The 72089-nt window shown below is 36.6% G+C and overlaps 3 protein-coding genes, 1 non-coding gene and 1 pseudogene across 4 annotated transcripts in view; all 5 read right to left on the bottom strand.

Annotated features, from left to right (window-relative positions):
* Nucleotides 1–15871: 15871 nt before the first annotated feature.
* LOC148578556 (small nucleolar RNA R71) lies at nt 15872–15979 on the bottom strand. Its single transcript, XR_015902914.1, has one exon. It is a non-coding gene; the product is annotated as a small nucleolar RNA R71 (small nucleolar RNA).
* A 9838-nt stretch (nt 15980–25817) lies between these two features.
* On the bottom strand, nt 25818–27437 carry LOC148578555 (uncharacterized; annotated as a pseudogene).
* Nucleotides 27438–28968: 1531 nt separating this feature from the next.
* Nucleotides 28969–33602, bottom strand: LOC107635848 (nucleic acid binding/RNA binding protein). Its single transcript, XM_016339407.3, has 8 exons — nt 33416–33602; nt 32431–32499; nt 31591–31710; nt 31278–31360; nt 31085–31160; nt 30719–30904; nt 30290–30418; nt 28969–29646 (listed from the first exon to the last, which is right to left on the bottom strand). Exons 1-8 carry the CDS (start codon nt 33488–33490, stop codon nt 29485–29487), a joined length of 900 nt encoding a protein of 299 aa, XP_016194893.1. The 5' UTR covers nt 33491–33602; the 3' UTR covers nt 28969–29484.
* Nucleotides 33603–48983: 15381 nt separating this feature from the next.
* LOC107635836 (protein NRT1/ PTR FAMILY 4.3) lies at nt 48984–52156 on the bottom strand. The gene is made up of 4 exons (XM_016339400.3): nt 51834–52156; nt 51452–51669; nt 50863–51300; nt 48984–50176 (listed from the first exon to the last, which is right to left on the bottom strand). Exons 1-4 carry the CDS (start codon nt 51961–51963, stop codon nt 49229–49231), a joined length of 1734 nt encoding a protein of 577 aa, XP_016194886.1. The 5' UTR covers nt 51964–52156; the 3' UTR covers nt 48984–49228.
* Nucleotides 52157–71782: 19626 nt separating this feature from the next.
* LOC148578554 (uncharacterized) overlaps nt 71783–72089 on the bottom strand; it is a 1689-nt gene continuing 1382 nt past the window's right edge. Inside the window, exon 1 of the mRNA XM_088501325.1 lies at nt 71783–72089. This exon is cut by the window's right edge and continues 1382 nt beyond it. Within this exon, the coding sequence (XP_088357451.1) occupies nt 71783–72089 (307 nt within the window).

Below are 72089 nucleotides of genomic sequence, written 5' to 3'. Positions count from 1 at the left end.
AAAGCAAGCGTCGTAGGAAGGAGCTATGGACTCAAAGCCAGAAACAGAAAGCGAGAGAGTAAAGGGAGAAGTTACGAAGAAAGAGTGAAGAAGAGAAACCATTTCCTGAGTGTAAAGTTCAAAAATAAAGAAGTTAAGGAAAACGGGGCAATTAATGCCAAATTAATTGGGGCATTAAACCCTCGCATGTTCCCCATAACAAGGCGCTAATACAAAAGCGCGCACTTTTAGAGGAAAACGTTCTACATTCAAAAAGGTTCTACAAAAGAGGAAGTCGACAAAATGCTCGAGTTCGGCTTCACCCGAGAAGGATCGAAGTCCTAAAACCAAGACTCAACCTCCAAAAGAAAGACTGAGCTCGAGCAGGGGCACTGTTCATACCCTGGGTTGAGCTATCCGACCCGGGATGATCGGTGACAAAGCAACCGACCTCTTCAAGTCAGGCTATCCGACCTCTTCTCAAAGAGGTCGGCCAAATCGACAGAAAAGCCCAATAAAGGGCCCAAATAGAGGAACACAACCCAAATCCAAAGGCCGTCCAAGCCTATAGAGATAAGGGCGGTTCCCTTAAAGATAAGCTGACCTCAAAGATAAAGATAAGATAAGATAACTAACTTATCTTATCTAGAAAGGTCACTCTACAACCACTATAAACACACTGCAGCACCCAGGTATAACTCATACTCTGATTCTACTAAAAACCTGCTTAATACCCGTGCTAACTTAAGCATCGGAGTCTCTTGCAGGTACCCCCCACCCTCCAGTGGCCAAGGATCAGCAGTGCAGCAAGTCCAACAAGTCGGACACAACAGCTCTGGCCGCCACCAGCCAGCCGGACACGCCATCTCCGACCAGTACAGAAGATCTCATCCGATATTGACCTCCAGTTTCAGGTAACCCCCGGAACAATTACCCTTATTCCTCATACCCAACCCTAACCCTAAATTACTAAACAACTTCCACTCTTCCTCATCAACCACAGCCCCCCTTCTTTTCAAAACTCACACCATACACAAATACACCCATACAGAAAAAAAGAGAGAATGGCAGAAAGGGCTGCTGCCTCCATGCCTCGACACCGAAGTTCTGTCGCTGCCAAGTCGCCATCGACGTCAACCCAAGAGAAAGAGGGAGTCTGCGAGTTGAAGGAAGTTAGAGGAGTGTCGCTGCCGTTAGTGTTTCGTCGTGCCGCTATCACGGTCGCTGAGAAGGACGCGGTCAGTCTCATCATCGTCAGATCCGTTGCCGCCATGCTTTTCCCATCGCCGATCCGTCTTTGCCGATGGAGACCTCGTCGCCGAACTGCTGTGCCGCCGCTGCCACCGTTGAGTTTTCGGGAAGAGAGAGAGAGAGAGAGAGAGAGAGAGAGAGAGAGAGAGAGAGAGAGAGAGAGAGATGACTATACACGAACAGAGGGGGGAGGAAGAACTCGCCGGGGGAGAGGGAGACTCGTCGCCGCGCCTCTAGTCGCCAGGAACGGCGCTACCGTCGCCAGAAAACACGTCGGAGCTTCCAAACTCACCGGCAACACTACTTTGCCACTGTTCTGGTCTAGCTTCTTCCTTTAGTCTGTTCTATTTTCACCTTATCTCTGCCACCATTTCATTTCTCTACCTTGTTCTTGTTTTGATTTATTTTTGTCTTTGTTCTGTTTTGGATTTTCCAGAATTTTATCTTCCTTTGTCTCTGTATTCGATTTGAAATTACTGCCTGGTGTTGTGGTCATTATCGCTGTTGTGAGAATTGAAGTTGTTGCCATTGCCTTGGTCTAAATTCTGTGCTCTTCCGTTCCATTCTACTTTAACTTTTCTCACCTTTTAATTTCGCACTCCGGGTTCGGCCTCTTCGGTCCCTTAGGACCATATTGTGAGTAGGCTTTATATTTATAGTTGTTTGATTGTGCATTTATAATTATTTTGACATATATCTATTATGATCTTTGAATTATAGCTATATTTGCTTTGAATAATTTCAAATGGATTAGAATAATTGATTTTTTAGAATTAAATAATTCGTTTTTATGAAGTTTATACTTTCGGAACTATACATGAGACTATATATATTTTTGAGGAAATTTTGTATTATTCTAAAATGTTTGATTTTACTTGAAAATATGTTTTTGAAGCATTGAAATAATTGTTGGTACTCACTTACTTTAAAAATTGTGAAATATATTTGAAATCTCTTAAAAAGTATGATTGAAAAAGATTTCTGATGAGATAGTATTATTTGATTTGATTTGATTCGATACCTTATATATTCGAAAGAGAAAATAATTGTTGTATTTGAAATTATATGTTTTGAATTGGTTTCGAAGGCTCGTATTAGAAAACCGTAGTTAACGGCGGTTATGACGTTAATTTAGATGCATCTAACTCAGACTCCAACTAATAGGGGTGTTGCTAGCCTAACTTGTAGGCCACACGTTAGATCTGTTATTTTGTTAGGACACACAAGAGGAAAGAGCTACCCATAGAGGTGAAGCCGCCCAAGTGTGGACTTTTGATTTGATTTCTGTGTGAGAACTCCCTTGTTGATTCACTTATTCATATAAATTATTATTTTTCTAACTAAAATTATTGTTATAATAATGTTTATATGGTCTCATGTAACTTATAGATGTACTGTCTAGTCACTGGGTTACAAAACTCACTCCGTTTTTCTAAAATTATTTTTCAGGAATAAATACTTGCTTATGTGAGCCTTTCTATTCGAGAGTAATGATCTGCAATGGATATCTATTATTTGTTAAGTTCTTAGATGTCATCCGCTCCATATGTCACAGGTAGGATTCATTTATATTTATTTATTTTATTTTTATTTAAAACATGAAATTATTTATTCTAGAAAGTGTAAATTTATTCAAAACATTTGTAACCTTCTTGTTTACCTTATATTCGAATCTGTTAGGCTTGTTAGGGGATAATTTCCCTTAGCACCAGTCATGGCTCATTTTGGGCTGTGACATTTAAATATATCCAAAACTTTAACTCTATTCTCATGTCATTTTCTCAACCACTCGCTTTTCTTAATTTACTGTCTTTTATGTTATTTCTTAAAACTCTCATTTCAATATGTCTAACTAGAATAGCTAATCAATAATTGCTTGCTTAGTCCATTAATTTTCGTGGGATCGACATTCATTCACCTGAGTTTATTACTTGATACGACTCGATATACTTGTCGGTAAGTTGTGGTTTGAAAATCCACACCAGTGTATGATTTAACAATAACATGAATTCACGACAGGCTTATCATCATTAACAAAACTTGCAGTAAATTCCATAACTTTTTAACAAACAACTGAGGCCCATGAGTTAGAAATAAGAATCAAGGAAAAGGAATAAAAAATCAAACAATATGATCATATTAGCATAAAGAGGAATGCTAGGGGGCCAGCAATTTTTGTAATTTGTAGCCATCAAATAGCCATCAAGATGGTTTTAATGGTGTGAGATTGGTGTAGGATTTCATCTAATGGCTCACTTTTCTTTGCTGGTTATATGCTGGCCAGAATTTAATAAAATTGCTGGTCCCCTAGACTTTTTCTAGCATAAATATTTCTTAAAAGAAGCGATATAAATAATCATCTAACCCAATAATCTAAACAGATTCAGAGTCACAGAACCTATCATCTAATATGTAAATCTAATCATCAATCTATCTAATTAGCATCAACTTAACATAAACAACTTATCTAAATCTAAATTAAAACTAATAAACTAAGCATAAAAATTAATAAATAATAACTGGAAAAAAACTCACCTACAGAAGTAAGCGACGAAGCAGCTTCGGAGCTTCAGCCTGGAGTGGAGGGGAAGCACGAGTACAGCCTGCAGCGGAGCGGAAACAAACGATGCAATTGGAGGATGTAGAGTGGGCGGAGCACACAGCACTGAGGAGCAAAGACGGAGGAAGGAGAGCAAAGACTGGCGGTGCGGAGGAAGGAGAGGCAAGTCAGCGATGAGCTCCAGCTAGCACATAAGAGAATGGAGAAACCATGGAGAACCAACAAATACGGCGTGTTTGACTCTCTAAGGAGAGTGAAGTAAAAATGGCATGGTTGTGAAAATCACACCGGATATGGAACCGTTTAGTTACTATTCATTAGTTTATTGGTCTAATGGTTTTATTATGGTTCAACCAGAATAATTATTTTATAATAAAATAATAAATAAAATATAACTAAACACACTAAAACATAATTATAATCTAATATAAACCTTAAAATATCATCTAAATTTAGAATATTATATCAACCAAAATATTATGATCGTACAAACTCAATTCAATGAATTAACATAATAATTTCATTCTATGTTTATATTTCTATTCATGTTTATATTAGAATAATATTTTTATATTTATTCTATATCTTTTTTTGTTCTCATTCTACTTTTTGTAGAGTTTTTTTTTTTTTGTGCTGCAGCCAGATGGCTAAGCTCAGAGACTAATTCCAAGAATTTCAGATAACTCTAATTTATTGGAATTAAAAAAAAAGATTTACCCCTCTTTTTAATTGATTGGTTGGGTTGGTTTCCTTACGACACGTCAGTTTGACAAAAGGTCTAATTATGTGTAATAATAGTATTGTAGTAGTAGTGGGTATAATTTAGTGGTAAATGTGTGATTTGTTCTACCGACCCTTTAGAAGTTAAGAGATCCCATTCTCTTTTGATTTATATCTCGATCGAAAATTTTATTTCTTAAAAGGGATTTTGAATCATTTATTCCTCTCAATGAAAAATTCAAGGAATAATCTAAATTATCATAATTTGTATCTAAGATTAATCAATTCTCAATTGACAAATTGAATTCTAACATTATGAAACATAAGTTTTTAAAACTGGATTTTTATGCTTTTTTTTGTAGCTGAGGAAGAGCTGCGGTCGACGGGAAGCTGGCGACGAAGGCTTGGTTTGGTAAATCTTTTCGAAGAGGTGTTTGCGCTTTTTAAAAGCTCAAGCTTCTTATTTTGTATTTGGTAAATAAAAAAACATATGCTTGTGTTTGCAGCTTTTAAAAGATCGAGCTACTTTTAAAAGCACCTACGAAAGAGCTTTTCAAAGTTGACTTGTGCTTTTCAAAATTTAAAAATCTAATATAACCTCCTATGTTAACTAATTTTCAAATTTAATACTTACATTTATGTTTATTTTAGTATTTTTAAATTTTTTAAAAGCTATTTTACTAAACGCAATTGTTGTTGCTTATGTTTATTGAAAACTATTTTTAATTTGATTTATCAAATATAAATGCTACAACTTTTAAGAAGCAATATTTTTAAAATTAGCTTTTATAAGCTACTTTTGAAAGGGAAAACTTTATCAAACTAAGCCTAACACTGCTGACAAACACGACGGACGGACGACAGGCCACGAGCTGCAAAGCAGGACTTGGAGACGCTGGCGTGGGCAAACGAGGGGAGCGCCTTCATCTCGAGCATAACGAACCAGGTGGATTGGCGAATGACCACGACGAATGAGGCAACGACGGTGAGACGAACAGCAGCGCGATAGAGGCTAGGTTTTCAAGGAAGAGTTGAGATGGAAGAGCTTTGAGTCTACAAGAGTGAAAAGGGAGGGAGAGAGAGAGAGAGAGAGAGAGAGAGAGAGAGAGAGAGAGAGAAAGACTGGTAGTGGTTTCTGCATTTCTGAATTCAGAAACCTCTTTTTTTTTTAATGTACCTGTGTTCTTGTATGGATACCTGGGGGGAGAACTCCGTCTCTGGGAGTCGACGCTGAGTTATTATCTTCGGTGCCGACCTATAAACCTTATGACAATCCAAGCTTTACTCCAAGAGGGTGTCCAATCGCGTAGAGCTTTGAGCAAGAAACCCGGGGGGGGGGGGAGTGTACCTGCAAAGGCACTCCGAAGCTTAAGTTAGTATTGAGAATTAAAAAATTGTATCCTTTTAGGATGGGAGATCATACCTTTTATGGGAGGCTATGTGCCAGTCGGTTACGCTTTCTATTTATTGCTTGTATTAAAGAGCAATAATAAGGGTGAGATGTCAGGTTGGACGTTTCATAATTAAAAACAGTCCGTTGAGTTGAATTGTAACGTAAGTGGCCGATTAATGACGTTAATTGCCGATTAATGATTGTAATGCCGAACTATAACGCCAGCTTTCTGAATAATAACGTGAATAATGTCGAGTTATGAATGAGTAAGCCGATTTATGATGTTAGATTTATAACGGCCGGATCACAGCCTCCAAGCTTGGCCTGGGAATATGTTTAATGAAGCAGGTTGAGCTTTAAATAATGTATAAGTCGGTTGCTGGATAGTTCGGCGGGTGGTTATGCCTTGTAGCCCCCAGTTCAAGGTGCTTTATTGAACAGTTATTGGGAGTGTAGATGGTCATGATTATGAGAGAGAAATGATTTAATGTACGTTGCAGAGTGTGCGTGTTTCCAATGCAGTTTTATAGTTTTTGATGTAACTGATTTGACTGAAGGTAGTGGAATCAAAATATGTGGGTAAAGTGTGTTTAATTAAAACACTTTGGGAGTCTTGAGGGGTTTCACTTGGGCTTTCTTTTATTTTTTGTTTATCAGAGGCATTTGGGAGCAAAGAATGAGTAAGAGAGGTATGTGCTAACTCCTCTGTTCTTCCTCCTGTATTTGTTTATTTTTTTCTTCATCTTCTTCTATCTGTTGTTGGTTTTTGATGGGGTTTGAAAAGAAGAAAAAAGAGAAGATTGATTGGTCCTATGACTGGGTTAACGAGGACGTGAAGAATCGTGTTTCTCTGTTTTTGGATGAAGATGATGTGAAGCATATTGATAGTAGTAAGATTGTTAGGGTGGGTGCAGGGGTTCGGTTGGAGTTGCTTCCCTGCTCTTCAGGTGATAGGGTTTTTCACAGAGGGGAGGGTTTTGAGTTTTTTTATATGTATAGAGTGTTTTGGAAGAGTTGATGGTGAGACTTCCATTTATTGATTTCGAGTGTCAGGTGTTAAGGCAGCTAAATTGTGCACCTTCCCAACTACATCCTAATGGATGGGCGTTTCTTCGAGCTTTTGAGTTTCTTATAGATTTTTTGGAAGAGGAACCAACGCTGCAGTTGTTCTTTTCATTATTTCAGGCTAAAAGGGGTTTGGAAGGGGGGTTGGGTGAATTTGAATAGTTCTCCTCGTTTTGGTGTGTTCAAACTGTACAAATCCTCTTTCAAAAATTTCAAGGAAATGTATCTAAAGGTTAAGAATTCTGAGGGGAAGTTTCCTTTTTATATGGACGAGCATTTTGGGGAGAAGTTTCCGGTCTGGTGGTGTTCGGAGCCGCAGAGTATTTTGGGCCTAGAGATTATAAATGCACGGAATGAGTGTATCATAGAATATCTAACCGAGGCTGTTGATCGGAAAGAGCTTATTTCGCTGTTTGATTTGCTTCAGTGGGAGGATAATAGGGAAGCCGTTATAGACTATTTAGGTGAGGGTTTGGATATTTTTGTTTTTAGTAAGGTCAATTTGTTTTGTAACTGTTTGTTTTTCAGGTGGGAAATATCCGGGAGTGTCTGCGGCGACTTTGAGGTCAAGGGTAAAAAGTAAAAATTTGGACAAAGAAGGTTCCTCGTCTAAGGTTGACAAGGCGGCGGGGGTGGGCGAAGTTAACCAGCCTAAGCTAGGTAGGAGAAAGGTTGTGGTGAAGAAGAGGAAGCATGATTTGGTGGACTTATCTGATGAGTCCGAGGATTTTCGAGACGAGGTTCCAGCAGGTGAGCCGAACTTATTTTATGAGAATCAGAAGAAGTTGCATAACGTGGCCGAGCAGAGTGATGGGTCATCTTTGTGGGGGAAAGATTTCCATATATGGCTGTAACAGATGAGGTTTGTCAAGGACCAGCCGATGTTACTTTGGCTGGTGAGGTTGGTGATGTTGTCATCGACCAATATATGCAGGTATGTGTATGATTGACTATTTTATTTTTGGTGAAATGCCATTAATTTGATTGAGAAAAAATAGAAAGGCTGAGTAGGCCAAGTTTGGAATGCCGATTCATAGGCATGATAATAACTGTATTGTGTTTTAGTGATCAGCAATGCTTGTGAATAAGATCGGCTATCGGAATAGTAGGGTTTGGATTATAATCGGCTATGATAGTATCATAGTGTTTTGTTTCTGACTAAGATCAGATATTTGATGGATTAATTGGTAAATTCTGAATGACTGGGTTCCGAGTTAGATCGGTCATTTGTTTGATTGAATGATCGGATTTAGATCGGATGTTTGTATGATAGAATGATTGGATTCCGATTTAGATCGGGTATGTTTAATGATCGGACTCTAAGTTAGATCGGATATGTTGAATGATCGGATTCCGAGTTAGGTCGGATATTTGTCTGATTGAATTTCCGTTTTAAGGTCGGCAATCGGATTCATTGATTGTATCCGAGTGATTGGGTTCCGTTTTAAGGTCCGCAGTCGGATTGACTGATTATGTCCGAGTGATCGGATTCCGTTTTAAGGTTGGCAGTCGGAATGACTGATTGTACCCGAGTGATCGGATTTTAGTAGATGATCGGTGTTGATAGTATCCTAATGGTCGGAATGATAGTATAGGTCGGCATTATATTTTTATAGATGAAGTGGAACTATGAAATGAAGAAAATAATGATTTGGTAAAATAAGAAATTTATTTATTGAAGAACCCTTGATTTCAAAAGGCCCAGGTAGGCTAGCCTTGTTAAAACCTCTCCAAGCAAAACCCTTGTGGAAAAAATCTTGGTAGTAAAAAAAAGAGTACTAGCATGTCCCTGGTATTAACTGCAATATAACTTTAAGGAAGATACATTCCAAGTGTTAGAGAGATCTTTACCCTCTAGGTTTTGTAGTCGGTAGGCTCCATTGCCGATTACTTCTGTGACTCGGTAAGGGCCCTCCCAATTAGCTGCTAGTTTGCCATGTGATGATGGTTTCCTAGCTTGTTCTGTTTTCCTGAGCACAAGGTCATTTACACGGAAGGACCTTGGATGAGTTCTTTAGTTATATCTTCGGGCAATGTGCTATTGCATGGATAAATGTTTGACTGCTGTGGACGATCTGAGTTCTTCAATGAGGTCAAGCTCGGATTGCCGAGCTATGTCTTGTGTAGTTTGGTCGGCCAATGCAGTTCGTAGTGAGGATTGGGAGATCTCCACTGGAATCATTGCATCTGAACCGTAGACTAAACGGAAGGGTGTCTCTTTTGTGGTTGAGTGAATTGTTGTGTTGTATCCCCATATGATCTCTGGAATAAGCTTGGCCCAGAGGCCTTTTGCATCATCCAATTTTTTTCTTAGAGCATGTAAAATTACTTTATTTGTGGCTTCAGCTAACCCATTCGTTTGTGGGTGCTCTACTGATGAGAAGTGTTGTTTGATTTTCAAGTTCTGCAAGAAAGATGTGAATTTTTTATCGGCAAACTGGCGACCATTATCTGTGATAATGTGCTGGGGAATGCCGAATCGACAAATAATATATTTCCAAACAAAGGAAAGCATTTGTTGTGATGTAATCTTGGCTAGAGGTTATGCCTCTATCCATTTGGAAAAATAATCAATTGCTACCACAAGGAATTTTAACTGACCTGCTGCTGTGGGGAAAGGGCCAAGTATATATATGCCCCATTGGTGGAACGGCCAACTTACCTCGGAACAGTGTAGGAGTTCGGCCGGGAGGTGTGTGATCGGACTGTGTTTCTGGCAGTTGTTACAGCTTTTAACCTTTGCTTGGCAATCCTGTCGTATCGTCGGCCAATATAGTCCAGCTCTAAGGATTTTTGAAGACAGACTTCGGGCTCTGAGGTGTGTACCACAGATCCCTTCATGTGCCTCAGTAAGTGCGAGGTCGGCTTCTGTTCTGCAAAGACATTTAAGTAATGGACGAGAGAATCCTCGTCTATATAGGGAATTATTATAAATTGTAAAAAAGGAGGCTTGTCGGTGGAAGTGTCGAGTATTTTCGACGTCGCCTGGCAAGATCCCTGTCTGGAGATACTGTATGTATGGAGATCTCCAATCTGCTTCCTGTGTTACACTTAAGATTTGTGGTAGTTCAATGCTTGGCTTGGGCAGTGTTGACTGATAAAGTGATGACCCATTAGGTTGAGTGCTGGCGAGCTTAGACAGAATGTCAGCTTGGCCATTACTCTCCCTTGGTATGTGCTGTATATCATATTTAGAAAAATTTGAAAGTAAATTTTGTACGATATCCAGGTATTTAGAAAGCAGATGCTCCTTTACTTGGTATAAGTTGTTTATCAGCTGGACGATGAGTAAGGAGTCGCAATATACCTTAAGTTCGGTGATTTTTAGGTCTGCAGCGAGTCTAAAGCCAGCAATTAGCGCTTCATACTCACTTTGATTGTTGCTTGCTTTAAAGAAAAAATTGAGGGAATGTTCGATGACGTTGTCGTGGCTATCATCAAGAATGATACCTGCTCCACACCCTTGTGGGTTTGAGGACCCATCAACGTATAAAGACCATTCGATGGAGTCTTCAGCTGTACATGGTACCGAGAATTCGGCGATAAAGTCGGCCAAAAACTGGGATTTGATGGATGCTCGGCCTTCGTACTTGATGTCAAATTTTGATAGCTCCACCGACCATTTGACTAGTCGGCCAGCCAGCTCAGGTTTTTGAAGGACTTGTCACAAAGGATGATCTGTCCGGACATGGATTTCATGGCTCTGAAAATAGGGTTGGAGTCTTCTAGCTGAGAAGACAAGGGCTAGGGCAAGTTTCTCGATGCTCGGATATCGAAGCTCGGCATTCTGTAATGTTTTGCTGGTAAAATAGATCGGGAACTGTTTCTTTTCCCTTTCTGCAACAAGAGCGGAGCTTATAGCCCAGTTAGTGACTGATAAATATAAGAATAATGGTTCCCCTTGTAAGGGGGTTTGTAAAATTGGTGGTTTTAAAATAGTTTCTTTGATGCTTGTGAATGATTGTTCACAGTCATCAGTCCATTGGAAAGCCTTTTTCTTTTTTAAAGTTTGAAAAAAATATAAAGATTTAGAAGCTAGGCAATGTAAGAATCTAGAGAGTGCAGCAAGTCTCCCAGTTAACCGTTGGACTTCTTTGATAGTGTGTGGACTTGTCATGTCTAAAATAGCTCGGCATTTTTCTGGGTTGGCCTCAATACTTCGGCTAGTGAGCAAGAAGCCGAGAAATTTTCCGCTCTGAACACTAAATGCGCACTTTTCGGGATTTAACCGCATGTTGTATTTTCTTAGCTGTCCGAAGATTTCTGTGAGGTCATCGAGGTGATTTTTGCCGATCTTTGTCTTGGCGACCATATCATCGACATAGACCTCAGTGTTCCTGCCGATTTGTTTGGCAAAGACTTTGTCCATTAGACGTTGATATGTCGCACCTACATTCTTAAGGCCAAATGGCATGACTTTATAACAATAGTTTCCATATTCAGTAATAAAGGCTGTCTTATTTTGATCGGATGGATGCATTTGGATCTGGTTATAACCAGAATATGCATCCATAAAGCTGAGTTTTTCAAAACCAGAGGCATTATCAACTAAACAATCAATAGAGGACAAAGGGTAGGAATATTTGGGGCACGCTTTGTTGAGATCGGTGAAATCAACACACATGCACCATTTACCGTTATGTTTTTTAACCATGACGACATTCGCCAGCCATGTTGTGAATCTGATTTCTCGAATGAAGCCCGCGTTGATGAGCTTCTTGGTTTCTTCTAGGGAGGCTTGTTTTCGGTCATGACCGAGATCCCTCTTTTTCTGTGTTACTGGTCGAACAGACGGGTTGATGAGCGGATAATTTATACGTTTTTTGGCATTGTTTTTACATAGTTTTTAGTATGATTTAGTTAGTTTTTAGTATATTTTTATTAGTTTTTAAATAAAAATCACATTTATGGACTTTACTATGAGTTTGTGTGTTTTTCTGTGATTTCAGGTAATTTCTGGCTGAAATTGAGGGACTTGAGCAAAAATCAGATTCAGATGTTGAAGAAGGACTGCAGATGCTGTTGGATTCTGACCTCCCTGCACTCAAAGTGGATTTTCTGGAGCTACAGATATCCAAATGGTGCGCTCTCAATTGCGTTGGAAAGTAGACATCCAAGGCTTTCCAGAAATATATAATAGTCCATACTTTTCCCGAGTTTAGATGACGCAAACTGGCGTTCAACGCCAGCTTTCTGCCCTATTCTGGAGTTAAACGCCAGAAACAGGTTACAAACTGGCGTTTAACTCCAAGGAAGACCTCTACACGTGAAAGCTTCAATGCTCAGTCCAAGCACACATCAAGTGGGCCCGGAAGTGGATTTCTGCATCATTTACTCATTTCTGTAAACCCTAGTAACTAGTTTAGTATAAATAGGACTTTTTACTATTGTATTGACATCTTTGGATTATCTTTTGATCCTTTGATCATGTTTAGGGGGCTGGCCATTCGGCTATGCCTGGACCTTCATCACTTATGTATTTTCAACGGTAGAGTTTCTACACACCAGAGATTAAGGTGTGGAGCCCTGCTGTTCCTCATGAATTAATGCAAAGTACTATTGTTTTTCTTTTCAATTCAAGCCTATTTCTTCTCTAAGATATTCATTCGCACACAAGAACATGATGAATGTGATGATTATGTGACGCTCATCATCATTCTCACTTATGAACGCGTGCCTGACAAACACTTCCGTTCTACATGTAAACAAGCTTGAATGTGTATCTCTTAGCCTCCTGATCTACGATCAGAGTCTTCGTGGTATAGACTAGAATTATTGGCAGCCATTCTTGAGATCCAGAAAGTATAAACCTTGTCTGTGGTATTCCGAGTAGGATCTGGGAAGGGATGGCTATGACGAGCTTCAAACTCACGAGTGCTGGGCGTAGTGACAGACGCAAAAGGATTACTGAATCCTATTCCAGTATGATCGAGAACCGACAGATAATTAGCCGTGCGGTGACAGCGCATTTTGGACCATTTTCACTGAGAGGACGGGATGTAGCCATTGACAACGGTGATGCCCAACATAAAGCTTGCCATGGAAATGAGTAGGAATGATTGGATGAAGACAGCAGGAAAGCAGAGATTCAGAAGGAACAAAAGCATCTCTATACGCTTATCTGAAATTCTCACCAATGAATTACATAAGTATCTCTATCTTTATTTTACGTTTTATTTATCTTTTAATTATTAAATCTCCATAACCAATTGAATCCGCCTGACTGAGATTTACAAGGTGACCATAGCTTGCTTCAAGCTGACAATCTCCGTGGGATCGACCCTTACTCACGTAAGGTTTATTACTTGGACGACCCAGTGCACTTGCTGGTTAGTTGTGCGAAGTTGTGACAAAGAGCTAAGATTATGAACGTGCATATTAAGTTTTTAGTGCCGTTACCAAGGAATGAACGAACATGATTTTGCCACACCAAGTTTTTGGCGCCGTTGTCGGGGATTGTTTGAGTTTGGACAACTGACGGTTCATCTTGTTGCTCAGATTAGGTACTTTTATTTTAATTTTAAGCTTTTTGTTTTTATTCTTTTTATTTTTTATTTTCAAAAGTATTTTCGAAAAAAAATAATATAAATTATTCTATGGCTTCAAAATTTTTAAGAATGAATTCTAGAGTTTCATGATGATCTGTTGAAGTCTCGCTGGCTGTGAAGCCATGTCTAATCTTTTGGACCGAGATTTCAACTTATCATCACAAGAGTCCGTGGACTCTCATCAATTCAGCTGTTATATGCCTGATTTGTATCTGCTGAAGCTTGGCTGGCCATTGGCCATGTCTAGTGTTTTGGACCGGAGCTTTCACTGAAAGCTTGGCTGGCTAGTGAGCCATGTCTAATTCCTGGACCGAAGCTTTAGACTAACATTGCATAATTCCTGGAATTCTCATTAAAAATTTTGAAATCCTTTTTCCAATTAATTTTCGAAAAAAAATCCAAAAAATTAATCAAATCATAAAAACCAAAAAATATATTGTGTTTCTTGTTTGAGTCTAGTGTCAATTTTTAAGTTTGGTGTCAATCGCATATTTTTTATTTTTCTTTAAATTTTCGAAGAACACATGCATTGAGTTTCTTTCTTGTTCTTCATGATCTTCAAGTTGTTCTTGATGATCTTCTTTGTTTGATCTTTGCATTTTTATATTTTGTGTCTTTTCTTGTTTTTCACATGCATTCTTGAATTATTAGTGTCTAAAGAATAAAAATTTTTTAGGTTTGGTGTCTTGCATGTTTTTCTTTTCTTAAAAATTTTCAAAAATAAGTTCTTAGTGTTCATCTGGACATTCAAAGTGTTCTTGGTGTTTATCTTGACATTCAAAGTGTTCTTACATGCATCATGTGTTTTGATTCATAATTTTCATGTTTTGAGTCTTTTGGTTGTTTTTCTCTTTCATCATTAAAAATTCAAAAATAAAAAAATATCTTTCCCTTTTTTTCTCATAAAACTCGAAAATTTGAGTTGACTTTTTCAAAAAATTTTAAATTTAATTGTTTCTTATGAGTCAAATCAAATTTTCAATTTAAAAATTCTATCTTTTTCAAATCTTTTTCAAAAATCAAATCTTTTTCATTTTTTTCTTTCATATTTTCGAAAATTTTAAACTTTGATTTTCAAAATCTTTTTCTTATTTGCATTTCATATTTTCAAAATTAATGCTAACAATCAATGTGATTGATTCAAAAATTTTTAAGTTTGTCACTTGCCTATTAAGAAAGGTTCAATTTTTAAATTTTAAAATAATATCTTTTTGTTTCTTGTTAGTCAAGTAATCAACTTTAATTTTCAAAAATCAAATCTTTTTAATTTCTCTTTTTTAATCTTTTTCAAAATAAGTTTCAATCACATCTTTTTCAAAATCAATTTCAAAATATTTTCTAACTTCTTATCTTTTCAAAAATTGATTTTCAAATCTTTTTCAATTAACTACTTGACTTTTTGTTTGATTTAAAAGTTTACTATTCCAATCATATCTTTTTCAAAACTACCTAACTAATTCTCTCTCTAATTTTCGAAAATCACCTTCCTCTTTTTCAAAATTCCTTTTTAATTAACTAATTGTTTTAAATTTTAATTTAATTTAATTTCATTTTTTTCTAACCTTAATTTTAAATTAAAAACAAAAATATTTTTATTTTATTTTATTTAATTTTCGAATTCTTCCCTCTCTCATCTCCTTCTAATTATTTATTCATCTACTAACACTTTCCTCCCACTCAAGAATTCGAACCCACTCTTCCCCTCTGTGTTTGGATTCTTATCTTTTCCTTCTTATATTCTTTTCTTCTTATACTTACATAAGGAATCTCTATACTGTGACATAGAGGATTCCATATTTTCTTTTGTGTTCTCTTCTTTTTCATATGAGCAGGAACAAGGATAAGAACATTCTTGTCAAAGCTGATTCTGAACCTGAAAGGACTCTGAAGATGAAGCTAAGGGAAGCTAAAGCACAACTCTCTGGAGAAAATCTGACAGAAATTTTCGAAAAAGGAGGAGACATGGCCGAACCCAACAACAATGCAAGGAAGATGCTTGGTGACTTTATTGCACCAAATTCTAATTTACATGGAAGAAGCATCTCAATCCCTGCCATTGGAGCAAACAATTTTGAGCTAAAGCCTCAATTAGTTTCTCTGATGCAACAGAACTACAAGTTTCATGGACTTCCATCAGAAGATCCTTTTCAGTTCTTAACTGAATTCTTGCAGATCTGTGATACTGTTAAGACCAATGGGGTTGATCCCGAGGTCTACAGGCTTATGCTTTTCCCATTTACTGTAAGAGACAGAGCTAGAATATGGTTGGACTCTCAACATAAAGATAGCCTGAACTCTTGGGATAAGCTGGTCACGGCTTTCTTAGCCAAGTTCTTTCCTCCTCAAAAGCTTAGCAAGCTTAGAGTGGATGTTCAAACCTTCAAACAGAAAGAAGGTGAATCCCTCTATGAAGCTTGGGAGAGATACAAGCAACTGACCAAAAAGTGTCCTTCTGACATGCTTTCAGAATGGACCATCCTGGATATATTCTATGATGGTCTGTCTGAACTATCAAAGATGTCATTGGACCATTCTGCAGGTGGATCCATTCACCTAAAGAAAACGCCTGCAGAAGCTCAGAAACTCATTGATATGGTTGTAAATAACCAGTTCATGTACACTTCTGAAAGGAATCCTGTGAGTAATGGGACGCCTCAGAGGAAGGGAGTTCTTGAAATTGATGCTCTGAATGCCATATTGGCTCAGAACAAAATATTGACCCAGCAAGTCAATATGATTTCTCAGAGTCTGAATGGATTGCAAGCTGCATCCAACAGTACTAAACAGGCATCTTCTGAAGAAGAAGCTTATGATCCTGAGAACCCTGCAATAGCAGAGGTGAATTACATGGGTGAACCCTATAGAAACACCTATAATACCTCATGGAGAAATCATCCAAATTTCTCATGGAAGAATCACCAAAAGCCTCAACAAGGCTTTAATAATGGTGGAAGAAACAGGTTTAGCAATAGCAAGCCTTTTCCATCATCCACTCAGCAATAGACAGAGAATTCTGAGCAGAATCCATCTAGCTTAGCAAATATAGTCTTTGATCTATCTAAGGCCACTCTAAGTTTCATGAATGAAACAAATTCCTCCATTAGAAATTTGGAGGCACAAGTGGGCCAGCTGAGTAAAAGAGTCACTGAAACTCCTCCTAGTACTCTCCCAAGCAATACAGAAGAGAACCCAAAAAGAGAGTGCAAGGCCATTACCTTACTTGGTGTGGCCGAACCCAGAGAGGAGGAGGAGGACGTGAATCCTAGTGAGGAAGACCTCCTGGAACACTCAGTGACCAATAAGGAGTTTCCCTTTGAGGAACCAAAGGAATCTGAGGCTCATCTAGAGACCATAAAGATTCCATTGAACCTCCTTTTACCCTTCATGAGCTCTGATGAGTATTCATCCTCTGAAGAGGATGAAGACATAACTGAAGAGCAAGTTGCTAAATACCTTGGTGCAATCATGAAGCTGAATACCAAATTATTTGGTAATGAGACTTGGGAAGATGAACCTCCCTTGCTCACCAATGAACTGAATGCATTGGATAGGCATCCGTTACCTCAAAAGAATAAGGATCCTGGTAAATTCCTAATTCCCTATAACATAGGCACCATGACCTTTGAGAAGGCTCTGTGTGACCTGGGGTGAGGAATAAACTTAATGCCACTCTCTGTAATGGAGAAACTTGGGATCTTTGAGGTGCAAGCTGCCAGAATCTCATTAGAGATGGCAGACAAATCCATGAAAATGGCTTATGGACAAGTAGAGGACGTATTAGTAAAGGTTGAAGGCTTTTACATCCCTACTGATTTCATAATCCTAGACACTGGGAAGGATGAGGACAGGGACGGACCTAAGCATACAAATGAGGGGGCACTTGCCCCCATGATGTTTTTAATTTTTGTTTTAAAAGATATAGTTATATATAATATGCCCCCACTTCAAATTTTAAATGACCCCACTACAAATAAAATAAATTCAATTAGCTAAAGTTTTAAATTTATTTTTTTATTTTTTTATTTTTTTTATCATTTTGACTATTATTTAACCTAATCAAATTTAATTATTGTACCGTCAATTCTTTATTCTCTTAAACCCTCTTCTTATTTTTATATTTTCAACATTCTTTTTCTATTCCTTGTCTAATGGTCATCTTCTCTTCATCAAAAAGTAAATTTTAAATTCTCCAATTTTTTTTATATAGCTCTCCATGACTCTATGTATCTTTCAATTTTATTATTTTTTTTTGATATTTTCAATTACAATTTTTAATTCAAACAATTATAGTTTAGGTATCAATCTAATATTTTATTTTTTTCGTGACTTTATATATTTTATTTTATTCTCGATTTATTCATCTTTATTACTTAGTTTTTATCTTTTGTTCTATTATATGTACCTATGTTGCATATAAAATTTTAAAATGAACTGATTAATTTACTAATTTAGAATATATTTTTTATTTTTAAAAATAATGATAAAAAATATTTTAATTATAATATATAATTAAACAGATACATAAAATATTTTATCTAACATTATATCAAAATTAAATTAAAAAATATATAACAAATTTAATTATTTAAAAAAATAAAAAAATTATAAAAATTATGTTTTTATTATTTTATATAAACATACTTTTCATATAAAGATTTAATTTTTCTAATATTTATATATAATTCTAATTTCAAATTATAAATACTAATGTATTATTATGCGCTAATATGCTAGTTAATTCAGTCTTTTATTATTAAATGTGTATAAAAAGATTAGTTAGGATAATAAGTTATCTATATTTTAATTAAAATATTTTAATTTTAAATTTTAGAAATAAAAAAAAAATTTATAAATTATATATAATAAATAGTATTTTAAGAATAAAAATATTCCCTAACTCTTTTTAATTTTTATATCTCCATATAATTAATAATATTTAACAAATTTTATTTAAGGGTTTAGGGTAATTTTATGGGTCCGTCACTGGATGAGGATGAATCCATCATCCTTGGAAGACCCTTCCTAGCCACAGCAAAAGCAATGATTGATGTGGACAGAGGAGAGTTGGTCCTTCAACTGAATAAGGACAACCTTGTGTTTAACACACAAGGATCTCCTACTGTAACCATGGAGAGTAAGCATGAAAAGCTTCTCTCACTGCAGAGTCAACCAAAGCCCCCACAGTCAAACTCTAAGTTTAGTGTTGGGAGGTCCCAACAATGCTCTGATTATCTGCGAGGCTCCATGAGAGCTCACTATCAAGCTATTGACATTAAAGAAGCGCTTGTTGGGAGGCAACCCAATGTTATTTAACTATATCTATTTATTTTCTATTGTTATTTTATGTTTTTTTAGGTTGATGATCATGTGGAGTCACAAAAACTACTGAAAAATTAAAAACAGAATAAAAAAACAGCAGAAGAAATAGCACACCCTGGAGGAAGAGCACTCTGGCGTTTAAACGCCAGAAACAAGCATCTGTCTGGCGTTTAACGCCAGAAACAAGCATCAATCTGGCGTTAAACGCCAGAAACAGGCTACATTTGGGCGTTTAACGCCAGAAACAGGCAGCAATCTGGCGTTAAACGCCAGTATTGCATACAAAGGGCTTTTTACACGCCTAATTGGAGCAGGAATGTTAAGTCCTTGACCCCACTGGATCTATGGACCCCACAGGATCCCCACCTACCCTAATTCTCTCTCCTCACACCTCTTCATAACCCTCTTCCCCAAATACCCTTCACCAATCACCTCAATCACTCTTCCCCATCACCTCTTCACCACTCACATCCCTCCTCTCTTCCCCAAAAAAACCCCACCTACCTCCAAAATTCAAACTCTTTTCCCTCCCAAACCCAACCCTAATGGTCGAACCCTAAACCTTCCCCCACTGCTATATAAACCCCTCATTCCTTCTTCTTTTTCACCCAACACAACCCTTTCTTCTTCCCCTTGGCCGAATACACACCTCTCTCCCTCTCCTCCATTTTTCTTCCTCTTCTCCTTCTTTCTTTCTTCTTTTGCTCGGGGACGAGCAAACATTTTAAATTTGGTGTGGTAAAAGCATTACTTTTTGTTTTTCCATAACCATTAATGGCACCTAAGGCCAGAGAAACCTCAAGAAAGAGGAAAGGGAAGGCAATTGCTTCCACCTCTGAGTCATGGGAGATGAAGAGATTCATCTCAAAGGTCCATCAAGACCACTTCTATGAAGTTGTGGCCAAGAAGAAAGTGATCCCTGAGGTTCCTTTCAAGCTCAAAAAGAGCGAATATCCGGAGATCCGACAAGAGATTAGAAGAAGAGGATGGGAAGTTCTCTCTAATCCTATTCAACAAATCGGGATCTTAATGGTTCAAGAGTTCTATGAAAATGCATGGATCACTAGGAACCATAATCAAAGTGTGAACCCGAATCCAAAGAATTGGCTTTCCATGGTTCGGGGGAAATATTTAGATTTCAGTCCGGAAAATATAAGGTTGGGGTTCAACTTGCCAATGATGCAAGAAAATGCACGCCCCTACACTAGAAGGGTCAACTTTGATCAAAGGTTGGACCAAGTCTTCATGGACATATGTATGGAAGGAGCTCAATGGAAAGTTGACTCAAGAGGCAAGCCGGTTCAATTGAGAAGACTGGACCTTAAGCCTGTAGCTAGAGGATGGTTGGAGTTCATTCAACGCTCAATCATTCCTACTAGCAACCGGTCTGAAGTTATTATAGACCGGGCCATCATGATCCATAGTATCATGATTGGGGAGGAAGTGGAAGTTCATGAGATTATACCTCAAGAACTCTATAAGGTGGCTGACAAGTCTTCCACTTTGGCAAGGTTAGCCTTTCCTCACCTCATATGCCACCTTTGCAATTCGGCGGAGTTGACATAGAGGGAGACATCCTCATTGATGAGGATAAGCCCATCACTAAGAAAAGGATAGAGCAAACAAGAGATCATGGACCTCAACAAGAGCATGAGGAAATTCCTCACCATGAAATCCCTGAGATGCCTCAAGGGATACACTTCCCTCCACAAAACTATTGGGAGCAAATTAACACTTTCCTAGGAGAATTAAGCTCCAACATGGGACAACTAAGGATGGAGCACCAAGAGCACTCCATCATCCTCCATGAGATTAGAGAAGATCAAAGAGCTATGAGAGAGGAGCAACAAAGACAAGGAAGAGACATAGAGGAGCTCAAGAGCACCATTGGTTCTTCAAGAAGAGGAAGACGCCACCCTCACTAAGGTGGACCCGTTCCTTAATCTCCTTGTTCTTATTCTTCTGTTTTTCGTTTACTATGCTTTATGTTTTATTTATGTTTGTGTCTTTACTATATGATCATTAGTGTTTAAGTGTCTATGTCTTAAAGCTATGAATGTCCTATGAATCCATCACCTCTCTTAATTGAAAAATGTTCTAAAAACAAAAGAACAAGAAGTACATGGTTTCGAATTCATCCTTGAAACTAGTTTAATTATTTTGATGTGGTGACAATACTTTTTGTTTTCTGAATGAATGCTTGAATAGTGCATATGTCTTTTGATATTGTGGTTTATGAATGTTAAATATGTTGGCTCTTGAAAGAATGATGAAAAAGGAAAAATGTTATTGATAATCTGAAAAATCATAAAATTGATTCTTGAAGCAAGAAAAAGTAGTGAATACAAAAGCTTGCAGAAAAAAAAAAGAGAAAAGAAAAATGGCGAAAAAAAGAAAGAAAAAGAAGAAGCAAGTAGAAAAAGCCAAAACCTCTTTAAATCAAAAGGCAAGAGCAAAAAGCCAATAGCCCTTAAAACCAAAAGGCAAGGGTAATAAAAAGGATCCAAGGCTTTGAGTATCAGTGGATAGGAGGGCCTAAAGGAATAAAATCCTGGCCTAAGCGGCTAAACCAAGCTGTCCCTAACCATGTGCTTGTGGCGTGAATGTGTCAAGTGAAAACTTGAGACTGAGCGGTTAAAGTCAAGGTCCAAAGCAAAAAAAGAGTGTGCTTAAGAACCCTGGACACCTCTAATTGGGGACTTTAGCAAAGCTGAGTCACAATCTGAAAAGGTTCACCTAGTTATGTGTCTGTGGCATGTATGTATCCGGTGGTAATACTGGAAAACAGAGTGCTTAGAGCCACGGGCAAGACTCATAAAGTAGTTGTGTTCAAGAATCAACATACTGAACTAGGAGTATCAATAACACTATCTAAATTCTAAGTTCCTCTAGATGCCAATTACTCTGAACTTCAATGGATAAAGTGAAATGCCAAAACTATTCAAGAGGCAAAAAGCTACTAGTCCCACTCATCTGATTGGAGCTAAGTTTCATTGATATTTTGGAATTTATAGTATATTCTCTTCTTTTTATCCTATTTGATTTTCAGTTGCTTGGGGACAAGCAACAATTTAATTTTGGTGTTGTGATGAGTGGATAATTTATACGCTTTTTGGCATTGTTTTTACATAGTTTTTAGTATGATTTAGTTAGTTTTTAGTATATTTTTATTAGTTTTTAAATAAAAATCACATTTATAGACTTTACTATGAGTTTTTGTGTTTTTCTGTGATTTCAGGTAATTTCTGGCTGAAATTGAGGGACTTGAGCAAAAATCAGATTCAGAGGTTGAAGAAGGACTGCAGATGCTGTTGGATTCTGACCTCCCTGCACTCAAAGTAGATTTTCTGGAGCTACAGAAGTCCAAATGGCGAGCTCTCAATTGCGTTGGAAAGTAGATCCAGGGCTTTCCAGAAATATATAATAGCCCATACTTTTCCCGAGTTTAGACGACGCAAACTGGCGTTCAACGCCAGCTTTCTGCCCTATTCTGGAGTTAAACGCCAGAAACAGGTTGCAAAGCAGAGTTAAACGCCAGAAACAGGTTACAAACTGGCGTTTAACTCCAAGGAAGACCTCTACACGTGAAAGCTTCAATGCTCAGTCCAAGCACACACCAAGTGGGCCCGGAAGTGGATTTCTGCATCATTTACTCATTTCTGTAAACCCTAGTAACTAGTTTAGTATAAATAGGACTTTTTACTATTGTATTGACATATTTGGATTATCTTTTGATCCTTTGATCACGTTTAGGGGGCTGGCCATTCGGCCATGCCTGGACCTTCATCACTTATGTATTTTCAACGGTAGAGTTTCTACACACCATAGATTAAGGTGTGGAGCCCTGCTGTTCCTCATGAATTAATGCAAAGTACTATTGTTTTTCTATTCAATTCAAGCCTATTTCTTCTCTAAGATATTCATTCGCACACAAGAACATGATGAATGTGATGATTATGTGATGTTCATCATCATTCTCACTTATGAACGCGTGCCTGACAAACACTTCCGTTCTACATGTAAACAAGCTTGAATGTGTATCTCTTAGCCTCCTGATCTACGATCAGAGTCTTCGTGGTATAGGCTAGAATTATTGGCGGCCATTCTTGAGATCCGGAAAGTATAAACCTTGTCTGTGGTATTCCGAGTAGGATCTGGGAAGGGATGGCTGTGACGAGCTTCAAACTCACGAGTGCTGGGCGTAGTGACAGACGTAAAAGGATTACTGAATCCTATTCCAGTATGATCGAGAACCAACAGATGATTAGCCGTGCGGTGACAGCGCATTTTGGACCATTTTCACTGAGAGGACAGGATGTAGCCATTGACAACAGTGATGTCCAACATAAAGCTTGCCATGGAAAGGAGTAGGAATGATTGGATGAAGACAGCAGGAAAGCAGAGATTCAGAAGGAACAAAAGCATCTCTATACGCTTATCTGAAATTCTCACCAATGAATTACATAAGTATCTCTATCTTTATTTTACGTTTTATTTATCTTTTAATTATTAAATCTCCATAACCAATTGAATCCGCCTGACTGAGATTTACAAGGTGACCATAGCTTGCTTCAAGCTGACAATCTCTGTGGGATCGACCCTTACTCACGTAAGGTTTATTACTTGGACGACCCAGTGCACTTGCTGGTTAGTTGTGCGAAGTTGTGACAAAGAGCTAAGATTATGAACGTGCGTATTAAGTTTTTAGCGCCGTTACCAAGGAATGAACGAACACGATTTTGCCACACCAAGTTTTTGGCGCCGTTGCAGGGGATTGTTCGAGTTTGGACAACTGACGGTTCATCTTGTTGCTCAGATTAGGTACTTTTATTTTAATTTTAAGCTTTTTGTTTTTATTCTTTTTATTTTTTATTTTCAAAAATATTTTCGAAAAAAAAATAATATAAATTATTCTGTGGCTTCAAAATTTTTAAGAATGAATTCTAGAGTTTCATGATGATCTGTTGAAGTCTCGCTGGCTGTGAAGCCATGTCTAATCTTTTTAACCGAGATTTCAACTTATCATCACAAGAGTCCGTGGACTCTCATCAATTCAGCTGTTATATGCCTGATTTGTATCTGCTGAAGCTTGGCTGGCCATTGGCCATGTCTAGTGTTTTGGACCGGAGCTTTCACTGAAAGCTTGGCTGGCTAGTGAGCCATGTCTAATTCCTGGACCGAAGCTTTAGACTAACATTGCATAATTCCTGGAATTCTCATTAAAAATTTTGAAATCCTTTTTCCAATTAATTTTCGAAAAAAAATCCAAAAAATTAATCAAATCATAAAAACCAAAAAATATATTGTGTTTCTTGTTTGAGTCTAGTGTCAATTTTTAAGTTTGGTGTCAATCGCATATTTTTAATTTTTCTTTAAATTTTCGAAGAACACATGCATTGAGTTTCTTTCTTGTTCTTCATGATCTTCAAGTTGTTCTTGATGATCTTCTTTGTTTGATCTTTGCATTTTTATATTTTGTGTCTTTTCTTGTTTTTCACATGCATTCTTGAATTATTAGTGTCTAAAGAATAAAAATTTTTTAAGTTTGGTGTCTTGCATGTTTTTCTTTTCTTAAAAATTTTCAAAAATAAGTTCTTAGTGTTCAACTTGACATTCAAAGTATTCTTGGTGTTCATCTTGACATTCAAAGTGTTCTTGCATGCATCATGTGTTTTGATTCATAATTTTCATGTTTTGAGTCTTTTGGTTGTTTTTCTCTTTCATCATTAAAAATTCAAAAATAAAAAAATATCTTTCCCTTTTTTCTCATAAAACTCGAAAATTTGAGTTGACTTTTTCAAAAAATTTTAAATTTAATTGTTTCTTATGAGTCAAATCAAATTTTCAATTTAAAAATTCTATCTTTTTCAAATCTTTTTCAAAAATCAAATCTTTTTCATTTTTTTTCTTTCATATTTTCAAAAATTTTAAACTTTGATTTTCAAAATCTTTTTCTTATTTCCATTTCATATTTTCGAAATTAATGCTAACAATCAATGTGATTGATTCAAAAATTTTTAAGTTTGTTACTTGCCTATTAAGAAAGGTTCAATCTTTAAATTTTAAAATAATATCTTTTTGTTTCTTGTTAGTCAAGTAATCAACTTTAATTTTCAAAAATCAAATCTTTTTAATTTCTCTTTTTTAATCTTTTTCAAAATAAGTTTTAATCACATCTTTTTCAAAATCAATTTCAAAATCTTTTCTAACTTCTTATCTTTTCAAAAATTGATTTTCAAATCTTTTTCAATTAACTACTTGACTTTTTGTTTGATTTTAAAAGTTTACTATTCCAATCATATTTTTTCAAAACTACCTAACTAATTCTCTCTCTAATTTTCGAAAATCACCTTCCTCTTTTTCAAAATTCCTTTTTAATTAACTAATTGTTTTAAATTTTAATTTAATTTAATTTAATTTTTTTAATTTTCGAATTCTAACCTTAATTTTAAATTAAAAACAAAAATATTTTTATTTTATTTTATTTAATTTTCGATATGATGGAGGGATCAATGCCTGGCATATCAGCCGGGGTCCAGGCGAACAGGTCGGCATTTTGCTATAAGAATGCTCGGAATGAGGATTTTTCTTCTGAGGATAATGTTGATCCGACGTATGTGAATTTGTCCATGCTTTCTGTGAGATAGATTTTATGCAGGTCTTCTGTTGGGGTTGGCCGTTCCAGTGTTCCTGCTCTGGGATCAAGGTCGGCCAGCATTTGTTGGTCGTTCATGTTGCCGATGTTGTGAACATGGGTTTTTGTGTTTCAGTTAGTTCTTTTAAGACTATTGTTGTAGCATTCCCTCGCTTTTCGGGCATCACTGTGAATGGTTGCAATTGTGTTATCTTGCAAAGGGAACTTAACACAAAGATGAATTGTAGATACTATAGCGCCGAATTTATTTAAGAAAGGTCGGCCAAGTATTAAATTGTAAGGACTGAAGCAATCAACAACTAAGTATTGAATGTCTAAAGTTTTTGACTAGGGAAACTCACCGAGTGTGGTTTGTAACCACACAGAGCCGATGACCGGGACTTGCTTACCTGAGAAACCTACCAGGTCTCCAGTAGAAGGTTGGAGGATGTTGCTGCTTAATTTCATCTTCTGGAACGTGGAGTGAAATAGGACATCGGCACTACTCCCAGGGTCCAGCAACACCTTTTTTACTAGGAGATCTCCGAGTTGCAGGTAGATTACGACCGGGTCATCGAGATTTGCTGTACTGTTGTTATGATCGGCTGTCTGGAATGTTATCTGTGGGGAGTTTGGTAGTGTCTGCTGTTGAATTTGATCGGTATTGATGGAAAGCATAGCTAGGTAAGATCTCTTTCTTGCCGAGCTTGTGGCTCCTCCACCTGCAAAATCTCCGAAAATAAAGTTAATTACACGTGTTGGTTTTTCGTGATAGGTGTTGTTTTGGTCTCCAGAGGGGGGTGTTCGCCGCTGTATGTGGCCGTCGATGTATTTATCCAGGTGACCTTGCTGAGCTAGTCGCTCCAGTAGGTCTTTGGCGATGACACAGTCGTCGGTAGTGTGTCCGTGCTTCTGGTGGAAAGAGCAGTATTTTGATCGGTCCGCGCCTTTTGAATCTGGGTAACTGCCGGCTTTTCTTGGTGGCTTGATTAATTTTGAATTCAAGATTTCCTTGATGATATCGTCGCGTTTAGTGTTGAATTGAGTGTAGGACTCATATCGCGAAGTCGGTTTGAAATTCTTCTTTTTGTCTCGAGTTCTATCGTCGTCTCTGTAATGAGGCTTTTCTGTTTGCTGAGCTTGCCGGAGTTCCTCGATGTCGATATGACCTTTCGCCTTTTCGCGGAACGCGGCCATAGTCTTAGGTTTGGCCACAGCAATGGTTTCCTGGAACTTTCCTGGTCGCAATCCGCTTTTTATGGCGTGTAGCCCCACCTCGGGGTGGAGGTCGGGTATACTTAGGGCTATCTTTGTGAAGCGCGTCATGTAGTCCTTGAGGCTTTCGTGCTGACCTTGCTTGATTGTGTTCAGATAATCGGAATCATGTAAGTAGATGGCCAATCCAGCAAAGTGCTCCTCAAAGGGATTTGATATGTCTCGAAATCGAGAAATAGAATCTGCAGGCAAAGAACAAAACCAATCAAGTGCAGGACCGTCTAAGTAAGATGGAAAACAACGACATAAAACTTTATCAGATGCACCGTTTACTATTATTATGGAGGTGAACTTCTTGATGTATTTATTCGGATCACCTAACCCATCATAGGGAGTTAGGGTGGTCGGCAGAATAAACCTCCGGGGTAGCACGAAGTTCATCACTTCGGCCGTGAATGGTCCAGGGGAGCTTTCCTGATCGTCATTCTCGTTGTCTTGCCGAGCTTCCTCATTATACTCGGGTTGCTCCTCCTCCTGCCGAGCAGTGTCTGAGACGTGTGTTGGCCCTGACTACTGCTCTGCATCTTCTGTTCGTTCTTGCCGATCATTGTTATTTTCAATTCGGGTGTTATTCAAGTTGGCGATTTGCTGTGCCATTCTTTGGTTCTCCTCGGTCATGCGCTGGTTGGCTTGTTGTAACTTGGTCACCATCTGAAGGAGTTCAGATGGTGTGGGTGGAAGTCGTTCAGCCATGACTCAGGCGAGAACCTCGAGGCCGATAATGTATGGAAGGGATTATATTCTCGGCCCCACGGTGGGCGCCAATTGTTCTTGTATGGATACCTGATGGGAGAGCTCCGTCTCTGGGAGTCGACGCCGAGTTATTATCTTCGGTGCCGACCTATAAACCTTATGACAATCCGAGCTTTACTCCAAGAGGGTGTCCAATCGCGTAGAGCTTTGAGCAAGAAACGGGCGGGGAGTGTACCTGCAAAGGCACTCCGAAGCTTAAGTTAGTATTGAGAATTAAAAAAATGTATCCTTTTAGGATGGGAGATCATACCTTTTATGGGAGGCTATGTGCCAGTCGGTTACGCTTTCTGTTTATTGCTTGTATTAAAGAGCAATAATAAGGGTGAGATGTCAGGTTGGACGTTTCATAATTAAAAATAGTCCGTTGAGCTGAGTTGTAACGTAAGTGGCCGATTAATGACGTTAATGGCCGATTAATGATTGTAATGCCGAACTATAGCGCCAGTTTTCTGAATAATAACGTGAATAATGCCGAGTTATGAATGAGTAAGCCGATTTATGATGTTAGATTTATAACGGCCGGATCAACCTGCAAATCGGTGCCATTAAAATAAACTGGCCGGATCCCAATCCGGTTCAATTAACTGATTTAACGATTTTAAAACAATTTTTTCACCGACAATTTTTTCCCTATGACCGAACCAATACTGTCATTGATTTTTAGCCCGTCCAATTCAAGTTTCAGAATCATGGTCCAAATGGCTTGAAGTTAGAGTAAAATGAGATTTGAATTTGGTTTGATTAATCGATTAAAAACTAATTTTCAAAATTTGGTTTCATATACGAAAATTTAAATAAATATCAACATGATTTTTAAAATTGTTCTAAAAAACTAAATATCCAAAATCTGGTTATGAATTTTTATCCAGTTAACTACATTTTGAATTTTAATTTTAAATGTACAACCCTACCGAATATAGTAGCTTGATATGGCGTTGGTGGATCGCCAAAGCGTAATCCTTGAATATCCCTATAACCTATATGACAAACTCCTATCAACCTTGCGGCGACTCGGTTCAAGGTAAGTTTCAAGAATTTTCGGCCAAATGCAGATTTGGTCGTTCGCAGGGTATTAATGTTCGCCCGTCACCATATGATTGTGCCGATCACCTTAAGTGCTAAACCAAATAGGTGAATTTGTGAGGCGCATGTAAATACGAAGGTAGAGAAGGCATTCCAACGGTATGCTGTGGTTGGTGTCTGTTGACTCTTAGTTCTCAAATTAGTATCTCCCGAAACTATTAGGAGCAAAAGATTGAAAGCTTACCAATGAAAAATAGTAAGCATTAGAGATATGACAAACCATCGAAGGACTCATAGCTCGGGATCTTGTTTCTAATACATATTATTATTATCAATTTGCTTGATGTTGTAATGATCATTTAAATTTTACGCATTCTGAATTTTAAGTTGCTCCGAGATAGTTACCATGACTACGAAATTAAGTTAAAGTTGAATTCTAATAACTTACATTGTTCAAGTATATACTCGATTAACTTATATTGGAAATGCAAATATGAATATTCAAGTTGCCGAAATCATCTCAACCTAGCCTAGACAGAGCGACCAGGCAAGTTTCCAATGGCCAAACAGAACAATTTTGTGCCACGAGTCAGGTCACTCCACACATTAAGATCCAACTAGTTAAGTATAACATTGTACTTGAGACAACTTAGGTTAACCAGATAACCGAGTCAACTAAACCAAAAGGCAATTCACCTCCATTTCCCCAAATAGACCAATCGAGCAAGTGGTTCACACATCAATACACATCTATCTAAGATCAGCTAACCAACGTCAAGCTAGACAATGAAATTAGCATCAAGATAGATTAACGTTGATGATAAGGAAATGATCTTAGAACAGTTTCAAAGCAGAGTGGATTTACTTGATAAAATGAGTCTAATTGGGGTTGTGGCATCAATGACTTCCTTTGGGAATGGTTTGAACATTCTACATACAGTTGCAAGGCCAATGGCTGCATAACCTATTCATCGCTCTCAACTGTCCCATCCTTGAGATGAAAATGTTTCTCTCTCTTCTGGAACTCGGTCAAACCTTTCCCGCTACCAGTCACACCAACCTTTCCGTGAGGATCATCAGGAGACTTGAAAATACTCTCCCGTTTTCTTCCAGAGAAGAAACCAATCTGTAAGCAACGCCAAGAAAACAATTCATGCAAGCATTAAGAACAACAAAAGTATATTCAATATAAAGATGATTTGACCATACAATTAAAATGAGAACATGTCAGTGGAGAATTTAACTTGCAATGGACCTCCTAACCTCAGCCAATTCAAGCTGCTCTCTCTCTAGTCTCTCCCCTCCCCCGCGCTCTTTTTTTTTTTTTTCCTTCTTTATATACAAGAGCTAACCTAGTAATATGAACAAAAGCTAACATCCTCAAAAGCATTGATGATTTTTTTTCTTTTTTTGGTAGCAAACATTTAGGTTATTGGGTTTGCAATTGAAGGGACAACTTTCTAGTTTCTAGCGAACATTTATGATATTGCTATTAGGTTTTTAGTTTGCTAGAGTAAAACAATGCATAGGACAAGAGTTTGCCATATCAAGCAGGCTAATCTTATCCAATAAACCATATTAGTAATGTCAGCTCCGCGGTTCATTTTTTATCAACAATAAAAATATTGATTATATTCCTTACATGAAAGCTATCAATATAGGCACAAGGATACAACACAATCTAAAGCCATGAAATAATAATAATAATAATAATAATAATAATAATAATAATAATAACTAAGATACAAATTAACAAAATTGAGTAGTACCTTCTTTGCCTTTCCTTTGGTTGACTGAAACTGCTGCCAAGCATTTTGGCGCTTATTTTGTGTGACTTCAAGTTGCTCCATCCGCATCTTTGACTTAAAGGCATGTATTTTCTTGCGTTTGGAAGCTTTCTGTTATATTTAAGTCAGCATTCAGCAAAGGCATAATCAAAAGCACTCTAGCTAATTGAGCAGACAAACTTGGATAAAATAACAACTTCAGAGACACTCAAGTGTCTTTGTCATCCAGAAAATAATTATCAGAAGTGGCAGAGAGAGCAAGAGACAAACTCAAGACTATCTAGATAGCAAAAGCGGTTTAGTCAAACACTCCCATTAATACTGGCAACAAGCATTCTATGTATAGAAACTAATAAATTTTATAGATAAGGGGGAAACATTAGGAAATGATAATCTTATTTAATAACTCACCACATCCTCAGGGTCATCCGGTTCTATACGAAGCTTTGCCGGTAAACTTCGTGACTGGACATCGATAGTTGCCGCCTGTGCAATTTTCCGTTTGATAGCCTGCTTTGTAGCTTCAGCAACTCGCTCAGCTTCTAACAAAGCATCGACAGTACCCTCTTGAATTGGCCTTATATTCGCAGGATCCACCTGCACATAAGCAACTGCCATCAACACAAGATACCTAGCTTGAGAATGAATAAGCTGAAAACAATATTTTAGAATGTAATTATAAAGGGCAAATAGAAAAGGAATCTCTATAAACAAGAATACAGTTAGTGAAATCTAATATTGGGATCATTTATGTAACAAAGTACTTTAGAAACACACCTCTTCTTTGTTTCCCCAGTTGTCATAGGAAACAAAATAACCATTTGGTGTATATGCCTCTATTGTTGCTTCATACCTGGCCAATTATTTTACAAAATATTAAACATAAATAAAAACAATAGATAAATGAAATGGAAAGTAAAATGCATATAAATAAATGGACAAACAGAAAGAAATTAATTGCTGAATATACCATTCCCCGTCTTCACTCCAAACAGCCTGAACTTTACTGCCAATAGGATATTTATCTTGATGATCATAACTGATCTCCCGCTCCTAAGAGTGAAATAACAAAAGCAGTTAATTATGATCATGAGAAAAATATTGCATTTAAATAATTTCAATCATTTGAAATGAGCACTTGCTCATATAATCTCAAACCAACAAGGGGCTGTTAAGTACAGCTGTGAAAGCAAAGTAGCTTAAGCTTTAAAGACAATATACAATATGCTACACCATTCAGATTCACAGTTTCACTGACAGTCAGGATAACAAATAAGACATACCACTTCATTATCCTTAGGTTTTGACAAAGTAGAAGGTGCACTAGCATTTGGACCAGCATCTGAACCACATATTTCATTTTGCTTAGCAGTTGCAAGGAGTTCTTCCGTCAAAGCAATCACCTGTGTCACACAATTTTAGGCCACCGTCCAATTCAGTAAACCAAATACTTTTCAGAAATTTGGTGCATCATAAGCCAAATTAATGTCAAAATTCTAACTTAGAATCTCAGTGTGAACATCTCATATCAGGTGAGGGGGGAAATCATGCTGGACATCACGACACAGAGCACACCTGCAAAGAACCAAGATAGAAGTGATGTGTATTTTGATGAGGTTCACATTTGCTTTTGGTAGATAGATCTAATTTCCTTTTGTTTTTTGTTTTTAAATTTCCCATGCTCCTCAAGATCTGCAATTTTAACTAAACTATAACAGTACTTCACTTTGAAACAGAACACTATCTCACCTTTTTAAACTAACAAAGGAGGACAAATCTGAACAAAGGCCACTAGAGTTTCATTGGTTGAAAACTTAAAACAAAATGAGATGCAAAGAAAGCTTAGCTGTCCATACATCAGTCGCTCATGCCTTTATGGAAGCTAGGTAAGAAGGTAGAGATCTGCTTTCTTAAGAAACAATCATTTATTAATTCAGATTTTTTCCCCCTAAAGGAGGATGAGCAATAAGAAAATCAGGTCGACACAATATCTTCAGATGAATCAATGATTCAATGAATAACAAGGGGAAAAAAACGGAAGAGAGAGGGGGGGGGGGGAGAGGAGGGAATGCACAGCTCACAGATATGAAAAGACAGAAGTAAAACATATGATAAAGCCATACCTCATTAAGCTCCCTTTCCATGTCCACATACTCAGAATTTCCAGGCTCATCTTTTAAAAGTTGTCTAACCTGATCCACATATGAAGGAGAAAAGCAATAAACAAGTTAATTTTCATATCAGGGAATGCTGAGATTTAATGAGGGAACAAACTATGTTCATGACATTGATACTGTAAGGGGCAATAATGGCAGTCATAAACTATCCTTTGAAAAGCAATGAAAGTAATAATGTCTTTTTTCTTGACAGGAATACAAGTGATAATTTTAGATAGATACAAAAACCACATAGGGCATATTCAACAACAAGAATAAATATTTTCTCAATAGGCAGGGTCAACTGCATAGATAAAATGATGTCATCATATCCTATTGTAGACGAGCCATTTTCTAGAACCCAAGATTTTAACTATAATTTTCCTTGGTCTACCTCTACTTCAAGGTTCCAACTATTGAGAATTTGAGATACCCTCCATTGAATATACTATTCTTTATTGAGTCTGAGACTTTTACAAGTCCCATTTGCATATAACCAAACATATAGATAAATTTATGTAGCCTCATATTTGAAGTTGCGTATCCAAGTGGAAACAAGCAGCAATGAAAGGACCTTACCATTCATTATTTTTTTTTTTAAGAAAACAAATAATAATAATGGAATTTTGGAAGTTGAGTCAGAAACTGTACTTGGTGCTGTTACAGCAGCTGAGCTGAAAAGAGCAGAAGAATTGGGTTTACCGGCACATGCAGAAGAATTGGGCATATTATTGCATACGAAATCCAAAAGAAACCCCTCTTATTGGATAGTGAAAAATTAATTCACACGCGAATATGCAAAATTGATTGTTACAGTAACGACAAAAGGCTAGGTCATCGTAGTGTTTAGGTATTAATCGGAATTGAAGCGAGAAAGTAAAAATGATGGAAAGAACAAATTGGTAAGAGAAAAACCCTAAGTTGGTTTGGGGTTGGAGGGTGGAGCAGTTACCTGGTGGAGTTGATCCTTGTAGGTGGAAAGATTGGAGGCTAACTCCTCTATGCTTACTTCCTCACCGCCTTGCATCGCGCTCTCTTTCTCTGCCACTACCACTTTCTTGAGTTTCTTCCGACTCCAACAATCACCGCAACCAGGAACGGAACAATTAATCAATTCACAAATACAAATCTAACGACTAAACCCTCTATTTTTATTTTTCTTTTGTTCTGGTCTTGAAATCCAAACCCACTTATATTGGGCTTTTATCAACCCAACTCAAATCATAACTAGCCCTCTCCCACTATCTATATGGGCAGATACAGGGTGACCGCTCATGACAAAAAAAAAAAAAAAAAGAGCTAAGGGATAATAGTTAGTTCATTTGAGAATTCAAATTTCGCCTTGTGTTACCAACAAATTTATCTTTAATATGTTGGACTAAGAAATTAGAAAACCAAAAAAAAAAAAGGAAACAAAAAAAATAATTTATTCGCTCTTTACTAAATAAAGAATGTTGTACTTATTCTTAATTAAATAAATCTTAATTTCTTATTGATTATATTTTGTATCAATAGATTATTTTAGAAGTTAGAATTTGCAAATTAGAGTTTAGGGGATTTTATTTTTTATTTATTTTTTACCTTTAATAGTAATTAAGTTAAGTTTCAAGAAGCTCTTTATTTTTTTTTTCGAAGCACATAGTATTTTTCCAATCTCTAAAAATTTTACATAAATTTTTATTCTCTAAAAATATCTGAAAATTAATCTCGTTACATAGATTAGTCCCTTTGTTGTGTTGAAAATTTTGTTAAAACCAAAGTGCCTTATCTAAATTTTGCTGAAATTAATTTGTACTAAAAAAAAATGTTGAATGTTGTCAAATTTATCGTTGGAGATTAGCGGCGGGTGTACCGGCAGATTTACCGGTAGATTTAGCAATAAATTCGTCAAATAAAAAATTACCGTCGAATTTGGTTTTCTAACAATAAATTCGTTGGTAATAATTGGAAGAAAAAAAATTGGTGCAATAATTACCGTCAGATTTAGGGGAAAAACAATCCGACAGTAAGGTAATTAAATGAAACGCGTCGTTTTGATCACAGGCCGTGCGTTATCAGTGGATTTATTTGATGCTAAATCGGCCGGTAAAATTGACTCTAAATTTGAATTTGAATCCTACCCTTCCATTTCTGCAACATCATCAACTTCATTTCTCTCCTCTTTTTCTTTCTCTTTTTCTCTCGCCGTCAGCTCCCATTACCACCATTTGCTGTCGTTTCGCCGCCATTAACCACTTCCCACGACTCCAACCATCGTCGCCGTCGAGAAACGTCCATCTGGAGCTTGTTTTTGCCAGGAGGATATTATTTCTCCCCTGCAAATTGCTGCCCCTGTTGTTCATCGCCACCGCTGCTTGCCTCCGTCAGGTGCAATGCTGGTATGATCTTCTCCATGCTCTTCTGCTGCTGGTTCCAGTTTAGGTTCGTAGTAGATCTATTAAGAGTGAAGTGCTTTGAATACTAGGGTTTTTGTTCTTACTTTTGCGTTTTGTGCTGTTAAAGTTGATTAATTCGCGAAATTCTCATTCTTACTATGTGGACTTAAGTGTGCACTGCTTCAGGATGTTGACTTTAGTTTTAGTTGATTTTAGTTTAGGTAGATTTAGTGGAGTAACCTTTCACCTATGACAATTTTAAAATGCTTGAAAGTAAAATGTTCATGCTATATAGAAATATAGGGAAATGGACTTGAATATTTCATGCACTGCTGATAACCGTTTGTTATCTGTGAATTTGATCAATCTAATATTTAAATTACGTAACCTTTTGAATAGGAGTATGCATGATCCGACCCGATTCGAAGACTCGGGCTAACCCCAAATATTTTAGGGGCTAATTTGGTGTGATTTTATCGGGTTTAGCGCCGGATAAAGGTCTCAAAAATAAATCCGATCATTATTTCGGGTCAGGTCCGGGTCAAGGCGAATTCGGCTTCACCCGACCCATGTGCACCCTAAGGGACTAAAAAAGATATATATGTTTTAAATTAATTTTAATATTATGTTATATTAATTATAAGCTTATTATTTTATTTTTAATCACATTTGTTGAAGTAGAAAATAGATCAAATAAGTATCAAATTAGAATTTATGGATAAATTTAAGTTCAAATATAGATATCAACTTTTCAGTAACAAGTTTTTTCTTTATAAATAAATGTCTTATAAATAAATTTCTTTATAAATTATTGTTAAAGCTTTAAAAACCCAGTTTAGACTCAGTATAGTTGTGGCTCAAAAATGTTTAAGTTTCATGAGTTTAGAACGGAATTATGATCTAAAAAATAGACTCGTATATTTAAGATTGAATATGAATCGAAACAAACTCAATTTCACCCATCTCATCAACACCTCTACTTTTGAAGCATAGGTACTCAATAATTACTATTAGTTTGATGTATTGTACGTTATAAATTAAAAATATGTTTGATTTCTAATGTTGCAGAGGAGGTTGGTGCGTTTGATGATGAAACTGATAATATTGTCGAAGGTGATGATGCATCGAACAAGGTAGTTAATTTTATGTTACTCTGCTTGTTTTGCTTATTCTAGAAAGATGACTGCCTTCTAATAGGTTTCCCCTTGTTTTAATGCTATTATCATAGTTGACCGTGTTTGCACTCTTTTAATGCTTGCTTATGATATTTTAAATTTTTGCTCTTGCAATGGCTTCATGAAAGGAATTGGGTCCATTGTTCTTATCATACGTGCAATTCAAATGAGTGGCTTTTAAATTAATAAAAGTAAATAATTGTTAATGATATTCATTTGCTAAGAGCTGATAACAAATCTTGGGATTTTGAAAAAATATTAGAATATCTTTTGTATGGCATTAGTTTCTCAAATGGTCAAGCAAAGATGTTCTGGTATTGAAGGCATACAAAGGACTGGGCAGTTTTTACTTTAGCTAGCAATAATAATATTCTGTTTTTGTTTTAAATGAAAGTTTAATACCATTAAAATTTGAGACTTTGACACTATTAAAATTTGTCATCAGATTTTAAAAGTGATCCTACGAACTATGAACTTAATTAGCTTTATTTAATTTTTCTCCCAATAGCATTATGATAATTTAGACGATAAATTTTGCATTATATTATTGAATTGATAACTTATATATTTGCACATAGATAAATAGCCATCGCACTAACTCATAATTCATATAAAGACAAGCGTTGCGATTACCGGCGGTGTCGGTGGCACACAGTTACATCTTTGGCAGTAGGTACTAAATTGTATGATTAATACTCTTGGAGTTAAGTTAAGTAAAAAATATTTGAGGATTGTTTGTTAAATATTTGTATTCGATTTTTTGTTGTGGTTTTACTTTTTCTATTCTATTAATAGAATACATGTTAGTTGTCTGAAATTGTATTTATTATTGTAAATATATTTAATCTATATTCCATATACATATATGTATAGTTCTTATAATTGTATATAGAATTGTAGATAGTTATAATTTTTGCTGATTGTATTTGAACTTTGAAGTATGTTAGACTTATACAAATAATATAAGTGAGTATATGTATAGAATAAAATTATATTGAAAAATTTTCAAAAAGTAAATTAAGGATTCGGTTCATTTTAAATGTGATTTTTTTATTTAATTAAATTCTCTTATTCTTTTAGACTTTTGATATTTGAACTTGTTTGTGAACTTTATTTTAACTAAAATTATAGATAAATTATTATAAAAAATTATAAAAGTTTAAATCTTATTAGTTTAAAAAATATTAAATTTAAATATATAAAAATATATATTAAATTTTTAAACAATTTTTTTTAAAAAATAAATTAGTTTACCGTTGGATTTACAAGGAAAAAAATCCGACGGTAACAATGTCCAAAATTTCGTTAATTAAAAGTTTATATACGCCGGTAATTAGCGGTGGACGGAAAAATTTGCCGGTAAATAATTACCGATGAGATTTATACTATTGAATTTATTCTGCTACTAAATATGACGGTAAACAAGTTACTAGCGAATCTTTTTAATAAATTTCCTGGTAAATCCAACGATATACGACGACTTTTTTATAGTGTTGGAGGTATATTTTTTATAATTGTTATTATCATGATTACCAACAGCAAATAAAATAAAATAAAAAATATATACCTGTTCATACCCTGACCCAATAATAAAGGCCCAGAACCAAGCGAAAGGCTTAATCCAAATGGTTGGGCCTCACCCAGTACCAATCTTCGTCTTAGAAAGTCGGTACTCGTCACGACTTGCTCTAAAGAAGTCGGGAACGAGGGTTAGCTGGCAGATAAGCACTCATTTGAATGAATAACTGCCCCTAGAATCTCTCTAACCACTTCCCCAAGCCATATCTTAACTTCCCTAAGATAAAGGGACGGTTAACACCCTAAAAAAGTGGCACTACTCCAACGGTGGTTATTGGTTCGCCACTATAAATACACTGACACTTCTCAGGTATCTCTAAGTCCCAATACTCTCTAGACCTGCTCACACCCTTGCTGACTTAAGCATTGGAGTGTCTTTGCAGGTACCACCCCCCATTCTTTCTCACGCACAAGTCGGACGGAGGGCACCGAGTTGCAGATCCGCTTGGAATCCTCCTCATCCATACGTTTGGGCCAACCAACGCCGTCCAGCCCACTAATCTCCGGTTACCCACCGTAACATTGGCGCCATTGCCGGGGACCCAAGAGATCAACCAGTGATGGCGGATAGATCCCCTGAAGAGGGTCATGTGGAGTCAGATTCTGAACAAGAGAATCTGGACACCGGAAACAAGGATGCAGACTTGACCCTTCACCAGGAAGCCAATGACCAACACAGGGAAGATACCTCCGGAATAAAAAATCCGAAGGTGAATTCTTCAGAAGGGCGCGAATCAGAGAAAGAGGGACCCTCCGATGCAACTGAGCTCATGGGATTAGTCTACAGTCGCCTCGAACAGTTAGAGCAGGAACGGGAGCGACAAAAGGAAACTGAAAAGAACCTAAAAGAGGAGATGGAGCGACGAAAAGAGTTAGAAAGAAAACTCTTAAAGTTAGAATCCTCCCTCAAAGGTCGGAACTCCCGAGACGAACGAGAAGAACCACCACTAGGAGGGGAGGATCCTTTCAGCGAGGAGATAATGAGGGCAAAGGTTCCAAGGAACTTCAAAAGCCCCGATATGGACCTCTATGACGGAACCACGGATCCAAAGCATCACTTAAGCAATTTCAAAAGTCGGATGTACCTAGCTGATGCTTCCGACGCTACGCGATGCAAAGCTTTCCCGACCACCCTATCGAAAGCAGCGATGAAGTGGTTCGACAGCCTACCTCCAAGCTCGATCACCAGTTTCAAAGACCTCTCAAGGAAGTTCTTGATGAGGTTCTCCATCCAGAAAGATAAAGTGAAACATGCACCAAGCCTCCTGGGAATAAAACAGGAGGTCGGAGAATCCTTACGAGCCTATATGGAAAGGTTCAATAAAGCATGTTTAGAGATTCAAGACCTGCCCACCGAGGCAGTCATAATGGGATTAGTCAATGGACTCAGAGAAGGTCCCTTCTCACAGTCCATATCAAAAAGACACCCCATCTCCTTAAGTGATGTACAAGAAAGAGCTGAAAAGTACATCAACATGGAGGAAAATGCCAAGTTGAGAGACCTGAGTTGGCGACCCGGGCACCTTCCCTCAGCAAAAGAGAGGGAGAGGGAAACCAAGAAAAAGGAAGAACTCGGTCTCGACAGACCAAGAAAATATCACTCTTATACTCCTCTGAAAGTTTCTATAGTGGATGTATACAGAGAGATTTGTAACACTGAAAGGTTACCACCCCCCAGACCCATTAAAAATAAAAAGGGGGGAGCCGCAGCGACTACTGTGAGTACCATAAAATATATGGCCACTCCACAAATGACTGCTACGACCTTAAAAATGTGATAGAAAAGCTGGCTAGAGAAGGTCGGCTTGACAGATATCTCATAGAAAGGTCGGACAGTCACGGCAAGAGAAAGCGAGACGATATGGATAGAAGAGACCCACCACTGCAGACTCCGGAGAGACATGTCCATATGATCTCAGGGGGATTCGCAGGAGGGGGACTCACCAAATCTTCTCGCAAAAGGCATCTCAAGAGAGTATACCAGGTCGGAGGAGAGTCATCCGACCTCCCTACTATTTCATTCACAAAAGAAGATGGGCAAGGAATAATCCCTGGACACGATGATCCAGTGGTAATAACTATGATCCTAGCAAATGCCCATCTCCACAGAACCCTAGTAGACCAAGGAAGCTCAGCGGACATCCTTTTTAAACCCGCTTTTGATAAACTAGGGTTGGATGAGAAAGAGTTGAGAGCTTACCCCGACACCTTATACGGATTAGGCGACACGCCAATAAAGCCACTGGGATTTTTGTCCCTCCACACCACTTTTGGAAAAGGGGAAAAATAAAAAACTCTGAGCATAGACTTCATAGTCATCGATGTAGAGTCAGCATATAATGCTTTAATCGGCAGAGCTACCCTTAATCGACTCGGAGCGGTGGTATCCACACCCCACCTTTGTATGAAATTTCCGACCTCAGCGGGGATAGCAACGGTAAGGGGGGACCAGAAATTGGCAAGAAAATGCTACAATGAAAGCTTAAACCTAAGAGGAAAAGGCCGAGAAGTTCACACAATAGAGCTCGGAGGAGCAAGGGCTAAAGAAGAGCTACGACCACAGCCAGGAGGAAAAACCGAGGAGGTACAGGTTGGCGAAGAGGAAGGGAAAGATACTCACATAGGAGCCAACCTAGGGGAAACCCTAAAACAAGGGTTGACTAAGCTCCTAAGAGATAACTCCGATCTCTTCGCCTGGAAGGCCTCCAACATGCCAGGGATAGACCCCGAGCTCATGTCCCACAAGCTTTCGGTCTACTCGGGGTCCCAACCTGTACAACAAAGGAGACGCAAGCTCGGCCCGGAACGAGCCCTGGTAGTAGAAGAGCAAGTACAGGCACTCCTAGAAGACGGCTTCATCAGAGAAGTCAAGTACCCAACATGGCTAGCCAATGTAGTGCTAGTCAAAAAACAAAATGGCAAATGGAGAATGTGCGTCGACTATACCGACTTAAATAAGGCCTGTCCCAAGGACCCTTATCCACTGCCAAGTATTGACACCCTAGTAGACTCCAGCTCGGGGTATCAATACTTGTCGTTCATGGACGCCTACTCGGGGTATAATCAAATCCCGATGTATGAGCCAGACCAGGAGAAGACGTCATTCATCACGCCCAGAGCTAATTTCTGCTACGTGGTCATGCCATTTGGATTGAAAAATGCAGGGGCCACATACCAGAGGCTGATGAATAAGGTGTTCGCCTCTCACCTTGGAAGCCTAATGGAAGTATACGTCGACGACATGTTGATGAAAACCGAAAAAGAAGTTGACCTCTTGTCAGATCTCTCATGAGTCTTTGACACTATAAGGTTACACGAGATGAGACTAAATTCCACAAAGTGTGCCTTCGCGGTAGAGGCAGGAAAATTTCTAGGGTTTATGCTGACACAAAGAGGGATCGAAGCAAATCCCGATAAGTGTAGAGCTATCCTGGAGATGAAAAGCCCGACTTGTTTAAGAGAAGTCCAACAACTGAATGGCTGACTTGCAGCCCTCTCCAGATTTTTGGCAGGATCAGCACTAAAATCCCTTCCGCCGTTCTCCTTATTGAGAAAGGGATGTCAGTTCGAATGGACTCCTGAATGCGAGGAAGCGTTCCAGGAGTTCAAAAGATTCTTGAGCCAACCTCCTATTCTGACCCGACCTATAGCTGGAGAAGACCTCGTCCTATACTTATCTGTAGCAGACAAGGCCGTCTCATCGGCCCTGATAAGAGAAGACGAGGCCGGTCAGTACCCAGTATATTTCATCAGTAAAGTTCTACAAGGCCCTGAGCTAAGGTACCACAAACTAGAGAAGTTTTCCTACTCCTTAGTAGTAGCCTCACGAAGACTACGGCCTTACTTTCAAACTCACACAATAAGAGTCCGCACGAACCAACCCATGAAGCAAATCCTCCAAAAGACGGATGTTGCAGGGAGAATGGTTCAATGGGCAATTGAGCTCTCCGAGTTCGACTTGAAGTATGAAACTCGGACGGCGATTAAAGCCCAGTGCCTCACCGACTTCATTGCAGAATACACAGAAGACCAAGAGGAAAAACCAACTACATGGGAACTCTATGTAGATGGATCCTCAAACAAAACAGGAAGTGGTGCAGGCATAATACTGGTGGATGAAAGAGGAACCCAGATAGAGGTTTCCCTCAAATTTGAATTCCCAGCTTCAAATAATCAGGCAGAGTATGAAGCCTTGATTGCTGGATTGAAGCTGGCAGAAGAAGTCGGTGCTACAAAGGTGATGATATACAGCGACTCGCAAGTGGTGACCTCCCAGATAAGTGGAGAGTATCAGGCAAAAGACCCAAACATGAAGAGGTACTTGGAAAAAACTCTAGAACACCTTGGGCGCTTTGCAGAAACCGAGGTCAAACACATAACTCGGGATCTCAATTGCAGAGCAGATGCCCTATCCAAGTTAGCAAGTACCAAGCCAGGAGGGAATAACAGAAGCCTGATCCAGGAAACTCTCCAGGAACCCTCCGTGGTAAAAGAAAAAGACAAACAAGAGGTCCTTGAGGTAGTTGGATTAAGCCTCGGATGGATGAACCCCTTGGTTGAATACATAAAATTCGACATCCTCCCGAAGGAGGAAAAAGAGGCTAAGAAAATCCGGAGAGAAGCACAACACTACACCCTGGTGAAAAATATTCTCTACAGGAGGGGGATATCAACACCATTATTAAAGTGTGTACCAACCTCAATGACCACCGAGGTGTTAGAGGAAGTCCATAGTGGGATCTGCGGCAATCATCTCGGAGCAAGGTCATTAACCAGAAAAGTGATCCGAGCTGGATTCTACTAGCCGACCTTGCAGAAAGATGCAACCGAATTTGTGAAAAAGTGCCAACCATGTCAGATGCATGCAAATTTCCACGTGGCTCCCCCGGAGGAACTCATCAGTATCACTTCTCCATGGCCCTTTGCAAAATGGGGAATGGATTTGTTAGGTCCTTTTCCCCAGGCGCCAGGACAAGTCAGATACCTGATCGTGGGAATAGATTACTTCACAAAATGGATAGAAGCAGAACCATTGGCCAGCATCACCGCACAGAGAAGTCCGAGGTTCCTCTACAAAAATATCATCACAAGATATGGGATACCTTATTCCATTACTACAGATAATGGAACCCAGTTCACCGACTCTACCTTTAGAAGCCTAGTAGCCAGTATGAAAATCAAGCACCAGTTCACCTCGGTGGAACACCCGCAAGCCAATGAGCAAGCCGAGGCAGCCAACAAAGTCATACTGGCAGGGCTAAAGAAAAGGCTACAAGATGCAAAAGGAGCCTGGGCTGAAGAGCTCCCACAAGTACTATGGGCCTACAGGACGACCCCCCAATCCGCCACTGGAGAAACACCCTTCCGACTAGTTTATGGGGTAGAAGCCATGATCCCAATAGAAGTCAACGAGCAAAGCCTAAGAGTGATTCTCCATGACGAGATCAAAAATATACAGGGGCACAAAGAGGAGCTCGACTTGCTCCCCGAAGTCCGAGAAGAAGCCCAGATAAGAGAAGCAGCGTTGAAGCAAAGGATGGCTACAAGATACAACAAAAAAGTCATTCGAAGAGCATTCACCCTAAGTGACTTGGTCTTGATCAGAAACGACATTGGAGTCAACAAATTAGGGGAAGGAAAGCTCGCTGCAAATTGGAAGGGACCATACAAAATCAATGAAGTCTTAGGAAAAGGCTATTATAAAGTGACCGACCTGGACGGCACCGAGTTACCAAGGTCGTGGCATGCCTGTAATATGAAAAGGTACTATAGCTAAAAGCGAACTCTACTCCCTGATGTACTCTTTTCCCAACTTCATGATTTTTTCCCAAAACCAAAGGGTTTTTTCTGGAGAAGGGTTTTTAACGAGGCATCATAGTAGGGGCTAAAGGAAATAGACTGTCAAAAATCCTTAGCAGCAATAAAGTACCTCCCCAATTAATAAAGATCTTTTTTACAAATATCTCTTAAATTCCTTTGTTGTTTTCTCTTTCTACGAAACGCGCCGACTTAAGCTCGACAAAACGTGAAAATCCCATGAACCGACCTAGATGGTCGTCAGGATAAAACGACGAGGTACAAGTCGGTGTAAAGAGGTTATAAAAGGTGATCGTAAGAAACTCGGAAACATTCCGACTCATAAGTCGAAATGAAAAGACCGAGTAGAAATAGAAAACGAATCGCAAAAATAACCTAAGTCATGAAAACTCAATAAAACAAAATTGAGTATTAGGAATAACGAAAGAGATAGGGAAAAAAAACCAAGAAAAATTAAAAGGCTGTCCTAAAGATCCTTGAAACTAAAAGGTTCAGAAAGACAGACAAGCCAAAGAAAAGGTTTTCTAGAAAAGATCAAGGAGAATTCGAAAAAATCGCAATCAGAAAACCATGCACGCATAAGGTAACTTAAACCCTTATCCAAAAAGGGTATTTATTTTTTGTTAACCTAAACCCTTATTAAAAAAGGGGTATTTTTAAATGTTTTGTTTACGGCCTTATAAGGCCAAAAACAAATTGTTCAGAACATCACCACCAACACAAATAAAGAAGTTTAAAAAAGGGGAGACCCACAGGCCGGGCCCCCAAAATAGCCAACAAATTACTTTTTAGGAAGAAGAGTAGACGGATCACCACCACCAGAGTCAGGAAGAACGCCGCCAGGACCAGGAAGAGAGGCATCCATAGGAGATGAAGAGGAAGTCGGAGGAACAGTAGAAGAACTCGGAGCGTCGTTAGGGCGAGGAGGGGACTCTATGATCCTCTGCCCCCGAGTCTTCAATTCTGACTCGGAAATAATTACGGGGACAGGGGGATCCACAATGGCACCATCAATGACAACTTTATCAGGATCTAAAGGAGAAAGGTCCAAGTCAGGAGCAATGACTCCGACCTGCTCCTTAAAGATCCTCCAAGCCTCCTCAGCTTCATCAGCAATAGAGTCCTCCAACTCGGTATAGGCCTTCTGAGAATTCAACAGATCATTTTTCAGAGACACAAGATCGTCAAATAAACTTTGGTAGCTGTCCTGTGCTGTCTTCCTCAAGCCCACCTCCATGTTGCATTGGGCTTGCAACTTCCTCTCCTTCTCCCGGAGGCTATATCTCTCCTCCTTCAACTTGGCGACTTCCTCCTTCAACTCCCTCTCCTGCTCTTGATACATAAGAAGCCTTCTTTCCAGCTCCTCGACCCTCGAGGTCATCCCTAAAGAGCTGAGAGGAGTCTTCTCAAAAATATCTAAGAGTTTGCTGCAAACCCCCGCCGCCTTGAGACTCTCCTCAACCAGAGTGGTAAGGTAGTGCCGAACAGAAGCATCATCCATGCTTATACGAGCATGGGGGTAGATGTTCTTTCGGACGAATGCAAGAGCATCCGCCTTAACCTCACCAGAAGAGCCAGATTCTAAGGTCTTACGCTTCCTTTTCTCTGGCTCAGGAGAAGGTCGGGCAGAGGGGGGCGGCTGAGAGGAAGCAGAAGAAGAAATCACAATGGCTGGGAAGGAGTCCCAACGTTTCGAGGAGGAGAAGGAGGAGAGATAACCGCCCTGGCGCCACCAGTCCTGGCGCGAGACCTTGCTTTAGCCTCCTGGACTCTCTGGTAAGACTCCTGAGCGTTTGCCTTCGCCATTTCTGAAAAAATAATAGATAATAGATTAAAACAAGTCGGGAAGGTCAATCAGACAAGTCGGTAATCTAACAAACGAATAAAAGCTACCTAGCTGTGCCTGGACAAAGGTCGGGGACCCCTGGAGAAACTTTTTAGTGTCCAAGTACGGGGCCCTCCCCCACACTTCTCGGAGGAACCCCACAACGGCTGCTTCTACCTCATCCAGGTCATCCAGACCATATTTCTCGCAGGGGAGGCCTCCAGCCAGTACAAAGGAAAGCGGGGAGTAGAATTATTATCCAGAAAAAAGGGGTGGTGACCCTCTACAGCTTGAACTTTGAAAAAATAATTTTTAAAGTCATGGAAGGATTCGTCAAAAAGGGTAAAAACTCTCCGACCCTGTATGGCTCGGAAAGACACCCACTGTTGCTTATTGTTCAGCCCACTGAAGGGTTTGGTCATATGAAAGAGATAGAAAAAAATCTTCAAAGAGGTCGGGAACTCCAAAGCTTGGCTAATAAATTGATAAATTTTCAAAAAATCCCAAGAGTTGGGGTGAAGCTGGGTAGGGACAACTCGACAGTGATGCAAAACAGACATCTCAAAGTTTGAAAAAGGAAGAAAAACACCCAAACGGGTGATCATGCACTCATACATAAAGAAAAAATGAGGGGCCACCTCATTGGCCCTCCCAAAACAAACCCGGTCTTCAGGACCCGGGACTACCAACTCATACTTCGGCTCGTCCTCCTCAGAAGTACAAATTCTGTGGTGAGTACGAAGGTGGGTGATAAAATCAGTATCGACCGAGGGCTCCTCCCCTAGGACCGTGACATCAACTCACTGAGAAAGAACATCTACGGAAGCCATTTCTTTTTCTTAAAAAGGTAACAAAAACCTACAAGGGAGAAAAGAAAAGAAAAATAAAAAACACGGTCTCTAAAGGGAGGGAATACGGAACTAAAGTCTACAAACTAACCTATCTACAAAATAAAGGCATGCAAATAGAAAAGCATGTTCCAAAAAGAACTAACCTTTATCTGGAAATGAGGGTTGGAGGAAACGAAAGCCTTCGGAGATACAAGAATGCAGCACGAACGAATGAAGGGGAAATTTGAAAAATCGCAGAAACGAAACAATGAAAGAGAGGGAAAGTATTTATAAGTATGTTAGGGGCACAATGGTAAAAACGGGGCAGTCATTAAAGACGCACCGTTACCAAGGCCATTAATCCCTACGCACATCCCTAACGGACACGACGCTTGATTAGACGTAACTGTCAGAACCAAAAGGTCACAAAAAGTCACGTCGGCTTCAGACCATCACGTCGGTCCTCCAACAAGTCAGCTACAACCCCGAGTAGAATACTCGAACCCAAAATCTTAGAGAAATTGGGCTCGAGTAGGGGCACTGTTCATACCCTGGCCCAATAATAAAGGCCCAGAACCAAGCGAAAGGCCTAATCCAAAGGGTTGGGCCTCACCCAGTACCAATCTTCGTCTTAGGAAGTCGGTACTCGTCACGACTTGCTCTAAAGAAGTCGGGAACGAGGGTTAGCTGGCAGATAAGCACTCATTTGAATGAATAACTGCCCCTAGAATCTCTCTAACCACTTCCCCAAGCCATATCTTAACTTCCCTAAGATAAAGGGACGGTTAACACCCTAAAAAAGTGGCACTACTCCAACGGTGGTTATTGGTTCACCACTATAAATACACTGACACTTCTCAGGTATCTCTAAGTCCCAATACTCTCTAGACCTGCTCACACCCTTACTGACTTAAGCATTGGAGTGTCTTTGCAGGTACCACCCCCCATTCTTTCTCACGCACAAGTCGGACGGAGGGCACCGAGTTGCAGATCCGCTTGGAATCCTCCTCATCCATACGTTTGGGCCAACCAACGCCGTCCAGCCCACTAATTTCCGGTTACCCACCGTAACAATACCCAAATAGGTACTTAAGAAATTTTATTTCGGACGTTTTTGTCTCCAAACAAATTTTATTACATAAAGGTCCTTGAACTTTACAAAAGTAAGATATATAGGTCCTTTTGTCACACTTTTAATGACTTATTTGTCCAAATAAAAACTACTAGTCTGACTAAGGTAGGAACTTATGTGTTCTGTTTTTGTAAAGTTTAGGAATTTCGATGTGTAAAAAGATTTTTTTGGAGACAAAGATGTAAAATTTTTTAGAGATCTATTTAGATAGAAAAAGTCTAAGGGGTCAACACTTTTATTAAAATTTAGTTAATATTTAATCAATAGAAAAAAAGTATGTAATTCCACACCATTAGATATAATCTCACATTATTAAAAATACTAATAATAACGACTAGATGACTACAGTCTATAAATTAAAAAATATGCTAGTTTCCTAATACTATTGATTTCGTATATACTCTAAAATAAATGATAAAGAAAGAAAAGAGAGGATCACAGGAAGAGGAGAAGTGAGTGGAGCAAATAATGATAAGTTTGAAGAAGAAATGGTGTGAGTGGTATGACAAGCAACTTTTGTTGTGAGGAAGTGGGGGCCGTGGTCTCTGTGTGTTAATCTTTTGGGCAACATTATGATATACCTATCGTCCTAGGACATAGGAGGATGCCAAATTCATATACTCTTGAAAGAGGAGAGGGGGGGCTCTCTTCAGCGGTAAAAACATGTTGGAGACATGTCTCTTTACAAAAACGTACATCACTGTTCCAAACAACAACAGGCTAGTAAGTAGGAACAAACTCCCATGGATTCTCATGTGTAATCCTTCCTATCAAAATTTAATTTCTTCTGAGTTCTAAACTTGTATTCTTCAAAACATTAATATAATGGATTAGTTTGCAATTTCTTTGGTGATGCAACAAATTAACTACGCATGCATAGTGATATTACTTAGAAATTATATGTTAGGTTTCATATGCACTAGCCTCCTCTTCCTCACTTAAATGATTATGTCATTATCATTTACCCGCTTGTCTTTTAATTGGTATAGGATACATTTTAAAAGAAATTAGAAAAACTTTTCTTTGTTTAACTGGTTGATCCTATTAGTAAAATTTTGAGACTAACTTTAAACACTATAGGATTCAAAGTAAAAATTTTCTAAAAAAAAATGTTCTATTCGCATTTAATTATAAACCAATTTTTGTTTAAAAATTTGGTGTAAATAATCTTAACAACTATTCTATGTTATAAAATACATAAAAGTTTATATATATTTTACATATAAATATACGGTGACTAATTTATTAGTTAATTATTTGTATATACATAACCTTTTTAAATTCATTTGTTGACTTAAGATATGATGAATGATGATATTGCAAATTTTTTTTATACTATAAATGATGTAATAAATTTTAATTCATAATGAATGCTTACGAAAAAATACATAAAAACGTTACATAATATAGAGTACATTTTTTAAAAGAGGAAGTATAGGGAGAAAATGGAGGATCTGGACAATGTGTGCAATGAAAATTTAGAAATGTTTGATTCAGTAGGATATCAGATGTTTATTATCTCTAGTACTTGATTATTCTGGATAGTATGAGTGTATTGTGTTTGAGAAATTAATAATATTTTACTTGGATGTTCATTTTTTAACTCATATTGAGCTAAATAAATAGCTCATTGTAAACATTATACAAATAATCCATTAACTCTTTAGCGGGATTCTTTTCAAAAAACAAATTATCGATCTTTTAATTTTAGATCCAAGTCAAATATCACATGGCCAATACTTTGTCCAGGAGTGTGTAAGTCTTACAAGCCTAGCATTCCGAAAAATATATAATTAAATTAACTTTTACATTCGAACAAGAAGATCAAGTACATGAAAAATTTTCAAATACAGAGAACTAAGATGTACGTACACCTCTCCAATGGACTTCAAATTAGAGAGTAATTAGATGAGAATAATATTACATATATGGAACTACTTATGAAGTAACTAAGGTTCCAGCCTCCTTAATTAGATATATGATTATTTTTTTTCCTACAGTTCTGTATAGCTAATATATGGCATATATATATACTAAGGAATATTATTGTGATTTGCAGAATATTTATTAGAGGAGGTGTTGTCCTTGGCATCATGATGAGATGAGGATGAAGGGGATGGAGAAGAGTACCATCTTGACCAAAACAGATAGTTGAGGAAGTTGAGCAAACTGAGTGAAGCCAGCAACCAGTAGAAGAGGTCCAGCCTGTCTTGGTTGAGGTTGTTATGGTGTAACCACCCGCCGCCGGAGGACCCTGTAGTGATCTTGTTGATCAAAGAGACCAAGACAGAGCTCAAGTAGAAGCCGAAGGAGTAGGAGCAATACGTTATGGCGGTCAAGAATGCCTGCATCCCCTTCAGTGGCTGCTTGTAGAAGAACTCAATGAGCCCAACGGCGGTGAACATCTCCGAGAGGCCGAAGATCAAGAACTGCGGAGTGATCCAGAAGATGGACAGGGTTTTGCTGTGGATGACGGCAGCGTCTCTTCTCTTTTTCTCCATGAGAGCAGCAGAAACCATGGAGAAGGTAGCGAGGAAGAGACCGAGGCCTATCCGGCGGAGAGGGGAGATTCCGGACTCGTGGCCGGTGATTCGTCGGGCGAAGGGGACGAAAAAGGTGTCGTAGAGAGGGACGGCGAGGATGAGGATGATGTAAGGGATGGACTGAAGCGAGGCGGGTGGGATGCGGAAGTTTCTGGTGAGATGAGTGTCCATGGCGCTTCCTTGCTGGACTGAGAATGTCTGAAGCTGTGCTAAGATTGTGTTGAAAACAATGGTGCATGCAAATATGGGAATAACTGATAGCAGCGTCTTCACTTGCGCTACTTGCTCAACACTGCACAATCTCCATGCGCTTTCCTCCTCCCACGATTCCACTCTAATGCATGCCTTGTCCAAGAACCTGAACTTATGGCTTCCATCAAGCATTTGTGGATTAGATGGAGATAACTGCTTTCTCTTAAAAAATGCTGCTACAAAAACCTGATACAAAACATATATAATAATGGAAATTAGATTATTTTGGCGTCAAGCTTTTGATTTGCGTTTTTATTTTTTATTTTTATTTAAATATTTTTTATTTTTTAGATTTTATGAAAAAAAAAATAATAATAAAATTTTATTTTTTGTTTTTATTTTTTTACTTTTTTATTTCACAAAATTTAAAAAATAGAAAATATTAAAAATAAAAATAAAAAATAAATATACAAACTAAACACACTCTTAGTCTAATTTTGAGACTATTAACTTAATTTCTTTGGTCAAATTTTTTTAGTCTAATAATTTAATCATATATTTTATTTCATACTTTTAAAGATTGATCATTAATAATTAACTGTCAGCCAAAAACAATAACTTTTGATAACCTTCCAACATTTTTCCTAAAAGATGTTATCTTAACATTTTAGTATAAAAAATTAGTTAATATTAATTTAAAAAAATATTAAAAAATTATCATAATTTTTTTTAATTTAAAAATTTAACGACATACTTTAATATATATTTTCAGACATTGATAATAAAAAATAATAAATTTTAATAATTTTATAACATTTATGTTAATTTAAATATAGGACAAAAAATAAAGAGAAAGTATTCATGTGGCTTAATATTTCTCTTCTTGTAAAAGTATCAAGATTTGAGGTGGAGAAAGGAGAAATAAAATATACTTGAGCGATAGGAGTGAGGATGCTGCCTTGAGGGGGTTTGTTCCTGTAATAGAGAGTGCCAGAAAGGAAGCTTATCAAGGCCATAGCCATGACAGCAGCGGAGACGCCGAAGCCGACGTCCATTCCGGAGTGAGTTTGGAGCCAAACAAGAAGGGTCAAGGCAACAAGTTGTCCGACGGAGAAGGCAAAATAAGCAGCGTTGAAATAGGAAGAGAGCTTCTTCAACTGCTTTGGGTTGTCCTGATCGAATTGGTCTGCTCCATGAGCAATCATGTTTGGCTTCACACACCCGCTCCCTAACGCCACAAGGTATATTGCCACAAAGAATATCATCGCCTGAAACCCCTTTGCTTCTATGCACTCTTCCCCGCTCATTATATTGCATGCCGGTGGCTTCAACTGCGGAACATGAGCTTGCACTGACAGTAATATGAAACCCTGCATGCCCAATACTCAATTTTAATTTGTAACCTTAACCTTTCTAGGCAGAAAAGAGAAAACTAACAAAATTATATTTCTCATGCCAGCTGTATGTATGTATTGTTGGTTTTATAAAGACAAAAAATAGAGAGATAATTGAGTAGCTTACAGAAAGTTCGACAAAGGCAAAGATGAGGATGGTCCAGAAGCAGCCGAGATAAGAGTCTGAAAGGTAGCCACCGAAGAGGGCGAGGATAAAGATAGTCCCAACGAAGTTTGTTACCACGTTGGCAGACTTGGACAGTGAGAAGTGCATCTCATTCATTACATATGTTATCAGGTTGTTTCCCACTGCTGCTATTGCCATGATTTCAAATGCTTGCATCCCTTAATATATATAAAACCAGCACAAAGAATGAACTAATATAATTAATTAGGCAAATTAATTATGATTATTATTATTATAGCTAGTAGATAGCTAGTAGGTAGGTGTGACATGATATATAACTGCTAACTGAAAACTAGATCTGGAAGCAAGGAAGGGAGAATACCAAGAACGAAAGCAGCAGGTCTGAATCCGCCATGCTTAGAAGGATTGGAGGGCCTTCCTCTCCAGTCAAGGGACGTGGTGGTGTGTTGTCCTTCTTCTTCTAGGCGGCTGTTTTTGCTTTGCTGCTCCATTGGGATTGGGATTGGGATTGGGATTAGGATTTGATTAGAGAGGTGAAGCACAGCGTGTATTGCGTTGCTTCTTGAATTTATAGATGGAAGGGAATAATTGTTGTTAGAGATTTACTACTAGTCCACTTACTCACAAACGTTGACGATGACGCTGTAACTGAAAGAAAGAAAGAAAGAAAGAAAGAATCTGAGCGAAAAGGAGGGAGGGGGGACTCCCCTTGCTTTGCTTGTATTCGCACGTGTCCCACACCCTCCACTCACATACATCATCCATCCATTCACACGGTTCACGGGTGGGTGGGCTCCACTCTCTTGTCTCCACTCTACTTCTCTCTTCTCCTTTTTTTTTTTATTTAATCAGCATAATTATATACCGATGTGCAAATTATACTGACTGATGTATATAAATTTTAACAAATATAAATATAAATTATATATTTTTATATAAATACTTATAAATATAATATAAATTATTATTATTCAAATAATAATTTAAAATAATAATATTTAAATATATTAAATTGTTTGATATTTTTGTGTAAAATAATAAGTTACATATTCACAATTATTATCTATTATCCTATTAAATAATAGATTATTTAATTAAATATATAAAAATATTTAATATTTGCCATTTTTATATAAAAATATTTTAAATAATTATCTTAATTAATATACACAATTATTCTTTTCTAATAATTCATAACAGTTATAATATGTGTACAATAAAATTAATTATTAAACTAAAATATATATTAAAATATAAATTATATATTACAATATAAATTAAATTGAATATATTTATATATAAATATATGATAATTAATTGTAATATATAAAAAATATTTTTAAATTTCTAATAATAATTTTTTATCTATTTATTCTCTGGGACAAATTCGATTCACCTACATACTTTTGCATCTCTGATCTATCTTTCTCTACAACACCACCAACCATCTATAAATAAATTACTCATTTATTATTTCCCTTATTATATTATGATATGGTCAAAATAGAGTTTAATTTTATTGTTCATTTATGGATTTTGCTGTTTTTAGTTAAGAATATCAAACTACAAAATTGATGAAAACTGTTATTAATATAATTAAAATTCATCAAATAATTAATTACTTTTGTAGAAAAATCAAACATTCTCTCTCTCTCTCTCTCTCTCTCTCTCTCTCTCTCTCTCTCTCTCTCTCTCTCTCTCTCTCTCTCTCTCTCTGAGTTCAAAATTTATATTAAAACAAAAAAACTAAAATTTTAATAAAAAATATTAGGAGTCTTAATCTATTTTTTAATTATCTTCTTAATTTCTAAATAAAAAGTTTAATGTTATTATTTTGATGTTTCCAAAAATAATTTTTAAATTTGTACTCTAAATATTAGGAGAATGAGTTATAATTTTTAATAATTACTCACTCAGTAGTACTTGATGCATAAAAGATCATTTTTAGTTTGATATTCTTAATATACACCAAAAATATAAAAAATGAGTGAATTAAACTCTTCTTATTATATTATATTATATTATATTATATATATAATACATAATGAAGTACTTAAAATATATATGTGATAGAGAAATCTGAAATTTAAAATTTAATTCTGCTGTCAATACTAAGAGTTACAAAGAGTGGATTAAGTTTGATTTTTTTAGCTGCTATCGACATTGTGGGAGTTAATTATGGAGGAATTTTTTTTTTTGTTGATTAGTTTCTATATATTTTTTAATTGCTCCACTTTATTATGTTGAGCTTTTTGCTTAAAAAAAAAAAAAAAACAGCAACGACATTATTAGCTATATATAATCTGTTGTGAAAAGATTTATTCAATAATCCATATAATTTTTATGCTCAATGTTTGGTTTGGTTTTTATTCCTGCAAAAGAAGAGCAAAGAGTCAAGCCTGCTATAATCACAAGAGAGGAGGCATAATAAGATGTTGGATGAATTGCACTTTGGTGCATGGTAGAGCCGTAGAGGAAATAATCAGTAGTTCCATGTCTAACACAAGACATACTTATTTAGTTATTTTACTTTCAGTTTTATTTCTGATTTTGCATGTCTACCAACCTTAATTTCTGTTTTATTATAAGTATATACATATATAGAGACATTTTCCTTTGAACTTTCATGTACTAATTGCGAAGTAGTAATTAATAGTTTGGTGTGATACAACAAAGACAAAGAGACCAAAACAAAAGGTTGTCGGTGTAAATTATTTTAACAACAGAATGATATGCTCATGTTTTTCGAATTCATTGGCCAATCTATTCCCTTTTAAAATCCCATGTCTCTTTGTCCTTTTTGTTTCATGGGAAAAAGCAGCTCACGACATACTTTTCATATATATATATATATATATAAAATCATGTAGCTACGATGATTATGTAAATATCATTAAAATTAAAATTATATATTTTTTTATATTTAAGTAACATTTCTTTTAAATAATATTTTTCAAAAAAAATTATTTAATTCCATAAAAAATATTATTTTAATTTTAGTAATATTTTTTAAAATATTATAATTATTATAATTACCGTGATATAATCATACTAAAATAACTCCTTCTCTCTCTTTTTATATATATATATATATATATATATATATATATATATATGAATTTATTGTACTTAGCTCCATATAACTATCTCAAACACACATGATAGTTTCATTATTCACTAAAACAAAAATAGTGAATACTATCAGATTTATTATCGGAAAAATGAATATAATCCGACGGTAATTAAGTTATCGTTGGATTTTTTATCGGAAGGAACTAGACGGTATAAATCTTGCTGGTAAATATTTATCGTCGAAATTTTTTCGTCCGACAGTAATTACTGTCGAATTTTGCGACGGATTACTTGCTTAAAATACTATTTGGTTATTGACGAATTTTTCCGACGGTAATGTTGGTGCCACAATTTTTTGTTCTCGCATTATTACTGTCAGATTATTCCCTCGATAAATCTGACAGTAATGTCAATTTTTTTAAAAAAATTGTGAAATAAATGGTCAATTTTTATTTTTATTTAAATTTATTTTTACACAATTAATGGTCAATTTATAAATAATAGAAACCTATTATTTAAAATAAATTATCAAATGTTCAAATAAATTAAAAGTCAAGTAAATCAAATAAGTACAATGAAACAATAAAACGAAACACTAATCACTAAAGATACAGGTAGTCCTCATCATCATCGTCGTCGTTGTCATTTCCGTGGCCCTAATGAGATGGCACAGAAGGCAGTAATGTTTGAGTGCCAACAGCAGGTATGATGCCAGGAGCGCTCATCTGAGCCTGGTACTCCTCCATATCTGAGCCTCCATCCGCTGAAGCCGCTCTAGCTGCTCCATCCACTCCAGCCTGAGGTCATCCGTGGTCACGTGTGTGAGGATCTTCTGATATCTCTCGCGACAATCATTTAGCTCCTGAGCCTGCTGGTGAACGCTACGGGTGAGCTCCTGCACCTGCAACTTCAAATCCACGTCTTCCTCGGGCTCGACGACTAAACTGGTGGCAGAGGCGAATGATGGTCTCAATGTGGAGATGCGGAGGCTGCTGGCGAAGAACAACCACAACCCGTATATGCAGTTCTTGTACGGCACTGAGTCAGTCTTGCGCCAAACTGTATCGGGATCGGCAACTGAAGTAGCAGAGCCATCAGCAGCGTCCTCTCCACTTTGCTGAGATTGCGGAGTCGCGGCTTCTAGTCTCTGTATGTAGTACTCCTGTGTAACACTTGTTATTGTGATTAGTACGACAACTATACAATTAATCTCTAATTTTATATCAGAAGATCAGATGTATGTTTACTCACATAATGATCTTGAGACCGCTGATCAGCAAATCTCGATTTGTTCTACTTCAACATGTGAGTGTACTTGAACGTCTCCGCCAATATCACCTCATGATCCAACGACTTCGACTACACATGTTGCATTGAAACATATGACTAGTAATGATATATAAAAGAATATAACTAGGTTAATAATAAAATTAAAGAGACTACATATCAGCCTGGCCTTAGTCTTTATGAAGGTTACTGAACCGCCAGTATACTTGAATGACCTGGCCGATGCCCTGTTAGCTCTGTTGGTGAGATGCCGATACCTGAACCCCTCATCGGTCTCCCAGTGAACTAACAGAACCTTCTTTATTTCTAGGTCGGAGCCACTAAACTAGAATCAATAATCAGACACTTTCAGCAATTCAATAATCAGAAAACATAAAACACTTTCAGCCACTCAAACCTACAGCCCTAAATCCAGTAAATTAGAATCAATAATCAGACAATTTCATCAATTCAATAATCAAGAAACATGAAACACTTTCAGCCATTCAAACCTACAGCCTTAAATCCACTAAATTAGAATCAATAACTAGACACTTTCAACAATTCATAATCAGAAAACATAAAACACTTTTATCCATTCAAACCTACAGCCCTAGATCCACTAAACTAGAATCAATAATTAGAAACTTTCAGTAATTCAATAATCAGAAAATATGACACACTTTCAGCCATTCAAACCTACATTCCTAAATCCATTAAACTAGAATCAATAATCAGATACTTTCAGCAATTCAACAATAAAAAAACATGACACACTTTTAGGAAATATAGATGACTTAAAATGATACTTACCCCGTGTCGCCATCAGGCTAAATCGTCACCCTTACAATGGGAGGTGGTGGAGGGGCATCAGCTGTCTCACTTCCGTGAGAGGACTCTGGGGTTGCAGCTTCCGTCGCTGGAGGCGATGTTGCTATGGCAGCAGGCTAATGAACGGTTGGAGACGGCGTCGTCGCCGTGGTCAAAGGACGTAGTTAGGGTTAGTGACCATGATGAACAACTGGTTCGCTAAACCCACAACCTGCTGGGGTAGTTGGAGTAGAGGGAGAGGATCCATAAATCCCAGAGGTTTACCCTCCCTCTACCACAACCACGACCAGTAGGCTAATTTGCAACACATCTACCCGTAGTCATGTCTGCAAAGAGCAAAACCAGCCGTAACATAGTGAATAAACATAATTCAGACAATTTCAAACAACTTTAGCAATAATATTCAGCAATTCAATTCAATAATCGAAACACTTTTCAAAGTTCAAATTTAACTCAATTAGTGTGCCTAAGATTATTTCAACACATTTGTGAGTTAAAAATAAGAAAATAATCAACAAGAAGCTCAATAATGTACATAACACATATACTCAAAATAATATTTCTTCTTCTCTAAAATGTCACATTTTTAAGATAAAAAAAATTCATTGGATAATTGGAATAATGTCAATTTTTTCTTTACATTATGAATTCATATAAAACCAATTCAACAATCAACAAAACTTCAGCATATTCATAAACAGCAAAATTATTTTACATATTCATATTCATAAACAAATTCATAAACCAATTCAATATTGTAACCATTGCTATATTCTTATTAATATCATAAACCAATAAATACTAAAATTAACAACAATAACATCAATGAATCAACTACTTAAAATTAACATAGCATATAAAATATTAGAATAGCTGAAAAAAATTAAAATAGTTACCTGTTGTTGCAGAGGCAGAATCGATTCCAGAAGATGGACGACGCACGGCAGCGTGCAGGTAGCACAACCACAGAGGCACAGATGATGAGGGATGAGCAGTAATAACCACCCACAAAGATGGAGGAGAGGCAGAGAGAGGCACGGTGACAGGTGAGTAGGAAGCAAAGTCGAGTAGAGACGTGATGAGGGAGAGAGGCAAAGCTGGGTAGCGGCGTGGTAGGTCTGTGGTGACGGTTCTGAGAAAGGAGAAGGTGAACAATGAAGTGGCAAGGATAGAAGAAGGAGAAGAAGAAGAAGAAGAAGGGAGGGGTGTAAGCGGTGGGTGGGTTGACGGTGATGGAGAGGGGGCTGTGATGGTGGTGGTGTCGACGGCGGCAGATAGTGATGTTGGGGGGAGGGGAGGACATGGTGGTTGAGTGAGAGGAGTGAATCTCAAATGAGAGGGAAGAGGGTTCTCAATTTGAATTTACGCTCTTTTACCATCGAATTTATCGTCGAATTTTTTCAACAGTAAACCATTGCGGGTCACCAAAATACAGCGTTTCACTAATTGGTCTACCGTTGGATTTTTTCGACGGTAAATCTAACAGTAAAGGATGCAACAATTTATTTTATTTTTCCTCCAAATATTACCCGCGAATTTACCGTCGGAAACCATAATTTTCCGGTAATTACTTCACCTTACGAATTCGACGCCGTTATCACCGGTAAATCCGATGGTAAATCCGCTGCTACTCTGTGACGCTAAATCCGATGGTATACAACATTTTTTTTATAGTGATTGAAAAGCAATGAATTGAGATTAATATTTTTAGTGAAAATTAGAAAATTGATTAATGTTTTTGTTGAATTCAGAGAATATCTGACAACCTTGATGATGACAAATATTTAATTGAGGTATAATTGATTGAATGCATTAATTATATATTCCAAGTATTGTAAGAAAGATTTGATAGGTTTTGATTTTCTGCAAGCATAAGCAATCATTATAATATATTCTTACCAAAACAAGAAGGCTACATACAAAAAAAAAAGATTCTATGAATTCACAATTGAAAAATTCAATCTTAAAGATTGGCCTTCATTATATAATTGTCAATTTTTCAAGGATGAACTCAAGGAAAAGGAATCTATCATAAGCAAGAATCATGTCACATAAATTGGATAGTTACTGCACTTGATATTGATGAATAAAGAATGAAAGATTCTCTCCTCAATGCCAACGATTAAAGCATTAAAGAGTGCAAACGCATTCTGTAACACCCTACCACACAGAGCTTTACGCTTAAGTTGTAAAATAGAGGTGGTGTGGTATTACGACCTCTAAAATAATATATATATATATATATATATATATATATATATATATATATATATATATATATATATATATATATATATAATATTCAAAGAGCTTTGAAGGATAGGTAAAACAAAATCGTAAAATTAAAAGCGCAACGCTATGGAATGACGTTTACTTACGTACGAAGAAAGATTAGGTACATAAACATATATATACAAGGAGAGTAGAGGGTCAAGGTACAAAATATTCAAGCCCGCCGAGCTAACCCTACGAAGCTAAGGCTAGCTGGAGGATATACATACATACATACATATAAAATCCATAACCCAAAATACACAAAAGAAACCCTAGTGCTCCATAAACCTCCATGAGGTGCAAAAGTAAATCAAGTCTATAAGAGAGTTCTATACATAAGCATATATCTAAACAACACAAAATATAATGTCCCAAAAGACCCACTTCACTGCAAGAACTCCAGACGTCTAGCGAGGTGTCTCTCGACCTGCATCTGAAAAACACAAATATTCGTATGGAATGAGAATCAGAGGTTCTCAGCATGGTAAAGGTGCTGTATACATAAGATATAAGGTCCTGGGAAAGCCAGAGGCAATCCTAGAACTCCGATACTCCGATTATAAAACTTAAAGATTTAAAATGGAAAACCAAAAACAAGGGTGGTTCTTTAAGGTTCCTAAACTTAACCAAACTCTATTCCAACCCTCCATCATCCACTTTCCTCCAAATCCTCCAACTCCGGTGGAACCATACAGACAAACAAGCAGACATGGCAAACACAACTAGAATACAAGTAATGCAGGTAGCAAGTATAACAATTAGGCATATTAAATTCACATAGGCATTCCCAATTAATGCACAAGCAAGCAATTCAAACATATGCATATGATGTATGCCTGTCCTATGACTGATGAGTCTCATATATCAATTATCAAGCAAACCCGACATGTCTGGCTGCTAAACCCTGGACAGTCCCTCGACGCGCATCCCCAAGAGTCTATGTATAGTTTTTTCTCATATATATAAATTCTGCTCATTGGGGGAACCTTTCCGGGAATTTATACGTGCCCGGTCACCCTTGCAACGTAGGGTCAATAGAGTATCGAGTCTCAACCTAGAGCATGTGGTGGCAAGCCATTGCTTTTTACACAGAAAAACTCGTATCTCAGATAAAAGAAGTGCATAAGCCTCATTATCATTCATAATAATTTCATAATCATTCATTATAGCCATAAATATCACATATACATCATATCTCTGCACTCCTCATACATAATTCATCATATTTCAAGCATACTTCACCTCCAAGTTACCACTCCTTCCTAACCTGACCTCATCACTAAGTATACAACTAAGGTTTAGAGGCTAAAAGAGTAAAAATAGAGGTTTAGAGGTTCAAAATCGGGTTTTAAAACATAAAATTCACTTTGTTGAGATCAGGGGTTCTGCGTACGCGGGACAGTCTCGTGTACGAGGGGGTGCATTTTGCCTTGCTCACGTACGCGTACACTTGCTCGCGTATGCGAGGCACCAAACTCGAAAGAAATGGCCAGGTTGCGTGCAGGTGGTTGCGTATGCTACCACTCAAAAACCCAGTTCTCGCGTACACGAGTCACCAAACCCGAAAGGAATGATCGCGTCGCATACCAACCTTCGCATACGCAACCCCTCAATATTTCACTTCTCACGTACGCGAGACACCAATCCCGAATGGAATAGCCGCGTCGCGTGCGGGTTTGCGTACGCGAATTCTGCAGGGTAAGCAAAAATGTTAACTATTCCAGAATTTTAATTTTACACACCAAACTCGCATAACTCTCTCATTTTAAAGCATTTTTCATTTGTTCTTTGAACGGTGTAAGCTTTACAGACCTAATTTTTATATGAAACAAGTTTGAAAAAGTTTGGAGGCCCAGAATTCGAGTTATGCTTCGCCGAAATTTGGCCAAAAATTAATTTTTCACAAAATTGATCAAACCTCTATTTTCACAAAAGCATAACACATTAACCACATTTACACATCCATACCTTGCACCAAAACACACCATATCACAACCAACACAGCCCCACATTCTTCTATATCCAATCATACCTCAATTTTGAATAGTTTTATTCCCAACATTTTTCAATCATACTAATGCAATCATTAACATTCATATATCCACATCCAATGTTATCATATATCACCATCAACATCATCATTCATGAACTAATCTCACTAAACTAACTACATTCATATCATAAATTATTCAATCTATCATGCCTCATCAATTCATCATACATTATCAACTAAAACTACTAATCAAGCTCCAAAATTCATAATTCAACTTATCCTAAGTCATCTAGCCTAAGTTTTCACAATACATTACATATTATATACGAGAAACCAAAATTATACCTTAACTAATTTCTTCGTATAGCCCAAAGACAACCCGACTACGCAAGTTCACAAGTTCCACCACCAAAATTCAGCATCCAAGGACCCAATTAAGTTTTTATCTCCTCAATTATGCTCCAAAACATATATATACATCACCTATTTCATATAATTGCATCCATACATACATACTTAATACCCAAACACATATAACCAAAAAATCTAATAGAGTTTGAGAGTTCTCACCTTACCAACTGAGAATTGGGTAAAAATCCGGTAAGCTCACTAAGCTAACTTGATCCTAAAAACTAAAATCAATAAAATCTCAATATCTAATCCATGGAATTTTAAAAAATTAGGGAAGAAAGAACTAAGAATAAAATTGAGATTTTCTTACCAAATTGATTATTGATTTTTGTAGAGCTCGATGCGGTGGACGTGTGGTCACAAACGGTGCAGCAATTAGAGCTCGGAGCGAGAAGTTATGGCAACTTGAATTTGGAACAAGGGTTCGGAACTTCTCCTTCTTCTCCCTTGTGTTTTTTGAACGTGTGTAGTGAATGGAAAAGGAAGGAATGCTGAATTGCTTAAGTGTGGGCTGGATTGGATTGGGCCTTGGGTCAAATACGGGTTCGGTTCACTTGGTTTGGCCAATCTTGGGCCAAATTCTTTAAAATTAGTGTCAAAATTTTTATTTTAATTTGTTCTATCTCATTAAACTAAAAAAAATTCATATTTCTAATTTCTTTGATTAATATTTAATTTATTGACTAATTATTCGTTAATTTTACGGGGTTTATATGTTCTGCTAGCTTTATCAAAAGGAAAATTATTTCGACATTAAATAAGATATATGAAGCTCTATATTGTGATGAATCATCAAGGAAAAAAGCAACCATTTCCATACACATTTTTAGATCCTACAAAAACCTTGTTTTCTTTGTTTTTTGAGTGTGTTCATTCTTCTCTCACTACAAAAAATTCGTCGGGTATCATCGGATTTACCGGTAGATTTATCAAAAAATCCGTCGGTAATATGTTTATCGTCAGAATAAATCCGATGGTAAAAATCTCGTCAGTAATTATTTACTGACGATTTTTTCATTTGCCGCTAATTACCATCAGAAAATTTTCGTTAATTACCATCGGATTTTTTTTTAGTAAATTTGATGATAATATATTTTTAATTAGTAATTAAAATAATAATTACTAGTAAATTTATTCGACGGTAAACTTAAATTTTAAATTTTTAAAAAAAATTATTAATCCTCATGTATCAAAATATGCTCATAAGCTAAGAGCATAGCTTCTAGTAAAACATAAGACGATAACAAGATAAATAACAACAATCCTAGATTCTTAGTGATTCCCATATGGGCAGAAAAGCAAAAATACTAACAGATAACAATAATTAGCAACATATATTTTTTTAGTCTCAACAAAGTAGAAATATACTTAATTTTCATGAATAAAAAATCAGTAGTTACCTAATGAACACCTTTATCAGCAAGGTCCTTATCTTGAAGTTGGTATTCATGCAAAACCCAATCAGTTCGATTCTCTTAGGTGCTTTACCCGTGTGAAACACTAGAGTTTTTATCATACCCATAACAAGCTTCTTGTTCTCGATGGATCTATACGAAAAAGCGACCACATAAAGGTAATTGAATCAGTTATAAAAGATAATTGATTATAACAAATACTTTATACATAAAGGTTTCATGTATAATCAAATAAGAGTGTAATCTGATCATTGAATGGAATCTATACTAAACTTTCGAGTATAGAAAAGATAAAACAATTTCTCCAAAGCAAGAATCTAATTTCACTTGTAATAGCATTTATATCAACTTACTTTTCATTTAAATTAGATTGTAATGCATAAACGATTTTAATTTCACCCCAAAATTGAAATTAAACTTAAATGACTGTTTAAAATCTCATACATGACCATGAAAGACACAACATAAAGTTGTATCATGAATATAAAATCTCAGTGTAGTTTCACACAGCAAAACCAGAAACAAATTTCAAGCCAATTTAGCAAATTATTCAAAATCAAATTGTACAAATCTACCATAATACAATATGTTGTTGAGATAAAAAATAGCATAAAAGCATATTTTGACTAGAACCTCACACAATTCAATCATTTCTACAATATTTGCTTATACAAATTAGATAGAATTCTCTAAAATCACTCACCACTTGAGTGCTTATAACCACATTTTTCCAATAACCAATGCAGCCATTGCCTAAGAATAACAAAAGTTTAAATAGTAAAAGCTTCATAATCCAACAACTTCCCTTAAATCAAACAATCCAACAACAAAAACATAGAATTATAAAAATAAAATCATAAAAAATCATGAATTAAAAAATCCTAAATCAAAACAGAATTAAAAAAATTCCGAAATTAAAAATCCTGAATTGGATACCGTCTGGTGCGTGACACTACTGTGTGTGAAGGATGACGGCAGCTGTTAGTACGTGGATAACGACGACAGCTACTGGTGCATGGTGCTGTGGAGGAGGACGGAGAGAGAAAATATTTAAGGATGGGGGAGGGAGAGAAAAGGGTCGCACCACTGCAGAACACGAGTCAGGTACTGTGAGGCGGCGTCGACAATGGAGAAGAGGGATGAGCTTCGTCATTGTTAAAAGCTAAGAAAGTGAGAGGAGATTCAGTGCTGGGAGAATGGGAGTGAGGGTGTTTCGGTGTTGTGAAGAGTAAGACTGAAGAGGAGATCCTTTGGAGGCTGTTAGTGGCGCCGGCGTTGGCAGAGGGGGCTGTCGAAGAGAGAGAGAGAGAGAGAGAGAGAGAGAGAGAGAGAGAGAGAGAGAGAGATCAGAAGAGAGATTTAGAGAGAGAGAGAGAGAGAGAGATATTAGGACAAAATTATCGGCAAATAAATCCGACGGTAATGTATTACGCGTGTCCAAGACATAATGTCCCATTAACTGCACTTTACAGGCGAATTTGGTGGTTAAATCCATCAGTAATTCTAACGATAATGATCGCGCCAATTTTTCTTTCTTTCCCCCCAATTATTACCTTCGGAAAACCAAATCCGACGGTAACTTTTTTACCCGACGAATTCATTACTAAATCTGCCGGTAAATTTGTCGATAAATCCAATGCTAACGTCTGACACTAAATCTGACCATAAATTTCACAATATTCGACGTTTTTCTTGTAGTGTCTATTGCCTAGATTTAAGCTTATTTTGAGATATACAAAAGACAAATAAAGTTATTCACACAAAAACCATTTAATCATTGTTTGAGTGTTTGATTTTGAAAGTGTGCTGGGATTAAAGTGCACTTAGTTCCTTTAACTAAGGTTGGGTTAGCACCTAGGTGTTGATAAAATTGGGATAAGTTAGGTAAGTTACAAGAGTGTGAGTCTCTTTGAATTAGTGTTTGTAATCAATCTTGGTTATAGTAGAAATTTTACCATTGTTGTGATGGAGACTGGACGTAGGTCACATTGTACTTTGTGGCCGAACCAAGATATACCGTGGTGTTACTCTTCTTCTTTCCTAAAATCTGCAACTTTCATTTTCGTTTTATTCTCCTATTGGGGGACGAGACAAAAACAAAAATAATCTCCTATTTATTAGTTCCATTGCATAATCTGAAAAAGGTGCTTATCACTTGTGTTTCCTTGATTCAATCCCCTTCTCAACTCACATGGGAACCTTCAATTAGCATTAGAGCTTAGGCTCAAGAGGCAAGCTTAACATCTTGGACTAAAAGATCCATGGCAACCTTTATTGCTTACATGTTAACCGAAGGATAATCATGTTTTAGACCCCCTTTCTTCAATGGAACTAACTATTCTTGTCGGAAAGAAATGATGAGAATTTTTGTGCAATCAACAGACTACAACATATGGAAGATCATTGCGAATGGCTTCGACGTTTCTACCAAACATGACGTTGAAGGCAATGTTGTTCCAAAGAAAGATTCCGAATGGACAACTAAAGAAAAGAAGAAAGTAAAGTTAAACGCCAAAGCTATCAATATGATGCATTGCGCTATTAGCTTTGAGAAATTCACAAAAGTATCAAGGTGTAAAAACAACAAAAGAGATATGGGACAAGTTGCAACTCACACATGAGAGAACGGAACAAGTCAGAGGAACCTGTGTTAACATGCTTATGAAGGAATATAGATGTTCTTCATGATGAAAGATGAATCTATTGATGCACTGTTTGAGAGGTTCTCCATCATCATCAATAACCTTGATACAATGGGAAGATACTTCTATGAAGTAGAGCTTGTTAGGAAGATCTTAAGAAGTCTTATCAAGTAATGGGAGACATGAGCATTGCCATATCTGAAGCTAATGATCTCAACAAAATTACTTATGATGAATTGAAAGGAATGTTGTTGGCCTATAAATCTAATTATCTCAGCAATGATAACAAGAAAATAGAAGTGACATTTAAATAAAAAATCACATCAAAAGAAGAAGATGAAGACAACCTATCCGATGATGAGTTAGAATTCATTGCTGAAAATTGAAAAAGATGATGAAACAAAAGGGAAGAGTCAGAGAATGTCCACAAAAGAAAGCGTTGATGGCCTCATGGGATAAATTGAAAAGTGATAAATTTGATTGTGAAGCTCATGTTTGTCTCATGGCAGATTAACATGATTTTAATGAGGTAAATTTTTTTGAATTATCACCCAATGAATTGCATATTATCATTGATGATCTAATTGTAAATTTGAAAAATATTTTTATAAATATGCTAAATGTAAGAAAGAAAATAAGCTTTAAAATGGGAAGACAATCACCTCAAAGAGCAATTGATCATAGCCGAATCCTTTTGTGTTTTAAAATAAGAAAATGTATATTTTTAAACTGAAATTGAGGATTTAAAATTAAGGCATTCGGCTGCTGCATCAAGGGATGTTCTTGCTAAAAATAAAAAACTTGATGAGAAGATCAAGAACTTAAACATTAATTTAACAAAGTTTATTCAAAGTTCTAAAAATTTGGACAAAGTTCTTGCTAATCAAATGCATCTTTTTATAAAATTTGGTCTTGATTTTGTGGAGGAAAGAAAATCAATTTTGAAAAATGATTATAAAGCCTCCTCTTCCAAAACCAAAAGAGCCAAACCTATTTTTAATCAAAATCAAAGGGCCACCTCTTTCAAACACAAGAATCCTCCCTATTAATCAAAAATTTCAGCAAGAAGCAATATTTGTTCCAACTGCAACAAAGCTGGACATTCTTCACCTCAATGCTTCATTTTTGAAAAGAAAATTAGTGATAAAGTTTATAGGATTATTCATGATTATAATGCTCTTGGACAACCAAAAAGACTTAACATAAAAGGATTCAAAAGGATTTGGATACCAAAAATTTCATATAAGATATTGCAGGTTTGCCTTACATAAAAAAAGCAAAAGAGAGATACGATATTTTGTATAAATGGATGTTTAAGGCATATAATGAGATATGGCCAACTTTTTTCACAAGCTAAATAAGTATGCTGGAGGATTTATGACTTTTGGAGTTGATGAAGAAAAGCAAAATTATTGAAATGGGTGAGATTAGAGAATATCTGAAAGAGTTACATCAAGTTCATCCAATTTTTAAGAAAAGACAGCACCATGGCAACATGAACCAAAAAATTCTGCAGAAGAACTATGCAGGAGACAAAATTTTGAATCATCTCCTAGCGCTGCAATATTCTATAGCTAAGACCTATATTGATCCATCTGAATTTAATACTGTTTTATATAACTAATGTTGTTTTTTAGTTTTACCTCTTAGGTTGAGACGAGATTTTTTTTTCTGGGTGTGATGAATAGGGCACCTTCTTTTTGAACTTTTTGCTATCCTTTTTTGCTTTATGTTCTCTTATCTTATGCTCTGTTTTTTTTTTCTCAACATGCTTTAATGCTTTGCTTTCATCTATGCTTGATTTGATACATATATGCTTTACCTTTATGATATTTGCTATGATTTTATATATTAATTGAGAAGTTTTGACACATTATGTCTCGGTATATGTTTATATATTCTCACCGTTGCAGTTGCAGTTTTTCTGTTTTAATTCTTTATTTTTGTTTTGTTGTTGCATGACTATTTTCTTGTATGTTTTTAGACGTTTGGGACTAATGCAGTATTGCAGATATTTTTTGTTTTCATCCCTTGATGATAAAAGAAGGGAGAAGATTGAACCTATGTTTTTTTGCTGCTATAGTTATTTTGAGCCCATAAACAGGGGAGCTTGCTACTTTATCAAAGAAGTCATCTTTATCTTATTCCCTTTGTTCAATCAAAATGTTTATCGTAAGGGAGAAATTGTTAAGTTCAGAGAATATATGACAAATATTTGATTGAGGTGTAATTGATTGAGTGTATTAATTATATATTCCAAGTGTTGAAGGAAAGATTTGATAGGTTCTAAACAAACATAAAAAAAATAAGCAATCATTGTGATATATTCTTATCAAAACAAGAAGGTTACAAAAAAAAAAGATTCTATGAATTCATAATTGAAAAATTTAATCTTAAATATTGACCTTCATTATATAGTTGGCAATTCTTTAAGGATGAATTCAAGAAAAAGAAATTTATCATCAGCAAGAATCGTGTCACATAAATTGAGAAGTTGCTGCACTTGATATTGATGAACAAAGAAGGAAAGATTCTCTCTTCAATGCCAACGGTTAAAGTATTAAAAAGCGCAACAACTAGTTTGATCAAAAAGAAAATTATTCCTACATTAAAAAAGAGATATGAAACTCTATATATTAATGAATCATCAAGGAAGAAAGCAATTATTTTTGTGCATATTTTCATACCATACAAACAACCATGTTTTCTTTGTTTATGAGTGTGTTCATTCTTCTCTATTGTCTAGATTTAAACTTATTTTGAGAGATACAAAAGGTAAAGAGAGTTGTTCACACAAAAATCATTTAACCATTGTTTGAATGTTTGATTTCGAAAGTGTGCTCGTTTTCCTTAACTAGGTTGGATTAACACCTAGGTGTTACTAAACTTGGGATAGATTAGACAAATTATAATAGTGTGAGTCTCTTGGAATTGGTATTTAACTGTTTGTAATCAATCTTGATTATAGTAAAAAATTTTACTTGTTATAGTGAAGATTGGACATAGATTACATTACACTTCATGATCGAATCGGGATATATCATTGTGTTACTTTTCTTCTTTTTTAAAACCTGAAATTTCTATTTTCATTTTATTCTTCTACTGCGACACAAGATAAAAATAAAAATAAATTTTTGTTTATTAATTTCGTTGTATAATTTAAAAAAGTATTTATTACTTGTGGTTCTTTAATTTAATCTCTCTTTCTCAACTTACTTGAGAATTTTCAGTTTTAATTCAAATATAAAATAAATATAAAAAAGATATTAATTATTTAACATAATTTTTTTATTATACAATTAGAACTCATTAAATAATTAACAATTTTTATGAAAAAAGTAAAAAATGTCCTCACCCAATAATGATTCTTAATTATATAAATTAGCATTTTGGACTTTCTTACAAGAGTTGTTAATTGTTTGATGAGTTGGGTGTATAATGTAAATATATTTTTTATTGGTTGGTGCGTATATTTGGTGCTAAATTCGCAAATAGAAATTTAAATACAGAGTAGTTTTTGCTTGAGAAAAATATTATATGACCAATAAATATTATATTTTTTATTAATATTTAATTAATAATAATTTATATTTATATTTATAAAAATTTTATATATAAAAAATATATAACTTATATTTATATTTATTAAAATTTATATATATAAATTAATAAAATTTATTTATTAAAAATAATTTAAATTTATAGTAATTAAATAATAATCAAAATATTAAAAATTACTAGTCTCTTTCATAGACAAATTATTCTAAAATGGATAGTAAGAATGGAAGCAAGACTAATTTAGCTCATCATTATCCGATATAGATTCTCTACCCAAAAAGCTAAATTTGCTATTTCATATATACAGTTTTATATATTAATTACTTTTATTAAAAGAAAACATAAAAAGATTCATCAACTCTTTATGACAAATTTGTTAACCTTATTCTCATTAGTGGGCTTTAGGATATTTGTGCTTTCTTATAGAACTCGGATGGAGCATCTTATAAAAGTGAACTAAAATTGAAGAAAAAACCAGATACAAATAGTAGTTAGTTAATAAATTGCTTACAGAAACATAATAGAATAGAAATTCGAAATTGGACATCAAATTGAGAATCCTCTATGTATATACAATTGAAGGTTGTGGTAGACTTAGAGAAGGGGGGTTGAATCTATGCCTTTCTTTTAATTGCTGTTATTACCCTTTTAAAACAAACTTTTAATTCAGGTTCTATTTGTACTCAGCAGCAAAAATTTATGAGACAATTTATTTTTGTCTCATGAATATCAGAAAACAGAACTCAGCAGAGAAGAGAAAAGCTAATACCAGCATGTATCCTGGTTCGGTTGCCTTGTGCTATGCAACCTACATCCAGTCTCCTCCACAACTATGAAAGAATTTCACTATAGTTAACAGTATTACATACACCAATTTCACAGGATTGACCCAATCCTTTCACACTCAAGTTCTAACCTAACTTGACATTGACTATGCTAATACCTAACTATTCACTCTTAGTGCTAACCCAACTAAGAAAGGGATACCTCACAGGTACAAGATACAAGACATAAATATACCTAAAGAAATCTGAAAATAATTCTAGATTTTTCTCTCAAGTGTTTCACTAAGCCTTTTTCCACTCATGGCTTTTACTTGAACTTTCTCACAATGCCTTTTCTCACAAGAAATTACAGAAAGATAAACATAGAAAAGTACATTACAATCTGTAAAACATGAAGGAGATTGACTTCATCAGCAGCTTCTTTGCTATGTGCAAAACCAGATTCGCATACCTCAGATGCAGTTCTTCAGTATTGGCCGAATGCTTCTTTGAAAGAAAGCATTATCCAAGTAGAGGAACTTCTTAACAGAACACTGTTCTCACACTCTGGTTTTCTCTCCTTGCCTTTTGAATGAGCAGCAAGGTTCTTTTATCTCCTTGCATGTTGCTGGGTTCTTCTTCCAAGGTCAACACCTTGAGCCTTGAGCTTCACCAACCCACAGATTCACTTTTTCTCATTAAACCTTAGAGTAGAAACTTTGCTTCTGACTTCTTCATCTTGACCGAAAGCCACAAAGTAGTAACCATAGAAATCTTCTCATGGTCAACTTGATCTTAGCCATTGAGAAACTACTTGGTCCCCAAGTCTTGTTTAAGACCGTAGATACACAGCAGGGAAGAACAGAAATCCTCTTTCCTTTGTATCCCATTTCGGATAGAGCACAGAGTTGGGAAGAAGATATGTAACCGAGTTGTATGTATGAGGAAAAGATTTACCTATAACCTAAGCTTGATTTGGTTTGGATTTGTTGAGATGACTTCTGCCTTTCAAGCTTAGTTTCTCTTTCTTGCTTCTTTGGTGACTATCTTGGTGAAGAAGCTCTTTCTCTCTTTCTCTTTCTTACTTTTCTGAAACTCTGATTTGACTTGGTCAGAGAAGAGGGGAACGTTGCTTTTAGTAAGGCAAGATGGAGGGAATTGAAATTTACTTTGGGCTTGAATCGGATCATTTCTTTTTGCCCGTTTTGATTTCTTTGGCTTTGTTTCTTTGCTTTTTCTTGGGCTTCTGATTTTTGCTTTCAGCCCATCATCCTTGCTAGGATTGCTTTTCATTCCATTTGGGCTATCGAATTTTGGCCTGCAATAATAAACAATTAGTAATAAGTAAATATAATTAATCAACACTAATTATTTATTTTGCCCAAAAATAATGTTTGTCATCACTAATTAATTTAGTTAATTTCTTAACTCAACAATCTCCCCCTTGATGACAAACATGATTTAAGCAATAATAAAAAAGGAAATAAATTGAGTAAGGTATAGAAACTCTCTTTGATTTTTGTCATTTGCTTTTATGTTGCTCCCCCTTTCCTTTTCAAGATTAGCTCCCCTTGAATTTGTGCTTTCCTCTTTGTTCCTATTTTTCTTTGATCTTAAAGAGAGCACAATAAAGAGCTAAAATACATTTATCTTGGCTAAGGGATATCAGATAAGCAACATCACATAATCAGCCCAACATCAAGCTAATACCATCAGCAATCTGATTCAGCATGTGAAATCAAGTATTAATGCAGCAAAGAATATTCAGCATGCAAACTCAAGTATTAATGCAGCAAAAATCCCAAAAGAAGTACTAGGATCTATTATCCATCTATTATCCTATTGCTATTACTCCCCCTTTTGTCATCAAGGGTGGATAATAAGCAAGATCAACAAAAACAAAGTCTTGCATCCTGCAGAAAAGAGTTAGTCCATAGTGCAAAGTACTGACTAAACTACCAAAGGTGCAGCAATATCTAGAGTTATTACAGTCATCCAAAATAAAACAGTTCAAAAGTAGCTAAAGAAACAGAATTCATGAGACAAAAAGGAGAGCAGCAGCAGCAGTTTTCATGAGACAAATCCTAGGCATCAGAACCATTCCCTTCCGAAGCAGCTTCCTCTTCAACATCAGTGGCAATGTCTTCATCATTGTGAAGGTTATCAATGAAGGTCATGAGCACAGCCATCCTGTCCCTTGATTTTCTCAGAAAGTTCTCATGCTTGCTAGCTAGCTTCCTTTGTTCCTTGCTCATGGCAATCATGTGATTTGATTGGGAAACAAACTCTTGAGCGACATCCTGGACCACATTCAGCAGAGTAGATTTCTTCCCGGTGGAGATGGAAGTACCCTCGGTGGAAGGAGGGGGAGAGTCATCTGGAATGAACTCT

This window comes from Arachis ipaensis, chromosome B1, assembly GCF_059453495.1.
Source record: "Arachis ipaensis isolate K30076 ecotype BB chromosome B1, ASM5945349v1, whole genome shotgun sequence".
Lineage (NCBI taxonomy): Eukaryota > Viridiplantae > Streptophyta > Magnoliopsida > Fabales > Fabaceae > Arachis > Arachis ipaensis.
Note: the sequence above shows the minus strand (reverse complement) of the source record. Positions and strands in the feature narration are given on the sequence as shown.

Excerpts from the sequence above, each read along its gene's own strand:
- LOC107635848 (XM_016339407.3), bottom strand. The coding sequence starts at position 33,490 with ATGCAAGGCGGTGAGGAAGTAAGCATAGAGGAGTTAGCCTCCAATCTT. Across the intron at positions 30,905-31,084 it reads ACTGGGGAAACAAAGAAGAG|GTGGATCCTGCGAATATAAG; the intron begins GTGTGTTTCTAA and ends GCTTATGTGCAG. Across the intron at positions 29,647-30,289 it reads CCAAAGGAAAGGCAAAGAAG|ATTGGTTTCTTCTCTGGAAG; the intron begins GTACTACTCAAT and ends CGTTGCTTACAG.
- LOC107635836 (XM_016339400.3), bottom strand. The coding sequence starts at position 51,963 with ATGGAGCAGCAAAGCAAAAACAGCCGCCTAGAAGAAGAAGGACAACAC. Across the intron at positions 51,670-51,833 it reads ACCTGCTGCTTTCGTTCTTG|GGATGCAAGCATTTGAAATC; the intron begins GTATTCTCCCTT and ends ATATATATTAAG. Across the intron at positions 51,301-51,451 it reads TTGCCTTTGTCGAACTTTCT|GGTTTCATATTACTGTCAGT; the intron begins GTAAGCTACTCA and ends TTGGGCATGCAG.